The following is a 71653-nucleotide window of genomic DNA, read 5'->3' as shown; positions in this document are numbered from 1 at the left end:
GAAAAACATGTGACTGCTGTTCCCAGGGCCCATGATCCTTTGTGGCTTCAGCAGAGGTTCTTTTTTTTTTTTATCATTTTTTATTTTAATTTTAAATAACTTGTTTTACATGTCAATCCCAGTTCCCTCTCCCTCCCCTCCTCCCGCACTCCCCTTCCCCCCCTCCCTCCCACCCTATTGCCAAATCCTTCCACATAGGGGATATCTAGAGTCTGTCATTTTACTCTTGGTAGGGTCCAGGCACTCCCCTAAGAGTCCAGGCTGAGAGAGCATCTCTCTTTGTGCTATAGGCACACGAAGACAGTTTGTATACCAGGGATAGACACTGATCCACAGCTCAGGGCCCCATAGGTTGCCCAGGCCTTTTCACTGACACTCACATTTGGGGGGTCCAGATCAGTCCCATGCTGGCCTCCCCACTGTCGGTCTGGGGTCCAAGAGCTCTCCCCTGTTCAGATCAGCTGTCTCTGCTGGTTTGGCCAGCACATCTTTGCCAATTTGCTCATCACTCCTCTCTCTCTCTCACTGGGTTCCTTGGGTTCAGTTCAGTGATTAATTGTGTGTTTGCCTCTGCTTCCATCAGTCACAGGATGAAGGCTCCCGGATGGTTATAGACATCAAGTTCATTATCAGGAATGGGCTTTCGAGGTGGTCCCTACACTATTGCTTAGCTTCAGCAGAGGTTCTTAAAGCCATCCTCACAGCCCTCCTTCCTGTCTGACTCCTGCGGAAATTTCATAACCCTCCTCTAGCAGATGCCTGCTCACCACCCCCCCCCACCCAGACAGGTGTGGGAAGATGCCCAGCCAGCCTTCAAGCAGCACTGCCTGGAATAATGAGGAGTTGAGCCTTCTGGCACAGCCTTAGGGCAAGAGTAGAGTTGGCGCCCACAGTGAGTGCTTCAGGCTTCTGTCTTGGGGGGTGGCTGGCTCCAGGACACATTCTGAACCCTTTTCAGGAAGACCTTTTTAACTGGTGTTCTCTCTCTCTCTCTCTCTCTCTCTCTCTCTCTCTCTCTCTCTCTCTCTCTCTCTCTCTCTCTCTCTCTCTCTCTCTCTCTCTCCTTCTTCCTTTTTCCCTTCCTTTTTTTTGTTATTGTTGGTTTTTGTTTTGTTTTGTTTTGTTTTGGTTTTTCGAGACAGGGTTTCTCTGTGGCTTTGGAGGCTGTCCTGGAACTCGCTTGGTAGTCCAGGCTGGTCTCGAACTCACTGAGATCCGCCTGCCTCTGCCTCCCGAGTGCTGGGATTAAAGGCGTGCACCACCAACGCCCGGCGGTTTCCCATCATCTTTTGCTAAAGACCCATGTTATCCTCATTGCTGCCTTTCTCTTGTCATCTCCTTGTTTGAGTCCTGTCCCAAATTGGGTTCTCTGTAGGTCTGCATGGAGTTCATTCTTCAGTAATTCTGACTGGGGGCGAGAGAACAGACGTAGGACTGGGCAGAGGGAGGAGACAGCCACATGCGTTAAGAGTTTGTTCCACAGGCTGTCCAAAGCTGCCAGGGATCTTCACAGTTGTTCTATAACAGGGCCAAAATCTCAACCTTGGTGACCCCTTGTAGGCTGCTCTAAGAGATAGTGAGTAGCCTTGGGCCTGAGGACCAGAGTCAGCTCAGAAATTCCTCCAAAGGGCCTTGGAGGGCGAACAGCTGAGAGCCGTTGGCTGAGTCATTCCAGCAGCTGAGGAAATTAGCCCTGCAGCCAGAAGGAGAGGCAGGGAATCTGAGAAGCATGTCATCCACCCTTCTCTTCTCTTCCACTCCTCTCTCACATCCTCATCCTAAGCGTACTGTCTAGAGAGCTTTGAGACACGAATCAAATGCCTAGCAACATCCTTCAAAACCGAACAAATAGGAAAACATAAAAATCATGGTATGAGATGGTCCTATTTTTCTTACAATGTTTTGTTTTTCCTTTAGGTTTTAAAAGCATTTTTCTTTTTTACAATTTTGTGGTTTGAGAGAACAGAGTAAGGCTTGTTGGGGTAAAACTTGGGGATCTGAGGCAGGGGGACTGCAAGTTTTAGGTCACCCTGAGCAACTTCGTAATGCCCTTCCACAAACAAAACAAAAAACATTGAGACACTTTTTTAAAAATAGATGTCTGTGCTTCCAAATACACTTTGGAAACCTAAAACATGCTCCTCTAGAGACACTAAACTTGGTAAATTTATAAGAAATGGAAACTATTTCAAAAATAATCCTTGCAGCAAGCTGAAAATAATGAGGACTTTCCTTTTGACCCAATACTAAGAGTCAAGGGCCCAGAGGCAGTGGGAATGAAAGGTCTCGAGACTTCTTAAGAGGCAGAAGATTGGAATGACAGATGTGTGACAGGGTTGGTAAGTAGCTGTGGGCATACTCAACAGACCTAGTTAGAAACTTGGGTATTACTTTTTCTGAACTCTGAGTGTGTTCTAAGGTCCTTCAGACTGTCTGTATGACAGCATAGGCAGCCTGTGTAGAGGGATAGCACAATGTTAAGTCACTATTACAGGCTGAGTTGTGTCCTGTCCTCCAGTCCCCTCCCCAGAAAAGGACAGAAAAAAATCCATTGAAGTGGTAACCACCTTTATTACACAATACATCTTTATTTGGACATGGTCTTTTAAAAGGATTTTTAAAAAATACAAGGTCTCATGTAGCCCAGGTTGGCCTTGAGCACCCTAGGCAGCTGCAGATGACTTTGAACTTCCAAATCTTCCTGTTTCTACCTCCTGAATAGTGGGATTATGGATGCACTACTCTTGATTTTATGCAGTGCTGGGGATCAAACCTAGGGATTTATGCATGCCAGGTTAGCCCTACAACCAACTGAGCTAAATCACCAGCCTCTCTCTCCATGTATTTAACAAGGCATATGTGGCATGTGTGTGTGTTTCTCAGAACTGACTCCAGAGCCTTGTGTATGCTAGACAAGAAATCTATCACTAAGCTACACACTCAATCTTTAAGTAAGATAGACTTTTTTGTTATTTTATTTGTGTATGTGTGAGAAAGAGAGAGAGAGAGAGAGAGAGAGAGAGAGAGAGAGAGGGAGGGAGGGAGGGAGGGAGGGAGGAAGAGAAGGAGGGAGAGGGAGGGAGGGAGGGAGGGAGAAAAGGAGGGAGAGGGAGCGAGAGACTGCCTGTCTGTCTATCTCTCTGTCTGTGTGTCCTAAGAGTATGTGTCTCAGGACTGGAGAGATGGTTCAGAGGTTAAGAGTGTTGGCTGCTCTTACAGAGGTCCTGAGTTTAATTCCCAGTAACTACATGGTGGCTCACAGCCTCTATAATGAGATCTGGCACCCTCTCCTGGAGTGCAGGCATACATGGAAGCAGAATGTTGCAGACACAATAAATGAATAAACCTTTAAAAAAATAGTATGTGTCTCGGTGCATACATGCACGTGAGTAGAGGTCAGAAGACAGCTGTGAGAATCTGTTCTTTTCTTCTATCATGTGGGTCCTGGAATTAAGCTTAGATTGTCAAGTTTGTTGTAACCCTGAGTTGTCTTGCCAGCTCCAGAAAGAGTCTTTACAGCAGGTAATCAAGTTCAAATGGTATCCTTTAAAAGGGAAATTTTTGAGCCTATAATAGAACCTAAGATCCAGCACTTAGGCAGCTGAGGCAGGAGGATTGCCAGTCTGAAGTCAGCTAGAGCTACATGGTAATAAACACTCAAAAACTAATTAATTAGCACCTGAGGAGATGGCTCAGTGGTTGACCTTGTTCGATTGCCAGCACCCACCTGATGGCTCACAACCATCTATAACTCCAGACCAGGGCATCGAATACCTTCTTCTAACTTCTGCAAGCACCAGGCATACATGCAGGCAAAACATCCATACACATAAAGTTAAAAAAATGAAAAACAACATATGTAAATAAAAAACCTGAGTTTTTATAAAAATGTAATTAAGTGAAATAAAAAGTAAATTTGGACACAATGACAACTCTAGAGAGAGCACATTATAAGGAACACTGGGAAAATTTTGTCTCTAACCCAAGGAACATGGAGGAGAGGACAGGAGAGGAGAAAGGGCACAAAACACATTTTCTTTGGATTCTTCAGAAGGAGCCAAGTGCATAGTTTCCTTTATTTTGAGCTTGCGTCTTTGCTTCTTGTTGTTCACGTCACCTGCTTGGTAATACTCTGCTAAGGCGTGAAGATGATGGCTCTGATAGCACCTTTGTCAGGCAAGCCTCACACAGCTGTGAAGGCAGCTGCAATGTGGGATGGACATGACTGTGGAGCCATCATTTGGTCACCCTCATGTTGTGGTGACTCCCCCCAACGACAAAATTATTTCCATTGCTACTTCATAACTGTAGTTTTGCTACTGTTATGAATTGTAATGTATATATCTGATATGCGATCCCCCAAAAGGACAAGACCCATGGGTTGAGACCTGTTGTTCCATATGCCTGCTCCAGAAAAGCACAGTGCTGATGCTAATGTCTGGTAGCTATCCTGTTTCCCGATGACAGCTGTGATTCTAGCCCTGCACTCAGACCATGCTGTCCATTACATGTCTCCAAATGGAGGCCCCCAACTGTATTCATCATTTTCTTCTGACCCTGGAGGTTCCATTTGATAGATAACAACTTGATAGTCACTCAGACCTGATAGCCATCTCTCAGCCCCTGCCTCTCCTCCATTAATGTCCTCCTCCTTGCTTGGCCAGCCCTGACAGTGTCACAGCCTCTATATTGCTAAGTCACTTTCTCTCTTCCACTTTCAGTGTGCAATGCCTAATTCCTCCTCCCAGAACCTGTGCAGACTGCTTGTTTCCAGGCCAAGTCTCCTGCAATCTGCTTTCCAAGTGTGATTGCAAAAAAAACATCTGGTTGTGTTTTTCTGTTTGTGTCCTACTTAAAAGCCTTTAGTGACCAAGCCTTGCTACGTTTCAAACATTCCAGCCAGACTGTCTTGCAAGTCCATGCATGTTCTTTCCTGCATGTTCTTAGACCATTTTCCTCCATAGCCTGACCTATAGTTATATTAGTTTACTTGACATTTCAGAATGTGCCTTGGCTTCTGTACTTTGGAGCATAATGTGGGCTCGAATTTGGAATTTGAAAGTCTCTGTTCCTTCCTTGTCTTGCACTCCTGCATGCCCTTAGGGACTTGGCTCAAATATCATTTCTTAGAAGTATGCCCTGAGCGCTCAGAGCTGATCCCAACCCTTCTCCTTTGGAGCCCTCTTTTTCTGAGCCTGTGCTGAACTCTACCCTACATCTCGTCGTACTGATTTTCTTGTACAGTACCCTTTCTTTTTTGCCTTTTCAAGACAGGGTTTCTCTGTATTGTTTTGTTGCCTGTCCTGGAACTTGCTCGGTAGACCAGGCTGGTCTCGAACTCACAGAGGTCTGCCTGCCTCTGCATCTGCCTCCCGAGTGCTGGGATTAAAGGCTTCCCCACTAACGCCCGGCACAGTACCCTTTCTAGGTTAAATATTATAAAGGTGTGCTTGTTCATTTGTGGTCAGCTTGACTCCAGCTGGAGTCACCTGGAAAGAGGGGACCTCAGTTGAGAAAATGCTGCCGTCAGACTGGCCTGTGGGTAGCTCTGTGGGGCATTTTCTTGATGAATGATTGATGCAGGAGGGTCCAGCCCACTTTTGATGGTGCCGCCTCTGAGTGGATGATATTGGGTTGTATGAGAAATCCAAGCAACTCAGGGAACAAGTCAGTAAGGAGTGTTCCTCCACAGCCTCTGCTTCAGTTCCTGACTCTAGGGTCCTGCATGAGTTCATGCCCTGACTTCCCAGAGCTAAAGTTCGCAGGACTGCACAGCCTGCCAAATAAGCCAAATATGTCCTTCCCCCACCCCAACATGCTTTAAGTCATGGTGTTTATCATAGCAGTAGAAAGCTAACTAGAGCAAAAGGGAACTAACTGTATCAAACCCATGTCTCAGACATAGAAGGGCTTAGGTATGGTGGCTTATACCTATAATCCCATCACTTGGGAAGTATGCATAGGAGGTTCATGAGTTCAAGGTTATCTTTAAATACATATCAAATTCAAGGCCAGTCTGTCTGAGCTTCAGGAGACCCTCTCTATCATACTTAGGGTTTCTATTGCTTTGCTGAAGTGCCATGACCAAAAAGAAAGTTGGGGAGGAAAGGGCTTATTTGATTTACACTTCAGTATTACTCTTTATCACTAAAGGAAATCAGGACAGGAACTCAAACAGGAGCTGATACAGAGACCTTGGAGGGGTGCTGCTTACTGGCTTGCTTCCCATGGTTTGCTCTACCCAGCTGCTTATAGAACCAGCAGCCCAGGAATGACATCACGCACCATGGCCTGGGCCCTCCTCCATTGATCACTACATGAGAAAATGCCTTACAGTTGAATCTCAAGGAGGCATTTCCTCAGCTGACGCTCCTTCCTCTGATGACTCTAGCTTGTGTCAATTGACACCCAGTACACCCTCTCAAAACAAGCCATCCCCCACCACCAACAATAACATGGCTATAGAGATAGCTCTGTGGATTAATATGTTTGCCAACAAGCCTGATGACCTATCCCCAAATGATACAAGGAAAGACCCAACTCTCACAAGTTGTCCTCTGACCCCTACATATATGCCATGGCACAGGTGAGCCCACGAACACCCAAGAGGTACACTCTCCCCCACACCAATATATATAAAAAAATTCTTAAAATGTATAAATATATATATACGTATATATATGACGTATTTATATATCATTCCTTGACCATCTAAGTCCTAAAGGTCACTAGACAAACCCTTCCAGTGTAGGGACAGGGAAGCACCAGTGGCTCCTGTACTCCAAGGTTGCAGTAATCCACTTGTCTCCTTATGGAAGCTCATGAAAATGGGAACCATTGAGAGGCAGAAAAACACTGTTGATGAGAATGTCTGGACACCCAATTCAACACTGCACGATGTCAGGTCTGTTTTGCTTTGAATTTCCAGTTACATTGTAAAGGTAATTCTTTGGCTAGAATAAATAATTCAACATGTATGCCTATCATTTGCAAACAAATGAGTCTTCATTAATACTCAGATCACAGCAGCCAAGGAATATATAAATGCAAGGCAAGTCTAGAGGTTAGTGGTTCTGTGACTAAAGAGTGCTTCTAGCCAAATCATTTTTCCCGTGACCCTCTCAGCATGAAGGACATGAAAGAGTTCCTTGGTGGAGGGAGAGAAGGGGTGGGTCTCAAATGGCTTGAACCATGGAGTATACCTACTTATCATTCTCTGTGCAAATAAATAAATAAACAATGCATCTCTCAGAGTATACTCTACGGACCAAAGAGGTGGCTCATTGCATAAAAAATGCTAGCTACACTAGCCTGGTGGTCCAAATTTTATCATTGGTACCCATATGTTTAAAAAAAAAAAGCTGAGTGCTGGCGGCACACGCCTTTAATCCCAGCATTCAGGAGGCAGAGGCAGGCGGAGCTCTGTGAGTTTGAGGCCAGCCTGGTCTACAGAGTGAGTTCAGAACAGTCAGGGCTATACAGAGAAACCCTGTCTGGAAAGAAAAAAAAGCAAATGAAAAACCAAGCCAGAAACAGTGGCCTATATCTGTAATCCCAGGATGCACTTAACGTGTATCTTTTAATCTATGTTCTTTTATGTGGCTCTGTTGCCTTACTCTGTACCTTCCCGTGCTGCTTCCTCTCATCTGGCTGCACTTCTACCTTCTTCTTCCCAGTGTTCCTTCTGCCCTAAAAATCCTACCTAGCAATTGGACATTCAGTGTTTTATTGAACCAAACCCAGTGACATATCTTTACACAGTGAAGGAATATTCCACAACACACACACACACACACACACACACACACACACACACACACACACACCTTCCTTTCAACTTTTCCTTCCCGAGGTCCATTCTGTATTTAATCATCATCCTTTAAGCCATTAAATTTCAACATACGCATATAGAATCTAGAAGCTGTTTCCAACAGTGGCTCTCCGAGGAACAATGACTGAGTCTGTGAGACTGTAGGTCCTGCCCACATCCACACTGAAAAGTCCCAGCCATCAATCATGGCAGCATGTGACTGTCAGCTCTGGCTGGGCTCAAACAGGATGCCTTGAAGGCCAGTGTGCCCCGACTTTTTGATCCTTTCTGGATATTTACAAACCCTCTCAAATTCTTTCCTGGGGAAGAGAGGGTTAGCAAACATACTTCTTTTATCTTCCTTGTTCATTTAGAAATTAGGTAAACAATATGAACATGTGCTTAATAGGACAACAGAGTTAAAAAATACAGAAATGCACGGAACAAAAGGTGAAAACCTCATTTCACAGTCTCACTTTACAATTCCTGCTTCTTCTCATGAAATGGTGCATTTATCTGGTGCTTTTGCCACGCCAATTTATAGACATTGCAGCGATCTATTTTAATAACTGCTCCACATTGGTATTATATGACGAAGAGGATAAGAGGGAGGTATGGTGGTGCTCACCTGTGCTCACAGCTGTCAGAAGGCTGACTGAGCCACATTGTAAGATCTCATCTCAAAACAAATGAAGACGGTGTTATAAAGCGCAGAAGATCTGCCTTTAGGCCACAAGATACAGGACGGGCAGGTTTTGAACTGTGGAGAAGGGCCAGGAAAGTTTTGTCCACAAGGCTATGCTGAGTGGAGTGTTGCGTCTGCATGGGTGTAGCACCCTGAAGCATTGTCAACTACAAAGTTCCCTGTGCTTCTAATTTTGTGAGCTCTATTTTTCAAACCCCAAGTCTAGTAGGTAATCGTATAAGTGATAATAATGAGATGCTAATATTTTATTTCTAATTCCTATTTAAATTTAACATTTTTGTCACAGTGGGACTTTTTTCTCATTCACAATTTGATTCTCTCCTTCCTCTGTTATATGGGTTCAGGGTATTAAATCCCAGTCATCAGGTTTTCACCATTGAGTAGCAAGCATCTTTACCTACTGAGCCTTCTTATTGGGCCTTTTTATTCATAATTTGAGATGCATAGTCTTTAAAGAATGATTCTTGTTTTGAGGTTTTTTTTTTAATTAACCTGGCAGGAGTTTCTTCTTTCTTGTTCTCCTCTACTTTTCTTCTGTTCATGTTTCCTCATTAGTTTCCTCTCTCTGTCTCTCTCTCTCTCTCTCTCTCTCTCTCTCTCTCTCTCTCTCTCTCTCTCTTTCTCTCTCCTTCTCTGTCAATTTTTTGGGAAGGGGAAGATAGGAAGTGTATTTTCTCAATTTTCTTTCCATTTTTGAATTTTCATTTAATTACTCAATTCTATTATTTATTAGTATGATACTTGACGCTGAGTCTTAAGGAAAGTTGAACTCACTCTGAAGAATTTGAGCACATGGACTTTGATGTGGTGAATGAGGTACTAGGATGGCAGACCATACCAACTTGTCCCACTCAGAAAGTAGGGGCCTGCTTCAGGGAATCAGAAAGGCCTGGAGGGGTGTCCAGGTTCTACCACCCACTGCCTGGCACAGTGCTTGGCCAGCCTGCACAGAGCCCTCAGTTGGGTTCAGCATCATAGAAAACTGGGTGAAAAGGACCATGCAGGAAGATCAGAAATTTAAGGTTACCCTCCCATATGTGCAACTTCAAGACCAGTCTGAGTCTGCAGGAGATCCATCCTGAGGAAAGAAAAAAAAGCAAGCCAGCAAAGATTCAATGCTTTCTGTAAACCAGGGAAATGCATCATGAAGATGGTTAATAAAGAGACAATTGACATTCATGTGATATTGGTTTAATAAGTGAGTGTCATTTGCCCATCTTAAACCTTTCAGTTTTGAGGATAATTGATGGAAAATTTATAACTTTCCCTGAGTCAACTGGGACAGAAAGAGGGATCTGGACTCAGAGAGAACATCTGTCTCCCACTTCTTCTCTGCAGTGCTTGCTTAGAAACCTGATCTTGTGTGACCTAGAGAAGGAAGAAAGAAACCCTTGACATACGGTTCCTGAGTGTAGAGATGGGATGATAGAATACAGCCCATTCAGGAACCAGCGCAGGGCCTGGCTAAATGTTTCTTTAGTAAGCTGAGCCTCTATTTCACCGTAGCAACAAGCTACCATGAATTTCATTTTTTTTTCTTTGGTTTTTCGAGACAGGGTTTCTCTGTAGCTTTGGAGGCTGTCCTGGAACTCACTTTGTAGACCAGGATGAATTTCAATTTTAAATCCCTTTTCCATCTTCCTGTTTGTGTGTGAGGAAGCTCGATTTGGGAAGAAGTCAAAAGTAGCTTAAGCAAACGTGCATACTTTACTATATTGACTTATTTGATGGGAGATTGGGGTAGGTTTTGACCCCAGTACTATACCTAGGGATCCCCACTCTCAAATGTGTGGGTTGGCCCAATGGTTGACTTCTGAGAGACTTTGCTGTGGACTCTGAACTTCAGGACTGCAGGGAACGAGTCCAGCCAAAGAAATACACCTTGAGCAGAGTCAAAGAAACACACTTAGGCCCTGCAACCAGAACCAAAGAAATGTACCCTGACCCTAAAACCAGTGCCAAAGAAACACACTTTGTCCCTGGAATCAGAGCCAGTGAAAGAAATATACCCTGCTCCTAAAACTAAAGAAAAAAGACTAAAAAAGACCAGAGGAAGAAACACACTTTGGCCCTGAAACCAGAGCCAAATCTGACCCTAACCCTGTGCAGTTCTAGCCATCATAAGCTTAGAATTGAAATCTGACCAATGCCCACCCTGGAAAACTCTGCCTCCTAAGAAGCCCTATATAAACCCAGTGTCTGTTGGCTTGTGGCTGCCGGGCTCTCTTCTGCCACTCTGGTAGAGGGCAACCATTCTCGATTCTTCCCTCCCAATAAATCTCTTGAATGAGGTTTGAGTGAAGATCTTTTGCAGCAGAGCAGAGGCGACCCTGGGCAAAGCAGAGTGAGCAGGGCTGCAACACTTTTGCAGGGGAAACCCTCCCTTAGCAGAAACTCCGCTCTCCATTCTCCAGGGAGCAGAGCTGAACTGTAACAACTTCACTGCAGAAACCCTGTCCTGCCCGAACAAAATTGCTACACTGGGAAAATATCCCCAGCTGGGAAACCAAACCTTTTCCTCCCGTGAAACCCTCTCCTGCCGGGGCAGAGCGGATATACTAGGGATGCTTTTCCTTGAAGCAAGGCTGTGAGCTGCTATGCTTACTGTGACTTGTGGTATTCCTTGGCTCTGGAGTACCAGTGTACTTTTCTATCCAAGCTGTAACACTCAGTATTCTTTGGCTCCTGAGTGCCATAATCGAGTGTCATAATCCATCCCTGTCCATCCCATCTGATCAGTCAAAATGATTACAAGGGCCACATGATTTCAAGCTTGTGTCCTTGTCAAGATGCAGAAGACCACACCAGGGATGGATTCTGGTTGGTCTCTCCTAGATGACAGAGCCACCCTTTGAAACAATTCTCCTGGCAAAAGTTGGAAAGGAATAATCTGATTGTCATTTGGGGGGGGGGTCTGTATTTACTTGGAATAATCTGATTGTCATTTGGGAGTCTGTATTTACTTCGACAATCAGTGTGATCAACAAGATTGGTGACTTAAAAATTCTTCCAGAAATAGTCAGAAGGAGGAGGGGCTGTTCTACAAAAGAGAACACACACACACACACACACACACACACACAAATAAATAAATAAAGGAAAAAAAACTGAAACAAAGCAACAGTCATATGCTTTTAATCTGAAATGTCCCCCCAAACGTGTTTTGGTGCCTTTTCCTGGACAAGTGGTGATGTGGTGATGCTTGGGGAAGCATAGCAACTTTAGGGACCTGCCTGGCCGAAGGAGGTCACAGGGGTAGATTTGCTAGAATTAAAGGCATGCACCACCACAACCAGCATTCATAATTTTTAAAATTGTTTTCAAAAATGTTAGAATATTTTGGATTCATTAGGTTGTGCAAAATAAATTGCTTGAAATTAACTTTTTTTTTCTCTTCTACTTCTTGTGTTTTAATGCGATCAGAAAATCTGAGACTCCATATTTGGCCTCTCCTGTATCTCTGGTGAATGGTGTTGGTCTAGATAAGTGGTTATCTATATGTTGATCATTGTATCACATGAACATTTTGCAGATCTCATTTGAGTAGGTCTGGAGGACCCAAGATTCTGCATTTCTCACTCCCAGGCCAGGTTGATGTGGCTGTGCTGAAGACCACACTTTGAGTACCAGGGCCTAGAGGGACCTATGAGGTAACCAGTTCAATATGGGCTATGATCCACAGCTCATAAAAAGTGAGAATGAAATTATTATGCAAAATGATAAATATCACAGGAGAAATACTTGAAGGTGGGCCACACAAGGACAGTCTTCCCATGAAATATCAAATAAATACTTTAATAGCAAATGTTTAAATGTGAACCCATCCGTATTGACAGTGTATGTGGTACTTCTCCAAGCACATGCCATGTATTTTCAGTGTCCATAGTTGAATTCAGTAGATCTGTACTGAGGGGACCGGATGTTGATGATGTACCTAGGGCACCTTGGTAGACGCTGGGGATGAGGAAATGAAGGTAATGTGATCCTGGCTCTCAAAAAGCTAGTTGTAGAATCATGGGGAACTATGACTGACCATACTACAAGGTAAACTGTATGAAGCTCCTGGTAGGGGTATCTGATATTTGTTCTCTCTTTATATTTTTGCAAATAGTGTACTCTGAGTTTCTTGGAGCAAATTTTATCATCTCCCCAAACACATTCCTTAAGTATTTTAGGGGTATAAACTGCAGAACTCCATCCTAGGAGCCAAACTGGAGTGTGTGAATCAGACCTGGATGGACAGAAAGACTGGGTAAAGAGACACATACCGCTACAAAAACAAATTAGATTTCTGAATTTCCAGTGGCATGAGAGGCAGGAGGGGCCTCTTGCCATCTCACTGTCATGGGAACTTGAGAGCAGAGCAAAAACCGGCAGGAAGGAATCAGACTTGTGCAGGAATAACGTCAATCATTTGGACGTCTCTTTTGTCAATTATGTGGGCGTCTCTTTTGTTTGTGCATTCATTTTTGATGCACTGTATTAAGCTTTCCTGGAACCCATTATATAGCAGAGGAACCCCTGATCCTGCTACTTCCACCTTCATAGTGCTGAGATCCTATGTACTGAATCATATGAGCACCACACCTGGCTTTTGATATCTTTATCAAGATGACTCTGAGGGTGGATATACTACTGGGGCCTTTAATTTTATAAGTTAATAAATTCCATTTGCTGTAGCAAGTGTAATTTGCATTTCTCTTCCCTTTAGCCTAAAGAGGCCTAACCATAAATCATCAACATAAGCAGCAGCACGGGAGGAGTGTTTTGTTTGTTTTTTCTGCAAAGGTTTCTCTTGGCAAGTTCAAGTTCATTGTCTTAAATGCTGAAATCTAGTGGAAACTTTAGATCACAGAACTACGTTTTTGTTTGTTTGTTTGTTTTTTTGAAACAGGGTCTTACTCTGCACCCTTTGCTGGACTTGAACTCACAGAAATTCATGGCTTCCTGAGTTGTGGGATTAAAGGTGTGTGTTTCTTGTTGCTTGAATGAATTTTACAAATTGGTCAGGATTCCCCAAAATACCCGTATCCACAGGTGACAAGAACTTGATCCTAGCTTCTTTAAGGCCTTAAAGTGCGGGGACTTGTTTTTCTACTGTAAATATAAGGTTCTCATTAGGCATTAACATTACCTCTTAGAATTGTCCTTCCGGACTTGTCCATCTAAATTGTTACTATGCCCTCTCTAGAGTTATCTTATTCACATTTCAGTGACCACTGTCATTATCTTTAATGGTCTTATTTTGTCACAGGGTGTCACATAGTAACCTAGTTGTATCTTGAGTGCATCATTTGGCCTCATAGCATCTGAAGTGCTGGGATGACAGGTGTGAGCCACCAGGTCCAGGTTTATTATCTTGTTGGCTATTTTCATATATTTTATGACAAGGTCTCCTGTATCCCTAGGCTGGTCTCAAACTCATTTAACATTCTTGGTTTTGATCTTTTCTCCTGCATCTACTGAATGCTGGGAATACAGGTGTGATACCACCGCACTGGTTTATGATGTGCTGGGAATTGAACCTAGAATTTTGTGCATACAAGGAAGGCAATCACTCTACTCAGCCTTTATTTACTTGCCTTTTTTTTTTCAAGACAGGATTTCTATCTATTGCTCTGACTGTCCTGGTGTCCTGGAACTTGTTCTGTAGACCAGGCTGGCCTTGAACTCAGAGATCCACCTGCTTCTGCCTCCCAAGCACTGGGATCAAAGGCGTGTGCCCCCACTGCCCGGTCCAGTGTAATGATGTTTGTTGATTGTTAGCTTGAAAGACTCTAGATCACACAGAAGACAAATCTTTGGGCTGGTCTGTGAGGGAGTTTCTAGACCAGGTTAAATGAGTTGAAAAGACTAGATGTGGGCAATACCATTCCCTGGGCTGCCATCTGGACTGAATAAAACAGAAAGCAAGCAGAACCAAGCAGATCTGTTTCTCTCTACTTCCTGGCTTTGTGTGCATCAGGACAAATTCCTGTCACAGTTCATTCATCCACGAGTCCTTGCAGCGATGGACTCTTTTCCTTGGAGTTATACGCCTGAAGTTGACTCTTGTCAGGTATTTTTGTTACAGCAATTAGTAAAGCAACTAAGATAATTGCATGAGAGCTTTTATTAGAAAAACACGGAAAAGTTGTTATCTAGTGCCACAGTTTCTGAATCAGAGGAAGAAACAAGCACTGTGATCTGGATGAAGGACACGAACATTACTGTGCAAGCATTTCACAAGTCAGCAGAGACTGTTGGTTGCTTGCCCGGCGGATCCTTTCTCCTTCATGGCCAGGCAGACCTTGACTTTTATTTGAGTTGGCATTGTGTGCTTATATTTCCCAGTTTCCTTAGATGTGATGACTTTCTAGTCAATGAGGCCTAAGGTAAAGCCTATGGAGAAAAATCTTTGAGTAATCTACTGGACACCAAATCCCTTTTGTATGCTTCTATTTTTTTTTCTGACGCATTTCTGATGCATTGGTGTGAAGGTATCAGATCCACTGGAACTGGAGTCACAGACAGTTGTGAGCTACCATGTGGGTGCTGGGAATTGAACCTGCGTCCTCTGGAAGAGCAGCCAGTGCTCTTAACCACTGAGCCATCTTTCTAGGCCCACATTTTGGGTTTCTGATGATTGTATCGAGTTAACATACTGGTCATGAGTTTTGAATCTGGGACTCCTTTTATGTGGAAGGCCCCATCTCATGCTGTTTTTTTTTTTCTTTTTTTTTAAGCCACTAGTATTTCTAAACTTAGTTACAGGCAGTTAGACTTAATTGGCTATCTTCTCTTCTTTAATCAAATTTATCAAATCCACCCCAGAGATTATTTGTGGTAATGTTTTGTTTAGATCTAATGAGCTTACCTGAAGATCAGAGTGCAGAGCTAAGCCACTAGTTAGCCATACACCTAGTTAAGAGCTAAGTCACTAGTTAGCAATAGAGGAAGATGGATCTCTATGAGTTCAAGGTCATCCTGGCCTACATGAAAGTGAATCAGTAAAAAAGAGAAACAGAGCTCACACCTTTGATCCCAGCATTTGGGATGACATGCCTTTAATCCCAGCACTAAAGAGGAATATAAAGTGGGAGCAGACATGAGCAGGCCAGGCAGTTTGAGGTTTGGTGGAGACAGATGCAGTCTGGAGATGCAATCTAAAGGCAGGATTGTCCCTTTGGTCTGAGGTAGAGGTAAGAGCTAGTAACTGGCTGCTTTGCTTCTCTGAGCTTCAGCTTTAACCCCAATATCTGTCTCTGTGTTTTTATTATTAATACCAACTAGAATTTGTGCTACAATTATTATTTTTTTTGAGATAGGATCTCTGGTGGACCAGGCTGTTTTTAACTTGCTGTGTAGTTGAGGCTGACCTTGACCTTCCAAGTGCTATAATTACAGGTATGCACTACCATGCCCATCTGAGAAAATCTTTAGTAAGAAAATCAACTATTTTGGAGACTTTACTGTAACTGCATGAATGCTGGGTTCCTTCCCTATCTGAAATAGGCTGTGGATTAAGAAGTTGCAGAGATGATAGGAAACATCCAGGTTCTCAGGGACACACAGGATTTGTGACAACTCCAAATTGCAGTCTGTCACTGAGGATAGTCAAGGCAGGAACCTGAAGTCAGGGGTGCCTACTATTGTACACAGCATTACCTCCAGCCAAGGAACTCTCTTCACAGCCAAGAAATACAGCGGGAATGGTAGAGGATGCTGTTTTCTATCTGCCTGACACACTGGTTCAGGCTCAGCTAGTTTTCTTCTACAGGCCAGGATCACCTGCCTAGGGTTTGGTGCTGCCCACAGTGGGCTGAGCCCTGCTACATCAGTTTTAACGACCAAAACAATCCTCCACAGCTATGTCCATAGGTGGAGGCAGTTTCTCAACAGAGATTCTCCTCTCAGATGATGCTAGGTTGTGCCAGATTGACAATTAAAGCCACCTAGGATAGTCTCGTATGTGGGGCGAGCTGTCTCGAACTTGCAGCAGGTCCTCCTGCCTCTGCATCTCAAGTGCTGGGATTGTATACCTGTGCTTGCCCTGCCTTTCAAGGTCTCTTTATGTGTGATAATAAGCGATTTATTTATTTATTTATTTATTTATTTATTTATTTATTTGTGTCAGGGTTTCTCTATACATATTCCTGGCTATCCTTGAACTTAAAGAGATTCACCTGCCTCTGTCCTCCAAGTTGGGATTAAAGGCTGGTGCCACCTTGCCAGGCAGTAATTAAGATTTTAAAGTTGCTTTGGTTGATTATTCTGCGCCTTTGAATAAGCCTGCTTGATTCAAACTGTATCGTGTGTTATATTCATACCCACCCATCCGCTGGAAGTGAAACAACAGGAACATTCTTGTTAAAAAATTTAATATCAGCTGGTTCTGCTGTCGTATCATAATGGAAAATGTAGTTTTTGAAATATACTCACAGACTATCTTTCTATGACTCTTCACAGGAAACAGACCACATCATGTTTATGCCAATTATATACAATTCCCCTCAGTGTCCCTCTAAGTTGGAAATATATCAAAATGTCTGAGCTACACAGAGAGATCTTGACCTGTGTTCGCCCACAAGTAATAAAACACCAATACAAAGAAGCTTAGCAAATAGAAATAAAAAAAATGCTGTTTAGCCTTAGTGTTCAATGGTGAACATATTTGAATTTAGCCTTTGAATTTCAAGAGTATTTTTTGTTAAATGTAAATACAAAATATTGTCTAACATATAAAGAGATAATGAAGAAAAGACAACTCTGGAATTCTACACGTTTTGTTTATTGATGGGAGAGGAAGGTTCAGTATTCGTTTTCCTGTCTCGAGGTTGTTTAGTTTTTCTAGAGGTTTCTTGGGTTCTGGGGTTATCACTTCTAAGGTATACATCCTTCTACAGAGCAGAAATTCTGCATTCCATTTGTTGGCAGGGTTTCCTTGGACAGATCAAGAGTGACAGATATGTCACTCACCTAGTCGCAACAGGTTGCTTGAGTCAAGCACTATCTGTTCTCTTAGGCAGTTGGACTGGCCGGGGGCCCAAGGTGAGTGAGCTCTCTTTGTACAGTGCATCATGGCTCCACCTCCTTCAAGTTCTGACAGCTTCCTGACCTTTTTTTTTTTAGATTGTCTCGGTAAGTGAGCCTCTGCCTTTGCTTCAGGCTACCTCAGCAACTCAACCTTTCACCTACTTAAAGAAAAGTTCACAGACCAACTTAATAATATGTTGGGTTAAGGGGGGGAAAATCCTGCCTTGAATAGTCTAATATTACCCCGGAGTGGTTGTTTTAGTCATCTGTATTTTGCTCTGTGTATGTTTTGTCTGAATAGGGGGCAGGTAGCCTTACAATAATGTCTTTCTTTGGTGCAGTGTCCAAAGCCATATACAATGGCAAACTAAACACACACATTTCCTGTTCATAAACAGTAATTTGGAGTAAATTTTCATCCTTTGAAAACGAACATGAAACCGGGGGTATGTGAAGATTTTGGGGGGAGGGGTAAACAGGTTTACAGGCTGCGTTAAATGAAGCCCATGCGAGAGAAACACTGGGCGTGCTTTGAGCTTTTGAGCCTTTTCCCTCCACATGCTTTTCCAAACGTTATTCCCCCCGCCCCCTTTGCAAGATTTGCTAGAAATTCGTGCTCAAACTAGGATCACGAATCCATTCCAGAGAGGAATGAAAAAAAAAAAAAAGAACAAGCATGCTATTTCTCGCTCTACATTGAGATTTATGCATCGCGGCAGCGAGAGCGGGTTTTGCAGTCTCTTCGGGGGCACCCTAGTCGCCGCCTCTCGTCTACCCCCGTCCCCCCCCTCCCCGCCCCCTCTCCCCTCTGCAGCAGCCTGAGCAGCGATAGCAGCGGTCGGGCCCGCCGCTCTTCTCCCAGAGGGTTCCATCCCCGCCCACCGCGGGCCCCAGCCGGGTCCAGCCGGCGGTGGCGGCGGCGGCTCTGCAGAATGACCTATAGTAACCCCGCCCCGCCCCGGCCGCCAGCCCCGCGCTCCCCCGGCGGGCATTGGATTGGCTCAGCCCCTCACGCGCCACCGCCCGCCGGCCAATGGGCGGCGGTCTCTTTGCATATGCAACGAGCGCCGGTCGGGGCTGCGCGTCCCGGACTGCGGCTCAACAGACGCTGCTCAGCCGGCGCCGGGCGACGTCGCTGCGGTTCTCTCCGCGACGCTGGGCTGGGACGAAAAGGCAGCGGCGCGGGAGGCTGAGCGGACGGTCGTCCCCTTCTCGCCGGGCGGCCTCGGCAGCTCCGGCAGGGTCGTGCGGAGGTGGCGCTAGGCGGGAACAGCCAGGCCTGCGTGGGTCGGAGCTCACCGTGAGTGCGCGCAGCGCCCGTTGTGAGGAGACTGAGGGTCGCGGGATGGCGGCCAGGCCTCCCCTCGGCATGCATGCGGCTGGCCGGTGCCTGAGGGGGGACGCCCGGGCCGCGGAGGGGCCGGGGAGAGGGGTTGGTGGGGGGATGAGGAGCGGGGGCGTCCGCGCGGGGTCGGGGAAACCGCCGGCGTGGAGCCGGGGGGGCGCGGGAGGAAGGATGCACCGCGGCCTCCGCTGAGGGCTTGGGGGTGGGGTCGTCCCGCTCCACACGACCGAGCGGCGTCCGTGGGAGGAACCCACGCCGGGGCTGTCTGCGGGCGTGGGGCAGAAACTGCGTGTGCGGGGCGGTGGGGCTGGCGTGGGGACTTCTGGTTTGCCCTCTTAAAGTGCGTTTTAGCCTCTACACGAGTCGGTCACGCTATGCACCCCCCCCCCCCCCCAGCCCCCGGGGTCAGGGTGTTTGTGATCCGGTGAAGGGATTTCACTGATAAGTTCCAGCTGCAGTGCCCGTTCTGGTTCTCGAACAGGTACTCCGTTCAAGAGTCCCTGTGATAGAAGCGGCAGGACGATTGTTGGGAATTACATAGAAAGTAGAGAGGGGGCCGGCTTTGTGATGACCGACCAGAATGACAGAGCTGACATTTATTGAGCCTTTATTAGACGCCACGCACCGAGTATTTTATGCACAGCTATGTTTGTTTTTAGTCCACCAGGACGGGTGCACATTCCCATTTTATAGTGAGAGCCTGCACCATGGACACATTAACTTGCCCCAGATCTGAGCTAGTAGGAGAAACTGGAGCCCCAAGAGGTCTGACTCCAGAGCATTTACATCTGATGGCTTTAGTAGCACGCAGCTCTCTGTTGGCTGCGGGAACGAACAGTGTTCACCGTGGCTTTGGTCTGCGGGCTCTTCGGGGCTCTGCAGAGTTCGGTATTGCTTTTCCCGTTTGTGGTATGTCCATGTTGGTTCGGAGGGTGCAGCTGAGAGGAAGTGTTGCGATGGTGGAGTCGGTTGCTCAGAGTTTGTGTTTTCTGGTATCTTGCTGTGCAGTCCTCACCTGTAGAGATGATGGCCAATTGTTTTTTTTTTTTTAATTTGTTCTGTGATTCACCACTCATAAAGTACCTTGATTGCAGTGTTGCTGGCCATAGGAGTCATCAGGTGTCTTTGGAGCCCAGTTACTGGATTTGTGGGACCCTTGGGCTGAGTGACTTAAAGCACAAGGATTTGGTGAGTCCAAGATGTCCTCCTTGAAGAAGGCAAAGAAAGAAGGGCAAAGTGAAGGACATTGGGGAACATCACTAGCTCATTCCTGATTCAGTTAGTTATTCACCAAGAGCCTTCTCATTTCTGTTAGCTGTGCCAAATACAACAGGGACAGAATTGATGTGACCCTGTGCCCTTAGGCAGGGATTAGACTCCAAGCCAATGATCTTGTAGATAAATGGATGAATGCAAGGTAAGTTACATGCAGTAAAGGTTGCGGTACTGAGTGGAGATTATAATAAGGATTTCGATTTAGATGGAAATCTAGGGAGCTGCCTTTTAAAAACCAATAGTGTGAGATTTTCCTAGATTCAATCTTGTGATCTGAGGCTGTAATTAAATGTACATAGAATAATAGCCTAGAAACATTTTTGAACAAATGCAATTCTTTTTATTTCAATATCTATGCCCCACCAGATTTTCATTCCATCTCACATTGCAAGATATCTGAATGAGATAGGGACCGTTTCCAAGCATGTGATCTGCTTGCCTTTATTCCTGTAGTGCTTCTGTTTTCTCCTGATGAATAGTTCAGAAGCAAGATTCTTATATAGGAGCTTTGGATTTGAAGGTGTGATTTAGACAATTCTCCTATCCCCCAAAGTGACAGGCTTTTCTAATTTGGATAAGCAGCATCTTACTTTTCACAAGTAGTCATTGTAGTTTATAGTCTACTGAGTAATTTAACATATGTTTCAGCTCTTAGCTAGGGGTGGTGGCACACACCTTTTATCCCAGCACTTGGGAGGCAGAGGCTGATGGATTTCTGATTCCAAGGCTAGCCTGATTTTCATAGTTCCAGGACAGCCAGTGCCACATGGTGAGACCCTGTTTCAACAACAACAACAACAACAATAACAAACCCCAACCAACCAAATGAACAAAAGTCAGTTCTTAGAAAGCAAGAAAAACCAGGCATGAATTGGAGTATAAACTTTTAACTATATAATTATTTTAACCAAACATTTAAAACTGTCCTATGTTAGATTGATTGAGCCTTTAAAGAGGTTAATATGAACAGAAGTTTCCAGAAAGTGGAGGTGTTAGAGGTAAAGCTGTCATGGCATGGTGTTAAATACATGAACTGAGAGGAGACCGACTGTTTCAGAGTTGGGCAACTGGAGAGCAGTGCACGAACTATTTTCTGAGCGGAGGCTCACAGGAGAAAAGAAAGAGGCCTGCCTTCCTGCTGAGTAGAAGACGCAGTTTGCAAAAAGATAGGAAGAGTGGCAGATTAATTGCCTCAAATATCTGTTCAGAGAAGGCAGGAAAGATTTCTTGGCTTATAGTTTCCAAGATGTCATTCTGTTTTAGTGTGAGGGCTTGTTGAAAGAGCATTACATATCATGGTGGTCAGGGAGTAGAAAAAAGGGGAATATAGGAAGGTTCTAGGGCAAGATAAAACCCCCAAGGATGTCCCCCTAGTGGTACACCTCCTAGTTAAGCTGTGCTAGAAGTCCACCAAGGGTTAGTGTGTTGATTAGACTAGAACTCTGTGAGGGTTAGTGTGCTGGTGAGACTAGAGCTCTGTGAGGGTTAGTGTGTTGATTAGGCTAGAACTCTGTGATGTGTCTGGAAATGTCTTTGCAGACCCTGTCCCCTACCAGAGGTATGCTTTACTGATCTCTTAGGCATTTTTTGGTGTTTTGTTTTTAGAGACAGGATTTCCCTGTGTATCTTTGGAGCCTCTTGTGGAACTCACTCTGTAGACCAGGCTGGCCATGAACTCACAGAGATCCTTCTGTCTCTGCCTCCTGAGCTGAGATTAAAGGTGTGCACCACCATCACCACTAGAGGTTGATTTTTATTTTAATCAGCCTAGCTTTGATTTCTTTTTTAAAGAGTTTTCAAAATGTTCTTAGTAGTTTGCATTTGTACATATCTTAATTATTTCATAAAAGACTGTAGGGAGTATTCATAAGGAAACTGTTTTCCTTGCGTGTTTGTTCTTTTGTAAATACTAGTCATTTTGCCAATTCTGTGCATTTGTACTTGCTTCCTGCGAGAATGACTCTGTAAAGCGTAGCACCCCTTTCTTCCTCCATTGTGGTTTGCTCCTGGATTGAAACATGAGACTGGAATTACGGGTGCTTGGGTTTGAATCCTCTCACTTATTGGGTGACTGTCCTCTGATAGCTTAGTTAACTTTTCTGGGCCTTGGTTTCTTTACTGAGTGGGGATGATAGTTGAACCTATTGTTGTCTGTTGTGACAGGGAAAATTTAGGTAAGTTCAGTATTGTTGTCAAAATAAGCCAATTTTATTTGTTTTTAGTGAAGTTTACTGTGCCCCCCCCCCATTCTTGAGACAGGATTTTTCTGTGTAGTCTTGGCTGTCATGGAACTGACTCTGTATATCAGGTTGGCTTTGAACTCATAGAGATCTGCCTCCCTCTGCCTCTGAGTGCTGGGATTGCAGGCATGTGCCACCACTGCCTAGATTTGCCTTCTCTCTTGTAATGGCATTAGCTTCTGTTTTATAGTATTATATCATAAGGAAGTGCATTATGCTTTAGAACCTCTTTTTAGTGGAGTTAGAGCTATTTTATGTAAACAGAAAACCATAAATCAAGGAACACTGAGTTTTGTTCTATTTAAAAAATTAACTATGTGGGTATACATGATTATGTGTGCTTGTGTGCATGCCTTAGTACACATGTGAAGGTCAGAGGACAACTTTGGAGTTAGGTCTCTCTCTCTCTCTCTCTCTCTCTCTCTCTCTCTCTCTCTCTCTCTCTCTCTCTCTCTCTCTCTCTCTGTCTCTCTCTCTCTGTCTCTCTCTTTTTGAGACAGGGTTTCTCTAGCTTTGGTGTTTGTCCTGGAACTCCCTCTGTAGACCAGGCTGGCCTTGAACTCACAGAGATTCTCTGTCACTGACTCCCAAGTGTTGGGATTAAAGGTGTGTGCCACGACCCCCCAGCTCTGGAGTTGGTTCTCTTACCTTTGTGTGGGTTTTAGGGGTTGACCCAGGCTTGGGTGGCCAGCCTTCATTGGCTGAGTCATTTCACTGACCCCATGGTTTTGTTCTGTTTAGCATTTGTTATTTTGGATTTGTGCTTTAATTTTCTTGGGAAAAAATACATGTCTATGTGTGGCACATTGCAAGTAGACTGACATTGTGACATTCTCATTCATGTAACAGGCATTTACTTTTATTACTTATAAGGCTTATGTCATATGACTGATAATTTAGGTGGCATTTCTTTCTTTTATATTTTGCAACAGGGTATCACTCTTTACTCCAAAGTGACCTTGAACTTGGTGGTGAGGCTGAGGTTGGCCTTGAGGATCTCACATTCGAGATCTTCTGCCTCAGCCTCCTGAATGCCATAACATCAATTTTGAAATGCTGAGTGGATGAGGCACCATTGCCATCCGTGTATATAAAACTTGGTATGTAAATTGGAGCTAGTCACTCCTTTCTTAGATTTTGTTTTCTTTCTAAAAAACTTTTTAGAAAGGAGGGGGCAGGATTTTTAATTAATTAATTTTTTTATGTAACCCCATACTACTAGCCTTGATGAATCTTCTGTCTCAGTCTCCTAGGTGCTGGGATTACAGACATGCAACACTGTGCCTGTCTCTTAACTTTCCACTTCAGTTCTTGTAGTGAAAGTTGAAATTCTTACCTAACAGTTATGTGGACTGAGGAAGAAAACAGTAGTTGAGGAGGACATGGTCTGTGCTTGCTGCTTTCCTTATCTCTGCCTTTCTCCTCTGTTGTAATTTGCTTTTTCCTATTTATTCTTTCTTTTCTTCTCCTGTCTCTGTTTTTTTGTATCAAATAGTAGCAAGCATTCTGAATCTGGTGGGTTAACAAACTTATGTATACATTTTAAAAGGGATTGGTTGGAAGTATTTTTCCTCAAACTCTGTGAAGGTAATATAAGGCCTGGTAAAGGCCAACTGAGAATGGAGACAGGGAGCTCCTGTTTGGTCAGAGTAGCCAGGGAAGTGTCAGCTAAATAAATGAAGTGAGCCTTGAGGTAGGTTTGGAATGAACAGGAGTTTAAGGGAGGTGCTTACAGTGGATGTGGAGGGGCAGTGGAGTTTGGAAGAGTGCATCATCAGCCAACATTGAGGATTAGCCATTGAGGACTAAGGAGGTAGAGTGCATCCTTTGAAGGAGGCATGGAGCAGAGACTTGAGAGACAGATGCATTTAAGTTCCTGCATGAATTTCATTTAGTGAATCAACTCAGAAAGTAATTGTTGGATGAATTAAAGTTTTCTGGGGTATAACAAGTTTAGAAGACAGGGTGGTCTTTTTACTTGTAACATACAAGAAGTATATTCAGAACCTTGTCTTGTTGATTGCAGTGATGCTTTAGGACTGGTGATGTGGCATTATCCACAACTATTTTTCCTTCCTATTGGGCTTGGTCTCCTATCTGATCTCTTGCCATAAAGCCTTCTTTTCCATCATGGTTCTTTGTTTTCACTTCCCCTTTCTTTTTCCTTGGCTTGAGATTTTGTTACCTGTGCTATAATTTTTGGGTGTCCAGATAATGTTTTTATGTAAATATATACACACATATATATACATACATAGATGTATATACACATATGAGAGAGAGAGAGAGACAGACACAGATAATGAGACTTAATATAGCCTAGACTATCCTTTTATGTCACCATCCTGGCTAGCTTGTAAGTTTTGTGTGTTGACTACATGCAAATTATTGGGGAATTTATATGGGTCTTTTCTTCTTTAGACATCTCAATAACTAAGATTCTCAGAAAACATCTGTGTCAAAGACAGTTGGCAATAAATAGATGGAGCCAAGATGAGTGAGACCAGACGCCTCTTCAAGAGCTACAGGTGATGTGAGAGAAAATAGGCTGCTACCATGAATGTGACCAGGAATGTGGTAGGCCTTTTGGCTTTGAGCCAGCAGGAAGAACTAGTAGATTTGCCAAACCATTACCCATTGAGTACAAGTGAAGATGAGGGGGACAGTGATGGAGAAAGAAAGTGTCAAAAGCTTCTGGAAGCAGTCAGTTCCCTTGGTGGAAGGAATAGTTGGAAATTGGCCGAGAGATCTGAAGCTAGTCTTATCATGTCAGAGTTCAATGTCACTTCTGAAGGGTCAGGTGAAAAGTTGGTTCTGTCAGATTTGCTTGAACCTGCTGCTACATTGTCTTCATTGGCTACTGTGAAAAAACAACTGCTTAGAGTCAAGTCAAAGACTCTGGATATACCCCTTGGCAAAAAAGAGGCTGACCAGATCCTCAGGGAAGCGGCATTCAGCAAAACCTCACAAATGCTCTCCAAGTGGGATCCCATCGTTCTGCAGAACCGGCAAGCAGAACAGCTGGTTTTTCCCATGGAGAAGGAGCTGCCAGCTGTTGCTCCCCTTGAACATGTATTCACTGGCTGGAAAACAAGAACCCCCTTGGAGCAAGAAGTTTTTAACGTCCTTCATAAGAACAAACAGCCAGTAACAGACCCTTTATTGACTCCTGTGGAAAAAGCCTCCCTCAAAGCCATGAGTCTGGAAGAAGCCAAGATACACCGAGCAGAGCTTCAGAGGACACGAGCTTTGCAGTCCTACTATGAGGCCAGAGCTCGAAGAGAGAAGAAAATCAAAAGTAAAAAGTATCACAAATTTATAAAGAAAGGGAAGGCCAAGAAAACCTTAAAAGAGTTTGAGCAGCTATTGAAGGACTGCCCAAGTGCTGCATTGCAAGAACTGGGAAAAATGGAAGAGGCCAGAGCGAAGGAACGAATGACCCTTAAGCACCAGGGCAGTGGAAAATGGGCCAAGTCAAAGGCAATTATGGCCAGATATGACCTGGAGGCTCGCAAAGCTATTCAAGAGCAACTGGCAAAGAACAAAGAACTGACACAGAAACTCCAGGTGATTCCAGAGAATGAGGAGGAGGAAGAGGAATGCACAGGAGGAGGAGTAATCCCTACCTCTGATGGAGTGAAGGACCTACAGGTGAATGCAGCTGGTCTAAATCCCTGGATGCTCAAGAGTTGCAACAGCAGTGCACAAAGGGGTGAGATCAAGACTGACCCTGAACAGCTGGCTAGTGGGTCTTCTGAAAGTGAGGGAGATGAAAGACCAGTGGCAGAAGAACTTTTGTTGAAAGAAAGATCTTTTCAACAAAGAGTTGAACCCAACAGTGCTAAGCCAGTGGGTAGCCAAGAAACAGAAGACTCTAGTGGCCAGGAGGTATCTGAGCCAGGGCTATTGTTTCAGAAACTTCACAAGGAAGACCATCAATCTGAGCAGCAAAAAGGGAGTTCAGTGGGAACTGTTCTCCAGAGCCAGAGAGAAGAACTTGCCCCGGAGGAGAGCCTGGTGTTTCAAAAGCTAGAGAGAGCACATGTTCTGGAAGAACAAGGAGAGTTGGGCAAAGAGGGACATTATCAAAAAGAGGGGCATCCCAGACCTATGTTAAAAGAAGAGTGGAAGGAGAGGAATCCACACAGTATACCTGATTCCTCTAGAAGAAAGAAAAAGAAGGAACAAATGATTGACCTACAGAATCTCCTAACTGCTAGATCTCCTGTGAAGTCTTTGGCATTGCCCACAGTAGAGGAGTTGGAAGATGAAGTGGAGATACACCACAAGCAGATAATAAAGGAAGCTTTTGCTGGGGATGATGTCATCAGAGAGTTCTTAAAAGAGAAAAGTGAAGCTGTAGAGGCAAATAAGTCAAAGGATTTGGACCTGACATTGCCTGGATGGGGTGAGTGGGTTGGTGTAGGCCTGAATCCCAGTGCCAAGAAAAGACGCCGTTTTCTTGTTAAAGCTCCTGAAAGTTTTCCAAGAAAAGACAAGAATTTGCCAAATGTGATTATCAATGAGAAGCGCAACATCCATGCAGCAGCTCATCAGGTGCAGGCTGTTCCACACCCATTCACCCACCACCAGCAATTTGAGAGGACTATCCAGAACCCTATTGGGTACACATGGAACACCCAGAGGGCCTTCCAAAAGCTGACAGTTCCCAAGGTTAGCACCAAACTAGGGCATCTCATTAAGCCCTTAAAAGCAGAAAATGTGGGCTCCTGCTCTTCCTCAAGGTCCGATCTCTCTGTCCTACAGAGCAGTCGGAAGCAGCTCTCCAGAAAGCAGCTAAAACAGCTGAAGAAGAGCTCTGCACATTGAGCTGCTAAGGACTAGCTTCTTTGTTCTTGGGACTAGGAACCTTGAATGTTTCTCTTGGTTGCTTCATAGTGCTCCAGGCATTTCCTAAATTGACAGAATACTGTGTAGTTAAGCCACATTATAGAGATAAGACATTTTTGTCTAGTAAAGAGCTCCCATTTCATTTTGAGTTGTGATAAAGTCAGAAATGATCCATTTATGGGCAAAATGACTACCACTAGTTAGTATATACTTCCTATCCTAGGATTAAAGAGAGATCAGTGAGTAGGCTGAAAAGTTCAGGCTAGAACATGGCAGAGGAAGTCTGGGCAGCAAAGAATGATCAATTAGTTTTGATATTTAAGTTTAGATAGCTCCTGATGTAGTGGTTCATATATGTAATCAAGCATTCTGAGAGGCAGAGACAAAAAGATCATTTAGTTGAGGCTATAGAGTACTTGGTTTAAGAAACAAACAACCCCAAAAGTATTTTAGAAAGAACAAATTTAGAGATTTGGAGAACACAATGAAAATAGAGGTGAATAGAGTTCATTTAAGAATAAAGTGACATCTGTGACCAGGTCATACCCCTGGGGCAAGGGAGGCTAGAAAGGGGTGAACATAGTATTTACTGTAATGGAATACATTCTATGGAAAAAATTGAGTAGGGCAAATCTATTAGAAGAGGCTTTAGACTTAGGATCACAAGAATTCCTAAATTTATAAGGTAGATGACAATGCCAAGAAAGTTATATATATGAAAGTTGTCATCTAAATTATGAAATTTTTTCCTCTCCCACTAGTTGGGCCTCAAACCTTGACCTCAGCTCATCTATGAAAGGGATCTACCACTGAGCTACATCCTTAGTTTTTTTTCTGTTTTGGAGAGGGCCTTGAGCTGTCTACCTGGCCGCCACCTCCCTAGTAAACCTCTGGGATCGATAATGATTTTTTCCTATGGTACTGGAATTGAACTCATAGGTCTTATGAGTTCTGTTTATGAGCTCTGTTAACAAGCTGTATCTGCAGCTGCCTCCGCACATTTGGAAGTGTGTCCCTCTCCCCCCAGGGAATTTTTTTCTCCTTTATTTTTAAGACAGTCTCATTAAGTTGTCAGGCCAGGCTTGAACTCGCCATGTAGTTCAGGTAGACCTTGAACTTAGAATCTTACAGCCTAAGCTTCCTGAGTAGCTAGGTTTATAAGCATGTATCACTGTGCCCAAGAACTCATTTAACATCTGTAATTCACCTTGTGTCTGTTTTCTTGGACATATACATTCATTCACCCACCTACTCATCCATGTGATGCTTGCTTCACCAGGTTCTGTGATGATGGCCACTAGGGATAGAATGAGTAAGAGACATTGTTCTTTCGTGCATAGAGAAGATGGGCATTAAGTAGTTTTATAAGCAGTTATATCAATTATAAGCACAATAGGTATTGCTAAGGCAAAATGTAGAAAGTGGGGAGAGTGGGAAACTTGGGTTAAGTGGTGGTGCACAAATCCAATAGGAGAGAGATGTAGCAGGGAGGTAGGGGAAAGTGGGCAGCATACTAGTTCAGAGACTTGCCATTGGGGACAGTACACAAGGCCCAGAGGGTGATACCTTGTGGAGAGTCTTAAGATAAATCTGGGCCTTGTATAAGGCATCAGATAAGAGAAACAGGCTCTAAGCTGACAGTAAGGTGGGAAAATTAGGGAACTTGGAGATAGTGCTGTGTCAACTGACAGGCAGTGTTTCTTGGGTCTCACTTAACTACAGAAAGGTTAGTTTTATTACTACAAGACACAGAAGGAGTTAACATTTTTCTTACTGTGTTTTGCATTATATGACCAGGAATGTTAGGATTTATCAGTTATTTTTAGTCAAATTAAAATATCCATAAGAACCTAACTATTATGCCCAATTATAATTTATTGTGTTAGTTTTGGGATTACTCACTTACTGAGGTTATTGAGAAACTTTTCAGCCAGATTACATAAAATTTAGAATTTATAGAATCGTATGCTTTGCTTTTTTGTTGTTGTTATGTACTCCAGGCTGTTCTCAAACTCACAATCTCAAAATCTGCCTGTCTTTGCTACCAAGCCTGGCCCTAGTTGTATGTTTTGAGTGAGGTCCTACTATGTAGCCCTGACTAGACTAAAACTCAATATGAACACCAGACTGAATTTGGACTTGCAGCTATTCTTCTGCTTCAGCCCCTTCCCTCCCTCTCCTTTCTTCCCTCTCCCTCCTTCCTTCCTCATGACAAAGTCTCTCTATATAATCCTGGATGTCTTAGAACTTGCTATATAGACCAGGCTGGCCGGAACTTACAGAGATCCACCTGCTCTGCCTCTTAAATTCTGAAATCATCCTGAGCCACAATTCAAGTTGTATGTTTAGAACAGAAATATTTTCAAGTTAGTGTTTGGATTTTCCAGGTTCTATTTAGTTTCTTGTTTAAAAAAAAAAAAAGTCATGAACTGACTCAGTGGGTAATGATTTTTAGTATATAAGTTTTGTTCCTGTTTGAATGTGTAGAAATCATTATGCACATGTTTCCTTAAGATTTTCCTTGATTACACACAATATATGTCCTCTATGAAAAATAGAAAATATGTAAAAACATAAAGAAGACAAATTAAAAGACTCAGTACTAATTCTATATCCCAAATATGGCTACTGCTGATATTTTGGTGTTTTTTTGTTTGTTAACAAGTGAAACTATATAGTGTATATTTAATATTCAGCCTACTTTTCCTTGTCATTATGTCACAAGAATTATCGTGTTAATAGATGTTTGAAATATTTTTAGTGGCTATATAATCTAGTTATGTACATGTCATAGTGTGTTTGACATTCCCAGTTATTGTGTATTTGCCTTTTTTCTTGAATGCCCGTTACAAATAATTAGTGGAAATAATTTTCTTAAAGATTCCTAGAAGTGCAAATACTGAGTAAAGAATTTGAAAAAGCTGAGTGCTTTTAATAAAAATCACAAACTTCCTTCTCAAGTGGTGGTGCTTCATTTTTGTGTGTTCAACATGAGGGTGACTTTATTGGTGTTTGAGTTTATGTTCCCAAAAGAAAGTGGTTTTTTTTTTAGAGTGGGTCTCTCATTGTATAACACTGGTGGCCCTGGAACTTATGTAGACTGGGCTGGTCTTGAACTAACAGAGATCCATCTGATATCCTTAATGTTTGTATTATCATCTATCTGTAGATTGAAGTTTCTGTCTTGCCCAGTCCCGCAGCTGCTTAGTCCTAAATAAGCACACAGAATTTAGACTGTTTGGCATGTGGCTTAGGCTTCTTATTGGCTAGCTCTCTCAATTATTATCCCATTTCTATTAATATGTGTATCACCATGTGGTCTTGGCTTACCGGTGATGCCTGGGTCTTTCTTCCTTGGCAGCTACATGGTATGTCTCTGAAGACCCACTCTCTGCCTTCCTCTTCCCAGAATCCTCTTAGTTTGGTATACCGGCCTATACATCCTACTTAGGTACATCCTGTCTGTCCATGGGCGGAAAAACAGCTTTATTCATCAAACAATAAGAAACATAGTAACAGCATACAGAAAGGCATTTCCCATCATCTTTTTTTGTTTTTTTTTAAAGGAAGGTTTTAACTTTAATATGGTAAAATTATATGTAACAAAACAGTTACCAAGAAAGAACTATAGTTAACAATATTTATTCCACTAACATTTGGCAAAATTTAAAGAAAATATCTTTGAGTCTAAAGTTTTATATGTAACTTTTAACTAAGGAAAACCATAAATAACCATGTATCTCTGTCTGTCTGTCTGTCTGTCTGTCTATCTATCTATCTATCTATCTACCTACCTACCTACCTACCTACCTACCTACCTACCTACCAATCTCATATGTATCACAAAATATCACAAAGTAACCCTCCCCAAACAGTGTAGCCTCTTGAGTATTTTGGTTAAACCAGACTCAGTGGTGTTCTGATTTAAATAGCCACCATACTTAACCATTACTTATATTCTACTGAAGTATTTGAAGAGCAGGACTACTAGGTGATAACCCTTCAATGATTTACTGGTTGTTGAGTGAGTTGATAGAGAACCCAGCTAAACAGAGTTTATATTCCCTTGCTTTTCTTTGAGATTTCCAGCATTGTTTTTCAGAAACAAAGACATAAAATTTCTTACTGTGTTTTTTTTTTTGTGAGGCTTTTTTTTTTTTTTTTACTCTTTTGGAAGTAAGTTCATAAAGCAACAAAACCAAAAAGTAAACTAAAACTAAAAATATTTAATTGAACACATGCTGTGTAGTGTTTTCTGGGTTTCTTGGGCTAAGCATTTCAGAGATGAATCATTAATGTGCCCACCTCTTTGAAGCATAGGTAGAAACAAGCAGAGTCTATAGAGGAGGTGTATTCTCTCAGCATTGAATTCTTAGAGGAAAAGACCATAAGCATAGACTTCATAAAGAGGTGACATCAGAGTTAAAGTTTGGACAGTTGGAGCTCTGTAAAAAGCACTGGGATTTACTGGTGGGGAGAGGAGAGAAATAGGGGGATTTGTAAATCCTCAGAGTAGCTATGACTGTACCCTGTCCAGTTGTATCAGTAGCCCCTCCCTGATACTGGACCTCACAGGGGCTCGGGTGTGCATTCGACCACTGAGCTGTATGCCCAGTCCTAAATAGATGCTTGAACATTAGCTCTTTGAAGGGTGTGGAGTGAATAAAGAATGCCTTAGTGATTTTAAAGTAGTGGGGGATGCTAAATCACGACTGGTTTTTGCCCTCCAGAATGTGCTGGCAGTAGAAATGGGTGGAAGAGGCGGCAAGGAAAGTGTAGGGGAGGAATCTGCTGCAGGACCTGGCAGAAGAGGAAGCACTTGAATTGCAGAGATGAACTAGAATCAGATTGGAGAGACTTGAGATGTAGGGAAGGACATGGAGAGGTCAAAGAAAATGCAGGTATTGATGAAGCCAGGATGGAATGGAACTGCTGGCATTGGACTGCTTATGAGTAAGTGTGGTTTTGAAAATTTGTGTTTAAATAATCATTTTTTTCTGTGCTTAAAAAGTAATACAGAAACATTAAAGTCTTTTATTTGTGTGTATATATGTGCATACTGGTGCATGCTGTTGCCCTCTTGTGGAAGTCACAGGACAATGTCCCTCAACCCTGTAAGTCCCCAAGATAGAGTTTGGGTTGGTAGGTAGGTACTTGAAAGTAATTACTTTTAACCACTAAACCGTCTGTGGCCTTCTTTTTTTCTTCTTTTGGTTTTTCTAGACAGGGTTTCTCTGTGTAGCCCTGGCTGTCCTGGAACTTGCTCTGTAGACCAGGCCGGCCTCGAATTCACAGAGATCCATCTGCCTCTTCCTCTCAATTGCTGGATTTAAAGGCCTGCACCACACCTCCTACCCCCGACTTCTGCTTGGTCTAAGCATTTCTAAAGTCTAAGGGAAGTACTTAACAGCCTAAACAGGTATCAGTTTTCTTTTTTGGAAGGTCAGATTTGTAGTTTTTCTTAGAATTTGAAAGGTTAAGCAGGTGACAGCCCAGATGGGCAGGCCTGTTTAATATTCTGGACTGTTTTTTTTTTTTTTACGAGACAGAGTTTCTCTGTATTGTTTTGGAGGCTGTCGATCCAGCCAGGCCTCGAACTCACAGAGATCTGCCTGCCTCTGCCTCCCGAGTGCTGGGATTAAAGGCATGCGCCACTACTGCCCGGCTATTCTGGACTTCTTATATAAATCTGATTTCTCTTATCAAGATAAAATGCAAAACACACTTGCTATTTCCTATGGGTCTTTTTTTTTTTGTGAGAAATGCCTGTATTGACATTTGTTGTTTTAATTATGAGTACTCACTACAGATACATACTGCCTTTCTTCTTTCTAAAATGATTTTACAGGCATATGACACGGGACCAGCTTCCTTTCTTCCTCTTTCTCCACTTCCCTCCCAGCTTTGCATACAGCAGAGTTCAGTTATCTGTGTTGATGTTTTGAGGGTATTTAATAATTTTTTTGGCTAAATTATGAAATGTTCCTTTTTCTTTGTTTTCTTTTTGTTTTCTGGACAGGGTTTCTCTGTAACAGCTCTGAGTGCCCTTGTACTCATTCTGTAGATCAGGCTGGCTTTAAACTCACAGAGATCTGCTGGGATTAAAGGCATGCACCACCATCACCTGGCTTGAAATGTTCCTTTTTCAACCATAAGATTATTGTTTTTTTAATTTTATTTGCACATTTTACTTTTTATTCAGACTATTACCATGATGCTAGGTACTCTGTTACCATAAAACTAAACATGAGACTAGAAATTCCTTCCTGTTTGAGGCAGGAGGATGTTGGTGAGTTTTTCTAAAATGAAGCAGAATGTTTTAGTTAACAAAAACCAAAATGAACCAGGATGAATTAATTTAGCATTTCATGTTCACACCGGTAGAAACAGTATCTCACCAAGTAACCCAGGTTGGTCCCTTCTGCTACAGCCTGCTGAGTGGTACCACCAAGCCTGGTTCCTATAGGTGTTTTTGGTTCTTTTTCTTTTTTGCCATTCTGGAATAGAGTCGCATGCACGTGAGTAACCACCCAGTCACTGAGCTGCTGTAACCCTAGTCTGAAGTGTAGGTAGTTTTAATCTAGACAGATGAAGTCAGTCATTACTGATATGAACAATAATAAGGGGAGTATTGATTTTTTAATGTAGCCACTGTTTTATTTCCCTAAGTCATTTTTTTATTATGCCATATAACTTTGTATTTTTTGTGACTTGTAGAATTTATATTCAAATGAGATGTGACATGAGCATTGCTGCCTGAGGCTGTTACACACTTCTCTTACACATTAAAGACGTTTAGTTTGCTTATTTTCCAGGCATGAAAACAAAAGCTGTAAGCTGGGGTGGGAGATGGGAGTGACTGCCGGGGCTGTGGTGAGAGGTCTGGGAGGTGGACGAGGCAGAAAGATTGGAGTGGTAGATGGATACAGATGAGCTTGGAATCTGAGGCTTCAGTGTAGCTTAAACCCACAAACCTGGTTCTTCCTCATTCTAATTTTGTGATCATTACAATTTATACAGTGATCCCCCTGTTGCTGCTGCTCCCTTTTTGAGATGAGTTTGCTGTGTAGGCTAGGCTGGCCTTGAATGTGTACCTGGCTCTCCTACTGTGGCTTTCTGAGCACTGGGATTATGGGCATGTGCCATAATACTGGGCTTGAAGAGATTGTTAAATATTATTTTTTAATGTGTATGTGTTTCTATTGTGTGAGTCCATGTGTATGTGTGTATCTGGGGGAATGCAAGCACAGCCTGGCTTGTAATCAAGGATGACCTTGAACCTCTTAGTCTAGTTTGGGAATACATGAGACCTTGTCTCAAAAACCTTTACAGAAAAAACAAAACAACCCCCAAAACTTTGAGCTGCTACAGCTTTGACTTACAATGAACAATCATTAAAGATCACCTCAAAAACAGCAATTAGATACTTTATTCCTTTTATAATAATAATCAAAGACTAAACATGCCCAAAGAGCTGTTATCTATAGGACAGGCTTACTATACTTATTTATGCTGTATTTTGTAGCTTTAAATGTTTGTATTTTTTTGTCTTCAGCCTTTGGATTTTCTTTAAACAATCTTTTTCTTTCTTAATCTATCTCCCTCCCTCCCTTGTAGCCCTGGTTGTTCTGGAACTTACTCTGTAGACCAGGCTTGCCTCCAACTCAGAGATCTGCCTGTTTCTACCTCCCAAGTGCTGGGATTAAAGTCATGTACCACCACTGCCAGGCTCTTTTGTTTTTCTAGGAAAGAAAATTAAAGTTCAAAAATGAAATTATTTATCTACTTAAAACAGCCTTTATCTAAAAATTAGGCAATTCATTTTAATGAGTATGGGTTCATGGGATACTGAAAGTATTACTTACAGATTTATAATTATTAAGACACAAGCAGTTGGCTTGTCATATAATCTAGCATCTAATGTTGGGGGGTGGGGAGAAAATATATGTATATATGTGTATTTATGTATATATGTTATGTATCTGGTTCTCACTTGCAGAAATTGAGTACATACAAAGTAGTGTACAAAGTGTACACAGTTCTAGTCATTACCGTCTTAATATATAAGACATATTATTGTCTTAATTCAGTTGTTGGATGGTTGGTACATTACTGATCAACACAATTGCTGTCAATGAGATGTGGGTAACGAACTCTAGTCGCTCTGCTTTTGCACTTGATAATACTGAGATGATTGGACATGTCATTCCTTCCCATTCCCTTTAACCAAACAAATCCTCATATAAGATTACATCTTTGGATGGAGAAAACTTCAAACCTCTTTCGTGGGATATAATACGAAGTGTGGATTATGACTTGGAAAAGTAAATTAGAAAAGTAGGAATAGATTTTCCTGGGGTAAGCAAGGTGTGTGTGTGTGTGTGTGTGTGTGTGTGTGTGTGTGTGTGTGTGTGTGTGTGTGTAGCACTCAGTGAAGCATCGAAGACAGTGAAGTGGAGCATAGCATTTTAAGGGTTCTACTGTTCCTTCCTCTTCCTTTGGGCCTTAAGGAAGCTTCTTAAAGGAACATTGGTTAGGAGGTTGCATAAATGGCACTGGTAAAGTTTGTTGAATTTTTATCTAAATGCATTTTCTACTTGTGGGATTATAGTGAGTTCTAGAAGTAGTCTCCAACACTTGTTTTCATAGTTGTATGCTATAAAGCCTAGTGATGTAGTAGACTTAGGGAAGATTGTTAGTGTGTGAATATATATTAAATTTTGTAACCCAGCATGAGTACTTGTATTTTATAGAAACTGAAGAATATACAGATCTGTAATCCAAGATCTGCTGAGTCAGGAGGATTGCCTTGACTTTGAGTAACTGAAACTCATGGAGAGAGCTTAAAAATAGAATAATACCAGTTTCCATCAAAGATGATTTAAGCCTCCTTTTATTAACTTAGGAATTATATTTCTGTAAAACCGAGCCAGATTTGTTGCTGAGAATGGGCCGGAGAAGGTCACCTCTGGGCAGTCTGTGCTTTCCTGGCCTGTGGGGCTTGGCTGGACCCTTGCCTCAGGTGTACAGAATGTATTGGTGCCACTGTGGATGCTGTTGCTGGCTCTCACTTGAGTGAGTGACTTTTTTTCTTGTGATTACTATTTATTTCATTTCATAAGGTACTCCATGGATAGACATGACTTCAATCTCTTGTATGAACCTAAAAACTTAAGGATGGCAAACAAATTGCTAAAATCACCTTGTGAGATACTAGCAACAGACTTGAAGTATGTCATTGACTTAATCCTCATAATGATGTCATGATACAAGATTTCTCCATTTTCTGTAAATGAGAAATAGAAACACACTGTAGGTAGCTGTAGGCTTCAACGGACGCTGTAACGATACGCGACACACAATTATTGAAAGTAAAGCTAAGTATTTAATGTAGAAATACTCACAAGATACCAAACAAGTAACCCAGACGATACAAGCCATTTCCTCTGCCGAGCCGGAAGCCGAACTCCAGGAAAAGAGAGCGAGACTTCCTGTGTGCTGTCTTTTATGCCTTCCCCCATAATGCCCCCTAGCCATGCCCAAAAGCCCAAAAGCCATGGCTAGTGACGTAGTTCCGCCTACGTACGTATACGTCTTTACGTCCAGCCTAAAGTGGGTGTGGTTAGTGGTGTGGTAAACTGCCCTTTTATTACCTCATCTGTATGCGCCTCTAGTAAGTCACATGTTTAATGGCGGCATGCAGACTTCCTACAGTAGCATTTATTAAGTTGTTGATCAAGCCTGTATTTGGCTATAGCTTAAGTGCTCAAGAGTGAACTTGAATAGATTTCAGTGTTTTCAGAATGAGCGAGGTATGAGAAGTATTTAAGGTAAAGTAAGAATATTAGAATGGTCGTTTTATAGGTAAAAATCAAGTTCTGTTAGCAGATGCTTTGCATTTTGCAGTGTATGTAGGAATTGTCTCATGTTTTTCTTGTTTACTCCTAGTAGGAGTTCTGTAGGGGTACTTGGTATTGTTTGTTTAGCCTTACCGCTTTGGATGTTAGTAACATACTATATTTCCATGATGAGTAAATGGGAGCCAGTACTAAACCAAGTCCTTGTTAGCATTGTTCCAAAAGGAACAAGTCTTTTGAAGTTTTTTTTTAACCTGTTATCAAAATAATACTACCAGTAATAGTTCTCAGTAGATCATGTGACATATCTAAATAAAACAAGTCCTTATATGTCTTTCCCCTATATGTTTTGTTAATTGCATGAAACTGAACTCTATACTTATTCTCTGTTAGTGACTTTTTATGATGCCTTTTTTTCCCCAGAGCCCTGTTTATACCTATTGCATTTCATATTTATATTTACTTTAATTTTGTGTATTAGATAAATGGTGACAGATGGGTGAAATCAGGTACAAAAACTTACTTCTTGATAAAAGATCAAATTTAATTAGTGGTAGAGTTCAGGCTACCATTATTTTATTGACTCCAGGAAGTAATTAACAGTAGATTAACCAACCTGTTCATCACTGCTTGCCTGGGAATTACCCTCACTTTCAGTAGTGAAGGTTCTGCATCCTGGGAAATTCTACCTTGACTAGCACGCCAGGCTAGTTATCATCCTAGTGAATTTTAACACTTTGTGTTGGATTGGGGATGGGAGTAAGCTTGCCACATGATATACAAGACACCCACTTTCTTGGTTTGGATTATTCATCAGTTCCTGTAGAATGCAAATGACTGAAGAAAACATCAGCTTTTTAATTCAATAAAAACATGTAAAGTTAAGTTTGAAAGAGAGTAGCTAGATGTCTTAGTCAGTGTTCTATTGCTGTGAAAGAAGAGACACCATGACCAAGGCAACTGAATTGAGGCCTTGCTTACAGTTTCAGAGGTTTAGTCTGTTTTCATCATGGCGGGAGCACGGCAGGAGCACGGCAGCCCTTTTGGCACTAGGGCAGTAGCTGAGAGCTGCGTCCTGATCTTCAGGCCGGGAGAGAGGAAGACAGAGGGACACTGGGCCTGGTGTAGGCTTTGTTTGTTTTTATTTATTTATTTTTGAGACAGCGTAGCCCTGGCTGTCCTGGAGCTCATTCTGTAGACTAGGCTGTCCTCGAACTCACAGAGATCTGCCTGCCTCTGTCTCCCAAGTGCTGAGTGCTGGAATTAAAGTCACGTGCCACCACCACCAGGCCTTGGTGAGGGCTTTTGAAATCTAAATGCCCACCCCTACTGACACACTTCCTCCAACAAAGCCATATTCCTCATCTTTCTAAGCTTTTCAAACAGTTCCAGTCTGGTGACCAAGCATTCAATCCATGAGCATTCTCACTCAAACCACTGTTAGATAATACCATCTTTTTTTTTTTTTTTTTTTTTTAGTTTTTAGGATATATATATAATTTGATACTCTGATGTTCTGGGAATACCAAGACCGCTTGTTTTCATGCTGCCATTTACCTGTGTAGAAGTTTTTAATGCCACACAATCCCCATCCCTCTTAGGACAAAAATCCATGTTCTCTGGACTGGTGGTCTTCATAATATTGTGCAATGATTGTCAACAACAAAACATATCAGCCTGGAAGGGTGAAGAGTCCATCCACACTCAATCCACACTCAATGGAGAGTTCTGACTTCCCACTAGGGATATATGGCAGGTTTGGATATCTTTCTCTTTTTTTTTTTTTTTTTTTTTTTGGTTTTTCGAGACAGGGTTTCCCTGTGGCTTTGGAGGCTGTCCTGGAACTCGCTCGGTAGACCAGGCTGGTCTCGAACTCACAGTGATCCGCCTGCCTCTGCCTCCCGAGTGCTGGGATTAAAGGCGTGCACCACCAACGCCCGGCTTGGATATCTTTCTTACTCTGTAAGTTAGGTTGGCTGGCTGGCTCTCTCCCTTCTTAATATAAATGTTTTGAAAATTGTATGCAAGTATTGTATTTACATCATTCCCTTCCTTCTCTTAAAACGTTTGCCATGTTCTCCCACTCAAATCCATAATCTCTTCAATTATTGTTAAATATATATATATATACACACACACACACACACACACACACAGAGACAGAGACAGACAGAGACAGAGACAGAGAGACAGAGACAGAGACAGAGGAGAGAGAAACGCCTGCTGAGTCCATTTAGTGTTGCTGGTGTATATATTTGTTTTAAGACTGGGGCATTTGGGATTGGATAATCTGTCAAGGACGTCATCCCTGGAGAAGATTGATTCTCTCTTTCTCAGCAGCCATTACTTGTATGCAGTTCTTCGTATAGGAGTAGATTTTTCACAGTTTACACTGGCATGTTCATTGATGTTGATATTATGTAGGTCCTGTTTTCCTGTCATGTCATTATCTCACAGATGATGCACACAGGCTCCTACAGTCATCTGTCCACTCTCCCATGATGTTCCCAGAGCCTTCGGTGTAGGGCTTGTGTCATAGATGTATCAGTTAGGGTTGGGTATTGTAGTAACTTCTGCATTTTAACCAGCTGTGGATTTCTGTAATGATGGTTGTTTGCAGCAAAAACAAACTTCTTCAATGAAGGGCAAGAGTTACACTTATTCTTGGGTACAAAGATAAGTGTTTGGGATGAAGTTAGAGATTATACTGGTTAAGGAAAGTGGCAGTAGTCTGTTCTCCTTCACAGTCCATAGCCTTAGCAGCCACAGGGAGTTGGCTAGGGTTACTGCCAGGCATGAATTTCTTCCTACTGAGTGAAAAGTTCAGTTAGACAGTAATGGTTGACCCCAAGTCTGAGCCACTATTTTCCCTTGAGGATATTGCCATGTTGGTCCTTGTGGCTCATAGACATCATAGCTGGGTAGGACTGATTACTGTCCTCCCTTGGCAGCTTGCATAGCACCCTCAGTTGCTATAGGATCTAGTCCTCAGCGAGGAGGCTTCCAGGTCAGTTCCAGCTCAGTCCCAGCTTGATTCTTCTAAGTCCTGTGTCTGAGGTATGTGGTGTCTTTAGCAATAGTGTCTTGCCTCTAAGTTCTGGGAGACTATCAAAGCCTTTATTACTGGGAGACTTTTAAACTCTCCTGACCACCTTGAAGGTTTCCTCTGCCTGGCACTGGAGTTTTTGTTGGGTAGTATATGGCTCTTGGGGAGAGCAATATCACCTCAAGTGGCATAACCTTCATTCAAAGAATATGTGTGTGGATGTATGTATACACACACTTATACATATAAATGTATTTATCAGTAAACCTAAAATGTTTCCCTATGGCTTTCAAGCATCCTTAATGTTATCTTTCTGTCCTCTCTCCCAGTAAACCATCCCCCCTCCCAGTTTTTCTCATTTCTCCCTTTGTAGCCTCAGTGTCCTACTATTTTCCTTCACTGTAGAAATGCCCCTCCCCACGGTCTCTTTATCTGGTTTCTGTGGTTACTTCAGGTTATATACTCATATCTAAAGACTTAGAGTAGAATCCATAAATAAGAGAGAACATGTGATGTTTGTTTTTCTGGATCTAGTTTACCTACTCAGTATATTTTATACATTCAGTGTCTTAGACCACTCGACTACACTAACCACATCTCAGTATATTTTCTAGTTCCACCCATTTACCTGAAAATTTTATGATTTTATTTTTATTTACAGATGGATAGAATTGCATTGTGAATATGTATCACATATTATCCAGTCACCAGTTGAAGTTAGGTTATTTTTATTCTCTAATTATGGAGAATAGAGCAGCAGTGGATATGCTGAGATTATTTGTGGGGTAGGATGTTGGGACCTTTGGGGTCATAGAGTAGATCTTTTAGCTTTTTGAGAATTCTTCACACTGATTTCCATAGTGACTGCATCAGTGACAGTCACGAAATTGGTGAATGCTAAAGACACACAATGGGGACTGGAGAGATGGCTCAGAGGTTAAGAGCACTGGCAGCTCTTTCAGAAGTCCTGAGTTCAATTCCCAGCAACTACATGGTGGCTCTCAACCGTCTCTTTTTGAGTGCAGATGTACATGCAGGCAGAACACTGTGTATATAATAAATACATAAATCTTAAAAAAGACACGCTATAGTCATACTTTGTTGTCTTGCTTCATAATTTGATCTCCAAAAATGGACCAATATGCAGAACTACCATGGAAAATAAGATACAATGTATATGTTTGTCAATTCAGTTCCTTGTTACTGCATAGAGTACAAATGTGGCTTACTGGGAAATGTGCATTGCATATTTACAGTGGCTGATGCTGGTATAACATAGGAACGTGAAGTGGGCAAATTGGTGGTTTCTTTTCCTCTTCTTCACTGTTTGAAGTATTTGTGGATATCTCCTCCCCATCCCCTGCAGACAGGGTTTCTCTGTTGGCTTTGAAGCCTGTCTTGGAACTTACTCTGTAGACCAGACTGGCCTTGAACTCTGCTTCCAATGTGCTGTGATTAAAGGCATGTGCCTCTAGTGCCTGGCTGTATTTGTGGATATTTAAGGCTAGGCTGGAAAGGCTACTTTTGTTCACAGTATGTAGAAATGTAACTCCATTGTTAACAGATACATAGTACAAGTAAGTTTCTTAAATTTAGGATGTTACAGAGGGCCAGTATACCAACTTTTTCTGATCCAAAGACAACTCTAGTTTCCTAGCTAATATTCAAGAATTTTTCTTTTAAAGTGATTTTGAACTAACCTATTTCTTTTTCTTCCTTCTAGATTCTTGTTGAAATCTATTAATTCTATTTTTTGAACACTCATGAATAACCACACACCTTCAAAACCATCTACCATGAAGCTAAAACAGACCATCAACCCTATACTTTTATATTTCATAAATTTTGTAATATATCTCTATACTATTTTAACATACATTCCATTTTACTTTTTGTCTGAGTCACGACAAGAAAAATCAAACCAAATTAAAGCAAAACCTGTCAATTCAAAACCGGATTCTGCATTCAGATCTATTAACAGCTTGGACAGTTTGGCTTCATTATTGTATCCTGGCTGTGATACACTTGATAAAGTCTTTATGTATGCAAAAAATAAATTTAAGGACAAAAGGCTACTGGGAACACGTGAAATTTTGAATGAGGAAGATGAAATTCAACCAAATGGAAAAATTTTTAAAAAGGTAAGAGATGTCTACTACCTTGAATCCCTTCATACTTGTATCCAGGAGTCTCCTCTTCTTGTGTACTTAGCATTATGGGAAGTGTAGTCTCCTGAAGCTGGGATCTGCTGATGATGTAGGATAAGGTGTCTCTCCAGGGCCGTAGATTGTTTTTGTCCCTCTATCCTCAGTACCACTGATTTGACCTACTTTTCAGAAAATCATGGAGAACGTGCCCTTGGTGTGGGACTCCTGAACCTCATATCTCCAGGGCTTGGGATAAAAAATCTAGGTAGTTTGGGGGTGGGAATTCTAATCTAGAGTGCCTGGTACCATGTGACTTGTTTTCATTTTTTATGGGAACCACAGTGGGTGTTAATATCTTGGTACCTTGGTTATGGCAGTTGTATGGCTTAAACTTTTTGTTTTTACCATTATAGAATTTTGGCTTAAAACAGAGAAAAGCTGTCTTGACAGACAGAAATATTATGGTTAAGACCCAGACCGCAAGTTTGAATGTTGGTTTCGCCACTTACTAATCTTGTGGCTTTAGAAAAGTTGTTTAATGACTGTGGAATTAGTATTTATTAGCCAAGTTGTTTTAATTAGTATCAAGTTCTTTTAAATCGAAAGTAACCTTTTGGTTTAGATGATCTTGAAGATCAGAGAGCATTGAAGCCCAGATGAATTAGGTAGCTAACTTACCCGAGGACCCTAAGAGAGGAGAGAGGAGAGAGGAGAGAAAAACAATTATTTGTGCCATTTTCCTATTTACTTATAATTCATAAATTAGGTCTCTCTGTGTAGTCCTTACTGTCTTAGAACTGTATGTAGATCAGACTGTTCTCAAACACAGAGATCCGCTTACCTCCTGCCTCCACAGAGTGCTGGTATTGTGCCTTTAATTTTTTATGTCAGAAGATATGCCTATTGTTAGTACTTGCTGTTAAATTTGAATTTGTGGTTTATCAGTTTGTTCAGAAGGCTATATATAGATTAACAAAAGCATTATATTTTTCTGGTCTAGAATTAGCTGTTCTGGGGACCTAGAATTAACTTTTAGGTTTTGTATATATAACAAACTGTCTGTTGTCTTACTAGAGTGTGCTTTGCTGTTGGTTAGCCAAGATTGCTGTTTCTGTTGGCCGGTGTGGCAGCTGTGGGAATGGGTTGTAAGCTAGAGAATGAGTTAAAAAGCTAACCCTGCTGGGCGTTAGTGGCGCACGCCTTAATCCCAGCACTCGGGAGGCAGAGGCAGGCGGGTCTCTGTGAGTTCAAGGCCAGCCTGGTCTACAGAGCTAGTTCCAGGACAGCCTCCAAAACAATACAGAGAAACCCTGTCTCGAAAAAACAAACAAACAACAATAACAACAACAAAAAACAAAACAAAACAAAGCTAACCCTGCACCCACCCACATGCTCAAGGGCCTTGTCACACCCGCTTTCTTGTGTCAGGACCACATCTGCCATGGCAGGGTATTGGGTGGTACAGCTTAGTTTGTCTCACTGACCAAATGGCAGAGGGGATTGAGAAGACTTTTATTCACTTATTTATTTCTAAGGCTAATGCTGGATGATAATGAGTTCAAGACTATACTGGGCTATATGTCAAGCTCTTGTTTCAATGCACCAAAAAAAGAAAAAAATGCTGCATATACAATTTAGTGGTAAGAACAGTTGCCTGTTACACACAAGACTCTTAAGTTCAGTCCTTAGGTGGTTCTCCCACCCCCAAATAAATCCAAATAAAAATATTGGAGAAAGTTTTTCCCCTTTTGGCTGGGTTCACACTACCTATAAGCCTATGATCAAATGCTCAGAAAGGAGACAGGCAGGAGGATAGACATAAGTTTCAGGCCAGGTAGGGCTACATAATAAACCCTGTTTAAACATGTCCCCTCTTCACTTCTGAGTTGTGGGGGCATTTGCATTAATTCATATTAAAAGCAGTAGCTTTCATGGCCTGGGATCTGTGGCTTTGTTCTTTCCTCACTCCTATGGATCTCCCTTCTATGTTTGCTGTCCCAACTTCGTGTTTGTTAACTGCATGTCCCAAGTCACACAAGCCCAAAACACAAAGAGAAGGTTAAAGGAAGCCAGGTACACTTTGTTGAAGAAGACAGGAAATGTGTAATTCTGAAATAATTCAATTTTAGGTAGTTAATGAAGAGAAAACCAACAATCTCATACTTAAAGAGGTTTAAATCAGCTACCTAAAATCTTGATTTCTATTAGACTGTCCCATCAACCAGAGGTCTTAAGTGGTTACATATTGGTGTGCTTTTATTTTTTTTTAAATTTTTTATTTTTTTGTTTTTTTTCGAGACAGGGTTTCTCTGTATTGTTTTGGAGCCTGTCCTGGAACTCGCTCTGTAGATCAGGCTTGGTCTTGAACTCACAGAGATCTACCTGCCTCTGCCTCCAGAGAACTGGGATTAAAGGCGTGCGCCACCACCGCCCGGCGGTATGCTTTTATTTTAATAATTGGAGTAAGACACTGTCATCAAAGCATTGCATTTTTTTATGTTCCTGGAAAAGTTTTAAAAATCTCATGCACGGTACTTGGTCCCTGTACTTGTTAAGTGTCGAGATTGCAAGCATGTGCCACCACACCTGAGCTTGCCTTTATAAAAGAAGGCCTCACTGTATAACTCTGCTGGTCTTGCACTATATAGATCCTGATGTTTTGGCTCAATTCTGAATAATTTTGAAAACCCAAAATAAAGCTAATTCCCCTGTCTGTCACAGTTAAAAGCTTAGCATGAGATTTGGGTTGTCACAGTCAGTGTCAAAAACTGTTTTTAAGCTGCATCTTCACTTGAAGCTAATATGTTTTATATTCACATAACTTTCTGGCTATAAAGTTTGAAATTTGCTCTGATTTCTTTCTGTAAATTAGCATTTTGGCTACATTACAAGACATTTGTGTCTTTATACTTTGCTTTATCAGGTTATCCTGGGACAGTATAATTGGCTTTCCTATGAAGATGTCTTCATTCGAGCCCTTGACTTTGGAAATGGGTTGCAGATGTTGGGCCAGAAACCGAAGACCAACATAGCCATCTTCTGTGAGACCCGGGCCGAGTGGATGATTGCCGCACAGGCTTGCTTCATGTATAACTTCCAGCGTACGTATAAGCGATACTTTTTAAAATAGCACTTCTTTCTTTTTTGTTCTTTTGTTTTTGAGGCACAGTCCCTCCATAGCTCTGGCTATCCTGGAACTCACTATGATGTTACCAGGCTGACCTCAAACTCAGAGATCCACCTGTTTTTTTTTGTTTTTGTTTTTGTTTTTGTTTTGTTTTTTTTGCATGTCGAATCGTGGGAGTAGAGGTGTTTGCCACCACACTTGGCCCTAAAATAATATTTTTTAAGAATGAGGTTAGCATTCTGATACTAATTTTTTCTTTATCTACTTAGTGGAGGGATGCTTATTAGGGCTTAGATATTTATTTGTTTGTCTATTTGGAAAAAGAATCAGTTTGGGAAGAATCCCTGCTAGCCAAGTATTAAGGGGTCTTAATGCATCTGGAAAACTAGACCTCATTATAGGGTTCCTGCTCAGCTACCATCTCTGGGGTCCTTTTTGAACCTACTGCCATTTTGTTAATCCACTTCTGCTGTTAGCTCCAGTTAACCTCTAGAATACATCTCTATCATAACTTGGTGAACTTCCAAGTACTAGATTATGTGATAGAGAATCTTTCTGTTGCTGAAGTTATTCAAGTGGTGATCATGGTGGCTAACCATGCAAAACAGTCCTGGAAGGTCTGTTGGGATTTCTTGGTGCCAGATGTCATGGTGAATGACCATGAAACAAAGAGGCTTCCAGCAGACTTCTTGTTATAAATTCCTCTATTTTTCTTTCCTTTCCGTTTTTAAAGAGTTATTTTATGTGATAGGTGTATGCATTGCTCATGGAGGCCAGAAGAGAACACTGGATTCCTTTGGAACTGGAATTATATAGATGGTTGTTAGCTACCATATAGGTGCTGGGAACTGAACTTGGGCCTTCTGCAAGAAGAGCCAAGTACTCTTAACCACTGAGCCATCTCTCCAGCTATCCTCCATTTTCTTTCTTTACTTGAGAAAGGAAGGGTATCATGTTTATCCCTGGCTGGCCTGGAGAACACACTGGCTTTGAACCCTGGTTGGGATTAAAGACATGCACTGCCACACTCAACCTGCTTTTACTTTGTAAAGTAGGGGCTACCTTTTTGTTTTCAAGGTTTGAGTTTACATTTCTTCTGAGAATATTTTGAAAGGATTATTATTTTCAAAATCGTTTCACTTCTGTGTTATATGGAAAGTAAATATAAAAAAATCCATGTTATATATATTATGTGATTTCAGTGTTCCTAAAACACCTTTTTTTAATTTTTGGGCTTATAAATACTATTTTATTTTTCCTTAGTTTTTGTTTTTTGAGTCAGGGTCTCATGTAGTGATCAAGCTCACTGTGTAATGCAGGGCGACCTCCAGTGTCTACTTGCCAAGTGTTAGGATTATAGGTGTCATAACTACTCCTGGTTTGTGTTATTTGTTGACATGTGATATTTAAAGTCTGGCATTCCATTGGTTTTCAACCTGTGGGTGGAAGGACCCTTTCACAGGGGTTATATAAGACTTTACACACATTTTTGCATTACGACTCATGACAGTAGCAAAATTACATTTGTGAAATAGTAATGAAAGTAATTTGATGGTTGGGGTTCACCACAACATGAGGAACTGTACTAAAGTGTCACAGCATTAGGAAGGTTGAGAAACACTGGACTTGTCTCCTTTGATGTTTAGTTCCGAGCAGCCAACAAGGAAGATTTTGACATTCTAGGATCAGGTATAATTCCTTTGTGTTATGTTAGTCCTCGAATAATGTGAAGGTGAAGCAAGCATGTTAGGAATCTTCATTAAAATACTAGAAGCTTTGCTGTGTACATCACTCCACTGTGCTGCTCAACATCCTGTGTGATGTACATAGCCATAGTGGTTTCTCATGGGCTGTGCATGCAAAGCACTCCTTCATGATTCACGTGTTCCTTTGAGGTGCAGCTGTGTAAGTGTACCCTTTTAAACATGTACTCTGTGTTCTATTTGTAGTTGTTACCCTGTATGCCACCCTGGGAGGTCCAGCCATTGTTCATGGACTAAATGAGACAGAGGTGACCAACATCATTACTAGTAAAGAACTCTTGCAAACAAAGCTGAAGGTGAGGCCTGTAGTTAACTCTAAGTGTATAATGCTTTGATGAGTCAAACTGATCCTCAGTTATCTTTGAGATTTTGCTCTTTTTCTTTAGAACATAAAGGTGAGTTAGGAAATTGTTAAAAATTATTGCTATGCTAGGGTCTATTGAAAGGGATGGCAACTTTTTTGTGTTTGTTTTATAGTGAATTTAGAGTAAATTAATAGTTTTGAATGTCTGTAAATTGAACTTGTGTTTCTGTGCTCTTGTGCATGTGTATGTATGGTCACATGAGTAGTGACATGCCTGTGAAAAGTGGGGACAGCTGCGGTGATTCTGCTGCAGGCTTTATAAACAAGCAGGGAAAAAATGACCCATGAAGAGACAAGAATGAAATTCATCTCGGCCCGATTTTTTTATAACCAGCACTGGACCAGGAAGGACTTCTAGAGTCTGGCCCAGATCATGTTACTTTAGCCATATTTAAGCCCAGACCAATTTTTGAAAAATGTATTCAGGTAACTCAGTCCCAAGTGCTCACAATTTAAGACATGTTTACATTGAGATTCCTTACAAAGTACATTTGGCTTCTTTCACAAGAATGGGTACTGTTCGTTTGGAGATAGTGCCCAAGATGTGGGGTCTAGGGAGCTTGACTGAGATAAAATGCCTGTGGGTGTCGGGATTGGCCTGGCCCTAAGATAATATAGAAGTCACTTAAGCTGTTTAAAGCACAGTTGACCTTGCTCCTAAGAGTGGGGTTTATGATCTAAAAACAATGCTCAATATTTAGGGAAAAAGGTCTTGGGATAAGTAAAAACTTAAATTATGGGAGACATGGGTAGAGTCTGTCTCATCAGACAGCAAAGGATCACCAGGTTGTAGAAGGACATCATTCTTAGTGTTCCAGAACAGTTACTCAACTCATTCCTTTGAAGAGGTGAGCTGTGTGTTTAACTTTCCTGGCTTCTCCAGTGTTTATCTGTGTGCACAAGGCCTTTTGCCCTCCTACCTGTAGCAGTCAACTCTTCTCTGTTCATCATGAGTTTCCTTGTGGGTTTCGTTGAATTCAGGCCATCGGGCTTGGTGGCAAGTACACTTACCTCCTGAGCCATCTTGCTGGCCCCTCATCATTTTATATTTATTTTATGTGGATAGGTGTTTTGCCTGCCTGCATGTACCATGTAGGTCAAGTGAAATGCTTACGTTTGTAAGCACAAGGACCTGAGTTGGATTCCCAGAACTCTTACAATGAAAGTTCCAGGCCAGAGCACTCACAAATGTGCATAGGTACCCATGTGTGCACACAAATCTCAGTGTTGGAAGATGGAAGTAGGAAGATCAGTAGTTCAAAGTTATCCTCAGCTACCTAATACTCTTGAGACATGAGATCTTATCTCCTGAAAGGGAGAGAGGGAGGGAGGGAAGGAGGGAGTGAGGGAAGGAGGGAGAGAGAAGAGAGAAAAGAGCAGAAGTAGGGAAGAAAGGATGGGGAGGGAGGGGTGCCAGGAAGTGTACAAAGAGGCCAGAAAAGGGCATTGGATTCCCTGGAGCTGGAGTTACAGGCTGTTGTAAGCTGCTATATGTATGCTCCTAACCACTTTCCAGACTACTGAATATTTGAAATTCATTTATGAATCACTGAATAATGATTTAAAATTAAGATTTCAAGTACTAAAATGGGAGGCATTTTATGAAATAATAGGAAGAGGATTCTTGTAATTTCTAGGCAATTGCTCCTGAGAACATTGCCATCTCAGGCATTCTTTTTTCTTTCTTTCTTTTTTTTTTTTTTTTAAATAAACTTACAAAGTGAATTTTCTCCCTTATGTTCTTGAGGGACTTTGGGCTTCCCTATATGATGTAGTTCAGGTATTCTGTGTTTATATGTTCATTTTTGTGGAGCAATAATTTTGTTGGTAAGGATTTTAATCAAAGAACAGAGTATATATAATACTGTAGAATAGTGAGTACAAACCCACTCTTCCCCTCACCTACCTTCCTCCCATTTGTCCTTTCTACCAGTCCTCCCTCCCTGCCTCCCTCCCTGCCTCCCTCCCTGCCTCCCTCCCTGCCTCCCTCCCTCCCTGCCTCCCTGCCTGCCTGCCTCCCTGCCTGCCTGCCTCCCTGCCTGCCTGCCTCCCTCCCTCCCTCCCTCCCTCCCTCCCTCCCTCCCTCCCTCCCTCCCTCCCTCCCTCCCTCCCTCTTAACTTTTTGGGGGCAAGAAATCAGTTGGTCACTCAGTGGGTGAACTCCTCTCATGTGTCTTGGATTAGTCCCTGAAACTTGGTTAACAGATCATGGTGAATGTTTGTGTTTCTTCAGGATATAGTCTCGTTGGTCCCACGTCTGCGCCATATCATTACTGTTGATGGGAAGCCTCCAACCTGGTCTGAGTTCCCCAAGGGTGTCATTGTACACACCATGGCTGCAGTGCAGGCTCTTGGAGTGAAGGCCAACGTGGGTATGTTGTGTGGTTATCATTCCGACATATGTGCACTGTCTGCTCACCTTGTTCTCTAGAACTAACCAGAGGTTTGATCCTGGAGTTAGTTCCCAAGACACATCAGCTTGCTAGACTGTCAACTGTAGAGATGGGTTCTTCTACAAATATTTTTATCTAGGCTTTAAAGAAAGACGTAAGGAAAATGCCAGCATTTATTTTTCATTGCTTTCTAAGTGTGGACTGGGAATGTAGCTTAATTGGTAGAGTGTTTGCCTAGCATGCTCAAAGTCCTGGATTTGATCTCCAGCATTGAGTTAACACTGGAAATGATGGCACATGCCTGTCATCTCAGTATCAGGGAGGTAGAGGCAGGAGGATCAAAAACTGAAGGTTATCATTGACTACATAGCGAGTACAATACCGGGCTGAACTACATGAGACCCTATCTTACAAACAACATTGATAAAAATAACCCAAAATAGTAGTGTTTACTTTAGATTTAAAATGCTTTTATATCATTCAATTTTCTGATTCCCTTTTCTGTTAGTTTTGAAAATTTAAAGTTGATTTTTAAAGTAACACCTTTAAGTTTACCCATTAAAATTAGTGTGTCTACAGCTAGAGTAGCTAAGCCTGAACTCCTCCCTTTTGCTTCTTTCTCAGGGGTTTTACTTGCCTTTGTGGAGTTTTTAGTCTCCTAACTCACAAAAGACATAGACACGTTAGAATTCATAACTGTCAAAGAAATGAGCTCCAGAAAATGTAGACTGTTCCTGCAGAACGCTGGACTGCTGCAGTTGCGTTTCCTCTGCACTGCGAAATTTGGAGATTCTGCTTAGGGACAGGGTCATGCTGACACCACTGGTATCAATGACAGGGATGATGAGAATGTTGGTCATGAGGTCTAGTTAGAGAAAAAAGAAATATGTGGTGTGTGGTTCATTTTTAAGAAATTATCTAAATGGGTAGGAGAGAAGAGGAACATCCTTAAAGAACTTAAAGGATTTCCTTAGAAATCCACATGTGCATTAGTTTTGGGATGAATTTAGGCAGGTGGATGGTGCAATGTCATCTATTTGTGTCCTGTGCCTTTTCTGTAACATGTTGACTGCTGTCCTTAGTCTCATAATCTTGTGACCACAAACAGGCAACACTAGCGTGTTGAGTGTAACCAACAAAGTCAGTTCATACAGCAGAAAATGTTTTATTAAATTTGTAGTGTCTTAGCTCAAGCTACTTTTATGTCTTAAGTTACTAGAGTAAGTTTTGGCTTCTCAATTCCTTTATTCTGTTTTCATTTTATGTGGTCATCCAGCAGCCAAAGTTACATAGCTCCAAAGTCATTTTTTGCCACAGATGATGGCCTGCTGCCGTTGAAAACTGCCCTTCTTTAGATTGCAGAGTGACAAGATGCAGTTGTCACTGTGCCGTCTGAGGCTGCTTGTGGTCCTGGTTGCTGCTCCACTGTTACTTATGTTCACTCCAGTCTCACTAGATCCCTTGTCTTTGTAGATGCCAGCCATATTCCCACTTTAAGGACTTTTGTATTGTGTTATTACTACTACTTAATTTTATGTTTTTGAAACAGAACAGGGTCATTCTAAAATGGCCCAGAGCTTACCTTGTGGCCTAGGCTGGCTTTGACCTCAAGATCTCATTTTAGTGTCTTGAGTGCTGGGATTGCAGACATCTGCTACCATGTCCTCTGCTTGCTTTTACTTCTGCTTGCAATACTGGCTTCCTGGTCCCGGGGACTTTTGTGGCTACTTTGCTGACTTTATTTAGGTTTTTGCTAAAACTACTCTTCAGAGACACTTTCTCAGAATGATATATATAAGCAGCATTTATTATTATCTCACCTTGCCATTATTTTTCTTTATAGCTCTTATCATATTATTTACTTAACCTGTTTGTCCCAGTATTGTTTATGCCTCCTATGTGTTGACTGTTGTTTGAGTATTTTGGTTGAATTATATAAATGAGCAAGAAGAAAATTGGTGATGTAGCTGAATTCCTCAGAAGTATGTTTTTCTTTTCTTCAATGTAGAAAATAAAGCTCACAGCAAACCGTTGCCCTCAGACATTGCAGTAATCATGTATACAAGTGGGTCCACAGGAATTCCAAAGGGAGTCATGATCTCCCACAGCAACATCATTGCTGCTATAACTGGGATGGCGAGAAGGATTCCAAGTCTGGGGTATGTCACGGTATAATATAGAGTAACTTAAATTTGTACCTGTTAGAGCACAAACACTTGTGCCATTTTAGTAGGTGGCTAAGTTATCCCCAATTGTCTATGAAAGTTCTTAGTCAACTAATGGGATTTTGAAGTTGTATTCTTGGGGCATGAGGGGAGAGTGTAGTGGAGTAGGCAAAAATCAAATAAAACAACAAAACAGCAGCAGAAGTCAGATGAGGTGAGAGGAGTTAAGAACTTGAGAGATGAAGTCATTATTATGCTGACTGAGCTGGTACACCGCACTGCCATTTTTGTTGCCTTTATGCACAGGGCACACATACGTTTAGATACACGCGGTTAGCTGTGAGACTGAGTTTGGGAACAGAGCTGGGTAACCTGAGCAGCACTTTCCCTTTGGACTTTCCTTTGTTGCTCTTCATGCTGTAGATGCTGGGCCAATTCTTGAAAAATAAGCAAATATACATATTTTCTTGCATATTAAGGAATATGTTACAATTTATTACTGGATTCAACTCCTAGAGCATGCATCTGTTCTATGAGAGTCACAGTAGATGCTCACAAACTCTGAAAGTCATCTCCTACGGTGACATCCTGTTGTTGAAAGACGTCTAAGCCCAGCAATCTTCTCTTTGCCTTAGTACTGTAACAGAACACATTCTCTTTGTTTTTGATGGAACTGTAATTTTGTTTCTGTTTCATCTGTACCCTTTCAACAGGGAGCTTCTATGGATGCATAATTATTCCTCTGTGTGTCTAGATGCCTGCTGTAGTCACTGTGGCAGAGAGCTCCGATGACCCTTGCTTTTGTCTGTCATTTCTTTCAGAGAGGATGATGTATACATTGGATATTTACCCCTGGCCCATGTTCTAGAGTTAAGTGCCGAACTTGTGTGTGTTTCTCATGGATGCCGAATTGGCTACTCTTCACCACAGACTTTAGCAGATCAGGTAAGTTAAGCATATAAAAACATTGAAAGGATAAGTTTATCATATGCTTTTGAGCTAAGAAAGCCATTAAGATTTTTTTTTTCAAGATAGGCTTTCTCTGTATAACCTTGGTTGTTCTAGAACTCACTCCAGATCAGACTGACCTTGAACTCACAAAGATTCAACTGCCTCTGTCTCCTGAGTGCTAGGATTACCATCTGGCTTAAGTTAAAGATATTTATATAGGTTACCTATTTTATGTTTTGTAGTCTTCAAAAATAAAAAAAGGAAGCAAAGGAGACACATCCATGTTGAAGCCAACACTGATGGCAGCTGTTCCGGTAAGAATTGCCTGTTAATATCAAACATTCAAGATGTTCTGTCAGCCACAGGTGATGGAGTGGTGATGCCACTTGAAAACGAATTGTGACTCTACTTACAATTTTTAAGTTCTGATAGACTTTCTCTTTAAAATGACTTATTGTCTTGGCAGTGAGGTAGCTAAGTGGGTAAAGCACTTGTTATACAAATCTGAGAACTTGAGTTCAGTTTCTAGAACACATGTAATGGTGGAAGGAGAGACTCAGTTCCATGCAGTTGTCCTCTGACCTCCACATATGCACCATGGCACATGCACTCAAAACTTCCCTACATCATATGTGTGATAATTAGAAGTATTAATCATATGGGTATGACTTAAAAGTGAAGATTGTTCATATAATTAATGGACTTACTTATATGTACAGGAAATCATGGATCGGATCTACAAAAATGTCATGAATAAAGTGAATGAAATGAGTAGTTTTCAACGGAACTTGTTTATTTTGGCCTATAATTACAAGATGGAGCAGATTTCAAAAGGGTGTAGTACTCCGCTGTGTGACCGGTGAGTAAAGCCACTTCTCTGTGTTAATGCCAGTTCATGTCAACAGCCCAGGGAAGTGAGGCATAAGTAGTGCATTTAGTTTACCATGGGTGTGGTGGCACAGGCATGAAATCCCTGCACGTGGGAAGTAAGGGATGATCCAGCATCCAAGGCTGGGGACTGCCGAAGTGGTTCAGAAAGGATGGGTGTTGGAAGAGTGTGCGAGCTGAACACCAGCGCCCCCTTCTGGCCTCTGTGTGTGGGGCCACACATGATCTTAAAAAAAAGTTCAAGGCCTGACTGGGCACCATAGCAAGTTCCAGGTCATTTTGGGCTGTATAGTAAGAAATTCATTTGAAAAGTCAAAGGGACTGTAATAATCCACCCTATCTAAGAACTGGAAAATTTCAGTTATTTTGCTGTGCTTAATCTTGTTCTTACATATTTATTTATTTCTATTTTGGTTTTTTACAGACAGGGTTTTTCTGTGTAAGTGCCCTGGCTGTCCTGGAACTTGCTCTGGCCTCAAACTCACAGAGATTCTCCTGCCTCTTACTCCAGAGTGCTGGGATTAAAGGTGTCTGCCACCACTATCTGGCTATTTGTTTAATTTTTTATGGGAATATAAACACAGTTTTCAGATGCTTTACATTATTTTTTAAAAACTTTTATCTATTTTAGGGCGATATGTATAGGTTGATAACGGAAAGTATAATAAATGTTTTTCTTTTTGAAGATAGGGTCTCCCTTCTGAGTGCTACGGTTAAGAGATGGATAGCTCAGTTGACAAAGCATCAGCCTTAAGGTGTATGCCACCACATCTAGCCTTTACAACTTCTAGAATGATTGATACACAGTCTTCATCCTTTTCAAAATGTTTAACAAATTCAATTTCCATAGCTTCGGAAACTAACCCCAGGGTGTGCTACACGGGAATCGAGTGCCACCACAAAGCTACATTCTCAGCCCTGCACCTCGACTTTTACTTGAGTTATAAGCAGTGCTTATAACTCAGTTATAAGCACTTGTGTTTTTCAGAAACATATCAAGTATATATTTGAAATACTTTCTTTTTAAAATTTCTCTCAGATAATTTGCCATATTTTCAAAACCATAATAAACATCTCAAAGCTTGAATTAGATATTTTTAAGAGATTGCTGTATATAAAATATGCATAAATTTCTAATGAATAAATGCAAGCAGAAAATTATTTTGCTTTTAATAAATTACTTGAATATGTGGCATATAGTATGCATTTATAATACATTCTCTGATCATAAAAAGGTATAGTACTATAAACAATTAAATAAGCTGATTTTATATTTGAATATTATATGAAAATAACTGAGAGGAAATGACATTTTTCTTTGCTAGTTGTACCGCAGACACTTAAGACAGAAAGAGTGGCTCAAGATAATCTCCTGAAATGGCTGTATCACTTTTATGCTAATTAATTCCAAAAGCTCCATATAACAAAACTGAGAGATTAAAGATTTGGAAAATCCCATTTTGCTGGCTTAGTTACTTTTATATTGATGTCAAGAGGCACCACGACCAAGGCAGTTTATAAAAGGAAGCATTTAATTGGGGGCTTGCTTATAGTTTTAGAGGTTTACTCCATGGCCATCATGGCAAGGGACATGGTGGCAGGCAGGCACCCGCTTGCTGGAACAGTAGCTGAGAGCCTACATCCTAATCCGAAGCAGCAGGTAGAGGAGCCAACTGGGAATGGTGCTGGTTTTTGAGACCTCAGAGCCTACTCATAGTGTCACCCCTCCTTCAAAAAGAGCACAGCTACTAGTCCTTCCTAAATAGCGCTAACAACTGGGAAGTAAACTTTCAAGTATATGAGCCTGTGTGGCCAATTTTCAAACTACCACTCTGCTTTTCTATTGATATTTTTAGTTTTGTTTTCCGGAATGTTCGAAGGCTGCTGGGTGGAAATATTCGCCTTTTGTTGTGTGGTGGTGCTCCACTTTCTGCAACAACACAGAGATTCATGAATATCTGTTTCTGCTGTTCGGTTGGTCAGGGGTATGGACTCACGGAATCAACTGGGGCTGGAACAATTACAGAAAGTAGGTGCTGTCATCTGAGATGTCCCCTTTGTGTCTGTCAGAGGCTGGGGCTAGCGTAGCCAACCCCTCCCCCCAATTTGGTATGAATTACTTTGTAAAAATACAGGAGTAGTCAATGTTTCTAGGCTTTAAATGATGTTAAAAACTGAATATTTGGGAAAGAAGTTTTGCAAGAAGCGTTGTTTTGCACTTTTTATTTTTTCCCAGAAGTTAAAAGACTAGTGTTGTTTTTTTTTCTAGTTGTTTAGGCACCAAAGCTCAGATTTAGTGTTTATGGGATTATATATGTGTAGAGAGAAACACATATATAGGTAGACATTGTGACCCCAGTGAGGTGGTACGTGGCGGTGGCGTGGAGGGACCCACTTCCATCAGTGCTTCAGGGGGAACCAGTGAGCTCTGTGCATCCCTTTCGTAGAAGACCTGCTTTGCATCACAGTACTGGAAAAACTGATCCTTCTACTGATTTTCTAGATACGCAGACACTAAACCTGTCAGCTGAACATTTCTTGGGTTTGTCGAGAGTGCTTCAATATGCTACTCTACTAATTTTGTATTACTTCTTCATCTTCCTGCTCCTTGAAAGGTGCCTGTGTTTTGAAAGTTATTTGTAAATTGTGTTTGCAAGGAAACAATTGCAAATGCATGTATATGCTTCTTTGAATCTTTATTTTTCTTTCAGCTAGGCTCCCACTTAGTAGCCCAGGCTGGCTTAGTTTCATAGCAATTTTTTTATCTTAGTCTCCTCAAGTGATGAGACTGTAGGTGTAAGCTACGCCATGTGGCATAAATAAGACTTCATGTCATGTGATCTTTGAGGAAGAATCACAGCGTACTAGTAACCCATCATTCTGGGGTCCTGCTCCTAGATTCTGGGAGCGATCAGTTTTCTTTTGGCTCTAAGCTGTTTGAACCTTAAGTAGGGTATGATAGCTGAAGGTGAATGTGAAAGGTGTAACAGCCTTGAAATAATGACATAGGCGACGTTGTCAGCACTACAGTATTCTTAAGACCCAACAAGGAAGTAGACTGTGTGTCAGCTGCTGTGCTGCACTGTCCTGTAAGGTAGGGGCTATCTGCTTATGAACGACGCATCCACTTACGTGAGTGGGCTGTGTCCTGAGGATGTGTGAGGGGCAGAGATTCTGGGGAGTTAGAGGAGGTGTACCTGACTTCACAGACCCTCAGTTGCTAGCGTGGACTCCAAACCATCTAAAACTTCTTTTCCAGTGGTTGTAACAGGTGTCTCTCTAAGAGAAGGTTATTCCCATGTACCTGGGTATGTTTTATTTCCTGAGGGCCTCTCTTTTGCTTAAAGTCTGTTCAAAATGCCTTTAATAAACCCCAAACTTTGCTTCATAAACATAACAAAATCAGTTTCAGTAATAATTCAGGTCTTAAAAACATTCTCTGACCAAGCAGTGTACTGAGAATCCTGTATCTCTCTACTGTTGGCAAGGATTCTTTTGGGGATGGGGCGGCTATCTAAGGGTTAGAATAATCGTCATTTTAAATCACTTTTTCTTCCTTTGCCTTTTAGTGTGGGACTACAATACTGGCAGAGTGGGGGCACCATTAGTTTGCTGTGAAATCAAATTAAAGAACTGGGAGGAAGGTAACAACTTATTTTAGTCACAGAACCTTAATGTTATAAGATCGAAATGAGAAATGTGCTCTTCTTGCTTTTATTGCATATTTTAGATTGTAAAATTCTAGGTGTACATTTTGTTGATTACCTGTGTTTTATCTAGAGCTGAACAAATGTACTTAGTTTGCCTGCTTCAGAATTGATTCTGAAGAATAGAATTATTTTTATTTTGCTTGCTATTATATATATATATGTATATATATGTATATATATGTATATATATGTGTGTGGGGGGGAGTGGGTGTATGTTTATGTATGTGGAGGCTAGATATCAATCTTGGGTGTCATTCCTCAGGAGCCATGTCTTCCTTTTTTCTGAAACTAAGACTGTGGGTTGGTTAGGCTGGCTGGCCAGTGAGCGCCAGGAATCTCTCTCTACCTCCTGAGTGCTGAAATTACAAGTATATGTGACTTAAAAAAAATGAGTTTTGGTAGTTGACCTCACATCTTCTACTTGGACAACAATTGAACAGTCTTCCTAGTCTCTTGCTTCTCATTTTATTAAATATATTATGTAAAGTAAAAATGATAGCAATTTGAGAAATACACTAAGTGAATAATGTTACTAAGTTAGGAGGGCCTACAAAGATGATTCATCCATTAAAGGCACTTGTCTCTGATCCTCAAGATCGGAGGTCAATCCTTAGAACCCACAATGCTGTAAAATGGAATTACTGACAAAGTTTTCTGACCATTACACACATGCTATAGTTATTGTGTGCATGCATAGGTGCATATTGTGTGCTTACACACACACACACACACACACGCACACGCACACGCACACGGTGGAGGAACAGGGGAAGGAGGAGAATAAAGAGTGGTCATAATTTCACCGTGTAGAAGAAAAAAATCACATTTATTCCATGTGGATTTTTATATTTTTGCTTTTTTTCTGAGGGCTTCAAACAAAGTTTGTTTAAAAAAATACTATAATTCTATAAAAGTTTTGCTAGTATGATATATAGACCGGTAGAAACTTTGTCATTATTTTGTATAATAGGTGGAGGATGCTGGAGTTTAGAATGTATTTTTTTCTTGGAATAGTAGCTTAAAAGCATGGATGTTCTATCGAATAACTGAAAGTTGTCTCTGGCTTAGCCACTGCTTAGCCACAGTGTCTACTTCATTTCCTTTGGGGACTCTACTTGGTTGAAGTAAGATCTATACTTAGAAACTAATAGTTTTGGATTTTTATGTAATACTTATATGGTTTATTTTGTGTTTATTAGGTGGCTATTTTAATACTGACAAACCACATCCCAGAGGTGAAATTCTTATTGGTGGCCAAAATGTGACAATGGGGTACTATAAAAATGAAGCAAAAACAAATACTGATTTCTTTGAAGATGAAAATGGACAGCGGTGGCTCTGCACGGGAGATATTGGAGAATTTGACCCTGATGGTTGTCTGAAGATTATTGGTGAGCCATTTAGCCCTTTCTTTCTTTTTTGATTATCTTATGTGTACAGCTGTTTGCCTGCATGTATGTATGTGCACTACATGTGTACATGATATCCATTGAGGTTGGGAGAGGGTGTCAAATCCTCCTCTGGAACTGGAGTTACAGATAGTTGTGAGCCACCATGTGGGTGCTGGGAACTGAACCCATGCCCTCTGCCAGAGCAGTACATGATCTTAAAAGTGGAGCCTTCTCTTCAGCCCTTGAATCCTTTTTTTTGAAAGTATTTCCCAAATGACTTTACAGAGAGGTGCCTGTGTTTAGAGAAACTGTTTAATAGCGAAGAGGGTTCTTATATCATCCCCAAAATACACCATTTTAAAGAGGGACCAAGTGTTCTTAAAGCTTGACATTTTATGAATAAGGTTGTAAGACTGTGCAGCTGCAGATTTGTAGTCATTGTTAGTTAGTATCAGTCATTTGCTGTAGTTTGTAGGTACTCCTGTCATCAAAGTCTGACTTAGTGCATGGAGGAGTTTTATTCGACTTAGAGGAAGGAGTGGGTGAGTAGGTGAAAGATTACTTATCAAAGCAGGAATGACTCAAAGACAAGCACATCACCAAAAGTCTATCCCAGCATGTGAGAGCTCACAGACGCTGCAGTTCATGAGCTTCCTGGCAGATTGACAAGTTGAAGAGGTCTCTTGGCAGCTCAGTTGGTCTGGTCTGAGCGTCTTCTGGGCAGCTTGGCTTCTCTGGGAGTGTCTCTTAATAGCCTTTACTGCTTATATAAGCTTGAGGAAGAAGGAGTCTAGTGCATCAGGGACTCCTAGAGCAGTGGTTCCCAACCTTCCTAGTGCTGTGACCCTTTAATACGGCTCTTCAGGTTGTAGTGACCCCCAAACATAAAATTATTTCATTGCTGCTCTAATTTTGCTACTGTTATGAATCGTAATGTAAATATCTATGTTTTCTGATGTCTTTTATTTATTTATTTTTTATTATCGTTTTTTATTTTAATTTTAAATAGCTTGTTTTACATGTCAGTCCCAGTTCCCTCTCCCTCCCCTCCTCCCGCACTCCCCTTCCCCCCTGTTTTCTGATGTCTTATGCAACCGCTGTGAAAGGGTCATTTGATCCCCCACTCCAAGGGGTTATGACCCACAAGTTGAGAACTGCTGTGCTAGAGCTTTTGTGTTATTTCCTAAGTGAGCTTACCTTCATAATGTCTGAGTCATGAGGCTCTTCCCTGCAGGGTGGAAAGTATTATTGAGTATTTTATCTTGTAGGAAATAGCTGCACAATAGCTGGTCATACCATGAAGGCCAGAGGGAATTCCTTTACATCAGCTCTGCATCCCTATTTCATGTACCACTAATAGATATGTGCCTCAAAATGTTTTCTGCCCATCTTTCCACACCCCTACCTGTTGCCATCCTCTTATAAGGATTTCCTTTTTGCCTCTGTGCACCTCTCCAAACCTTTTTACTTCCATCAGGTGATGGGGAAGCATCATTGCTCTAAAAAACTCTTTAATGGCTGCTAGAAGTTTAGTTCAAGGTGTTTCTTTGCCCAGCCATCATTCCGCTCCTGCCTCTTTTAAATTGTTTCCCTCCTCTTTTATGCTCTAGTGTTTTCACTGACATGGCCCTTGCCAGTGCTGTCCCACCTGGATACTTCTTACTCTTGTCATCAAAACTCAGGTCCCACTTGGAGGAATTCCTTCCAAATCCATAGGTTGGCTGTGCTGTGTGGATGTTGTTTTTCTGTTACTCTTTTCTCTAGTTTGCTCATTGCCTTGCACAGCTGCTTTACCTGCTGGGTACTAGTGAGTGCCAGGAACATATCAACTCAGTAGAATATATTGAATTTCTGAGGATGATGTTCCTTAAGTAAAACTTTTTCCACTAAAAATTTTATTTAATTGTAGAAAATTAGGATCTGATTTTATAGGGTCTGATTTTATTATATAATCTCAACTTTAGGACAGTCATCAATGCTTAGTGGAGAAAAGTTTTAAATAACTTGGTGCAGTATTTCTATGTGCTTAAGGTGTTAACTACTGTTCTCAATGCTTCTGCCTTTGTTCTGTGCAGATCGTAAGAAGGACCTTGTGAAACTGCAGGCAGGAGAGTATGTTTCTCTTGGGAAAGTAGAGGCAGCTTTGAAGAACCTCCCACTGATAGATAACATCTGTGCGTATGCAAACAGGTAAGCACGAGGAGTCTGTGCAGAGTGTGTAGAAGTTGATGGGTATGCCATGAGCAGTTGCAGCCCATATGGACCACTGTGAAATCATCCTCGGACTCTTCTGACTTATGGGCCTGCCACCTACGCTTTACAGCTAGTGAACTGGATTTATTTATTTAAGAATAACTCCAAACCTGGTGGTAGTGGTGGCAGCATACACTTTAATCCCAGCACTAGGGAGATAGAGGCAAGCGGATCCCTGAATTCCAGGCTAGCCTGATCTACAAAGTGGGTTTCAGGACAGCTATACAAATAAACCCTGTCTCAAACAGCCCCCCCCAAAAAAAAGAAAGAAATTCCAAATGTTCCTTTCTTAATGGTCTGCTATTTCTTCGGGTTTAGGCTGGCCTTGAATTCATGGCAGTCCTTCTGCCTTAGCCTCTCTAGTTCAGGGTTCACAGGCTTTCTGCCCATAAAGCATACAGTTTTGTATTTTTCAAAACAGTACCTGTCATTGTGCATACTATTCCTTTGGTGATACAAATTCTTCATCAGAAGAAAATGAGCGCTATCGCGTCTCCCTCCCTCCCCAGGGTCTCTCAGTGTAGCACTGGTTGCTCTGAACTTACTCTGTAGACCAGGTAGGCCTCGAACTTGGAGATCTACCTGCTTCTTCCTCTGAAGCACTGGGATAAAAGGTGTGTGCCACCATACCTGTTCATCACAAGATTTTGACCTGCTGCTACATTTCTTCAGAAACATAATTTACAGGTTTTGCCTTTTTTACCTTGTTTCCAAGAATGTACTGATCATTTCAAATAACTGGGAAAAATGTAATTTTTCTTTAAAAAATGTGTACATTATATTACTACTTATAGTAGTTAGGCACACTTAGACTTTATGAGGTTTGCTTGCAGTGAACTCTGTCAGAGCTTTCAAATGTACTAAGTGGTAAGAGGCATTGCATGAGGTAAGTATGATGATGATTTTTATGTATGTTCCTAGTTTTTCCAATAATAAAGAGTTGGTTATAGAGTGCCAAGGTAATTGGTTACATTAGTAAGCATGGTGCGTGCTATTTTGGTCCTTTCTAAGTTAGCCTTTCTGCATTTCAGTTACCATTCTTACGTAATTGGATTTGTTGTACCAAATCAAAAGGAACTCACAGAGCTAGCTAGAATGAAAGGATTTAAGGGGACTTGGGAAGAGCTGTGTAACAGCAGTGAAATGGAAAATGAAGTCCTTAAAGTGCTTTCTGAAGCTGCTATTTCAGGTGAGTGTTCTGGTAAACTTATTCTTAGAATTGAGATGTGAAAAAAATATGCATTTATTTAACCTGTTATGCTATAAGGGCTATAATGTAGCCTTTGCTTCCTGGAAACTGTTTCCACCATTATTTAGGCTCTTTAGGGGACATTCAAATATTTGCTCCTACTAAACTGATTTATTATTTTTTTTTTTTTTGAGACAGGGTTTCTTTGTGTAGCCCTGGCTATCCTGGAACTTGCTCTGTAGTCCAGGCTGGCCTCAGAGATCTGCCTACCTCTGCCTCCCAGGTGTTAAGATTAAAGTCGAATGCTGTTACTGCCTGGCTCTAATCTGATTTTTAAAAATAAATTTCAAAAATTTATAATTTTCTTTTAAAATGCACATATGGCACTATTATAATAATAGTTATGTAATATGGAATTTATCAGTGTCTTAGTTCTTTTCCTGTTTCTGTAATAAAATGCCCTGCTAAAAGCAACTTAAGGAAATGTCTGTTTTGGCTCACAATTCATTGTGATAGGGAGATCATGATGGCAGAAAGCTTGAAGAAATTGGGTACATTGCATCCATATTCAGGAAGCAGAGAGAGGTCAGTTTGGTTTTCACTAGTTTTCATCCTTTTTATGCTACCTAGGTAACGGTACCTCTCAGAATGGGCAGGTCTTCCCTATTGAGTTAACCTAATCAGGATAATCTACCATAGGCATTCTCAGAGGCCCATTGTCTAGGTAGTTCTAGTACCAAGCTGGGATTTGTAGTCTCTTGGCTTTTCTTATCCTTTTATTTAGCCTTTGTGTTCGCCTTTTTTTTTTTTTTTTGCTTGCCTCTGCTGTTCTCCAGAGCCCTGCTGTTTCCAGGGCATGGTAGTCCTTGGAAAAGGTCACTAGTACGCTATAGGATATATCTTCTATATCCTTTTTTTGTATTTTAAAGATTTGTATTAGTTTATGTTAATTGTATGTTATAACAGGTCTCACAACATTTTCATATGATGTATTTTGGCTCTATTCCTGTAATACTGTCTTTCGATTCCTCCTCTTCCTAGCTAGTTCCTCTTCTTCTTTCTTTCCTTTTGTATTCTGGGTGAGGTAATTAGGGCAACTTTTATAGGAGCATGGATGAAGGGCTCTTGTAGGAGCAGGAGCATCTTACTAGTGGCTACCCCACTGGAGAGTGGCTCCTGCTCTTGGCAAGTGTTCACAGCTGCCTGAAGGCTTCTTTTCTTTCTGTCAAAGACTGATATTGTTTGATCAGTAATGTGTGTCTGTGTCTAAGTGAAATACTAAATATAATAACAAGCATTGCATTTCAGTTTTAAATATGATTGTAAAAAATTTTAATTTGCATTTTCCAAATGTGGTAATTATTTTGGGCCATTATTTCAACTCTGATTGTTTTAGAATTAATGAACTTGAAAATAATTTGTAACATTTTTTAGTAACTTAAAACTTTGACTAATGCTAAATTGATTTAGCATATATCTAATATTAATGCTACTATTAATGAATATTCATTAAACATATGCATCTGGCATGTTTTTCTGGTATAGGGACTTGTACTCACATGCACTTATTCATGCACAGACACACACAAATGAAAGCTAATAAAAAAACCCAGATACTGCTTACTTATTTTTACACGTAAAAAGTTTAATGCAATGCAGTGAACATACCATACAGCTTGCCCATTTAATGTGTGTAATTAACATGGTTTTTATATTCAGCAGCTTGCACAACTGTTACCATAGTCAATTTATATCACCTATCTCTACTCTTAGAAGGGGAAATTTCCATTTTCCTTTCTCCTTGGTCCCAGCCCTGGAGGTGCGTGGTGTAATGTGGTGTGTCCCTGTCCAGCGAGTCTGTATGCGCTTTTGTCTAGTTAGTGCTACATGCTGCACCTTTCAAGCTCAATAATGGGTTGGGTACCCACATGAATGCAGTTATTTTAATGACGGAACTGCCTTCCATTTTATACCTATGTCATTTATTTAATTTATTCTCCTATGGGTAAATTAATTTGTTTAGTGGTTTTTGTTATTATAGCTCTCATATGTTTCAAAATTGTGTCTGTCTGAGGCTCCGTAGTGAGACTGACACTGAGAGGTTGCCTGTTGCTTTGGGTATTTGGTAGGTATGTCTCCAAGAACTGTGCTGTTTGCTGAGAACTTTGACTGCATTTCTAATGAGTGTGGGTTCTTACTGTTGTGTTTTCTTTTGCCTTCATCATCTCAGCGAGTCTGGAAAAGTTTGAAATTCCAGTGAAAATCCGTTTGAGCGCTGACCCATGGACTCCTGAAACTGGTCTGGTGACGGATGCCTTCAAGTTGAAACGTAAAGAGCTTAAAACACATTACCAGGCAGACATTGAGCGGATGTATGGGAGGAAGTAATTAGTTTTGGCATCGGTTTGTTAAAGTGAGCTCAGATCAAATAGGAAAATACTTGAAATGTGTGTCTCAGGCCGAGGCAAACTCCATTCCTCATATTAAACCCCAGATGTTACTTCTCACTACATCACCATTTTTAACTGACAGGATTAGTAAAATATTAAGACAGCAAACTTGTGTCTGTCTGTTTCTTCCCCCTCCTCCAGTTTGCTTTGGCATCTGTGACTGAGTTTGTCAATAGGAGAATTTTTCTGAATCATACTGGGGAAGCAGTGATTTTAAAACCTCAAGTTTTTAAACATGATTTATATGTTCTGTATAATTGTTCAGTTTGTAACTTTTTAAAGTTTGGATGTATAGAAGGATAAATAGGAAATATAAAAATTGGTTATTTGGGGGCTTTTTTACTTGTATTTAAAAACAAGGGTATCAATGTGAAATTATGTAAATTTTAAATGCTTATGAATCAAGTCACTGTTGAACAAAAGATTTGTTGCTGTGTAATTATTGTCTTGTATGCATTTGAAAGAAATAAATATACTCAGACTTATGTTTTAAGAAATTGAGACTTTGCAATACATGCTTGATGTTGTTGTTTTTTATATACTTACGTTTTCTACTGGGGAAACGGTTGGGTTGGCACTGCCTGAGATGAAGTAGCAAGAGAGCCTTGGAGTTCGGTACAAAGCTGACACAGCAAGTGCAGCACCAGTAGCTTACATCAGCGCGTTCAGTGCTTGTCCTGAGCTTCTCAGACTCACACAAAGGTACATGGGCACAGTCTGAGTAACAGTGGGATCTTACAAATAAAGGATAGAGCTATGTGCTAGCGCTGGCAGCACACACCTGTAATCCCAGCACTTGGAGGCAGAGGCAGGCAGATCTGCTTGTGGCCAACCTGGACTACATAGAGAGTTCCAGGTCAGCCACAGTTACACAGTGAGAGCCTTTCTCACAGAGGAAAAAAAAAGACAAAAATAAAGGATAGAAACTTCCTGTTTATTAGCCTCAGGTTATCTGTTTAAACTCACCTACTTTTTAACATACTATTGTTCTTTTTGTTTTTTAAAGTTATAATTGTTTTAATAGTAGTGCGCATTCTTGAGAGAGAGAGTGCAAGAGGTGTAGAGATAGGTAGACAGATATTTCAGTGGTGGTGGCTTGCTAAAAATCACCTTTCCTGACAACCATAGCATTTCATATTAGAACATGACAGTTTAGCCTGTTTGTGAACACTGCTTATCTGCATCATTTCTAGTGAAAAGTTCTATTGCATAAGTTGGGTTACACTAGCTTGGATTGAAACTCATGTGGGGCAGTGTATTTGTCAGACTGTCTTTCCTCCTCTCTTTAAATTTCCCTCCCCCTTCTCATCTCTGTCTCTGTCCCCCCCTTCCTCCCTCTCTGTCCCCCTCTGTCTCCCCCTTTTGACAGGGTCTTGTCACATAGACCAGGATGGTCTGGAACTCAGAGATCCTCTTGCCTCTGCTTCTCAACTGCTGGGATTAAAGTAGTGCACAGCACCATACTCAGCCAAACATTTTCCTTGATCTCAGTTACTTCAGGCATCAAAAGGAAAAGAGGATATAGAGGACAAAAAAGATCTGTGTTTGTGAGGTTTATCTGTGTGTTAGCGGTGGGGTAGGATACAATGGTGAGAAAAGCCAGGGCCTTGGAGTTTCCTGCACACCACAAACTGATTTGGGGACATCCCAGTACAGGACTTGGTGTTTTCGTATATTGTGTTTAGAATACTGTTTTCTTTGTTGAAATTTAATTCATGTTTGAGAAAACTTTCCAAAGAAGGAAAAGCGTGGAAAGAAGTAAATAGAGCTCAGTATCAGAATGTTTTGAGCTGATAATCAGCCCATGGTGGGTAGGGAGCATTTGTGTCTGATGTCTTGCCTTCAGAATCATTGTGTTAGAATGATGAGGCAAAAGATTAATCTTTATATGGATGGGGATGGGGGTGTGGCTTGTGTGTGAGTGCAGTTGACGGAAGAAGTGAGAAGGAGACAAATCCTGTGAAGCTGGAGTTACAGTCTGTTGTGAGCTGCCTGATATGGGTAATGGGAAGCCAATTCCAGCCCCTCTGCAAGGGTGGTGCATGCTCTCAATGCTGGGCCCCCATCAAAGGATTTTTATTCATTTATTTTTCAAGACACTGATAAGTACAACTTGAAATGTCAGATTAAGAGCTCGTGTCCCATCAGGTCAGAGCAATGGCTGATTTCTCTCAACAGCAAAGCTGGTTAAGTTTAGAATTATGTTTAGTTCTAAGGCATCAGAGGGCAAGTCTCAAATGCCACAGTAGAACATGATAATGACCCATTATCTAGCACAGTCAAGGTGACCTGAAAAATCCTTCAATTTTTTTTGTTTCAAGAAGAAAAAGAAATCTTAAAAAAACAAAATCTTAAAAAAATCTAAAAAAAAAAAACCCAAAAATCAAAAATGACATGAGACCCTGTCTCCTAAACACAAACTAACCAAATAAAGCCCATGGATTATTTATTACTGTTTATTTAGGACAAAACCTAAGGAATTTCAGAGTAAGCTCTTTGAATATGTACATGCGTAAATAGCGTGGGTCCTAAACAGAATGGTTCAGAGCCATCTTTTACTGTTTTCTAGAAATAAGCTAAACGTGGAATAACGGAACATCAGTAAGTAACTGTCTCTAGCACATGTCCTAGTGACCACCCCTCCTCATGCTCACACTCAGCCTGTCTGGGAGGTTTTTGTTGTTTGTTTTTGTGGTGGTGCAACTTAACATGTTTTGCTGACTCTACAGCAGAGCGTAAAGTGGTAACTGTTATCTGAAACTGAGTTTGTGCGCTTTCATCGACGTTTGCAATGTTTCAAAAAGTTTGTCATTTTTCAGCATTGCTTAAAAATGTAATTTGATAGTAACTTATGCTTTTAAGTTAAAAATTTTTTTATGTGTATAGGTGCTTTTTCTGCATACATGTATGTGTACCATATAGTGAGTACAGTGCTCACAGATGCCAGAAAAGGGCATTGAATACCCTGGAACGGGAGCTAATAAATGGTTGTGAGTCATGATGAAGATGTTGGGAATTGAACCTAAGTCCTCTGGAGGAGCAGCCAGTTCTCTTAGCAGCCCCAACCTAACACTTATAAAAGTATTTTATAAAAGTATTTTTTTATGTTTTCCTCTAATAACCCAGTACTCTCTTGTATCTGGGAGCTTCAGTATGTTTTACTTGTTACTTGCATCACAGAAAACCTGTGTCTGACTTTCAATAACTCTACTCAGGATATTATTATTATTATTTTGGTTTTTTGAGGCAGGGTTTCTCTGTATTGTTTTGGAGGCTGTCCTGGAACTCGCTCTGTAGACCGGGCTGACCTCGAATTCAGAGATCCACCTGCCTGTGCCTCCTGAGTGCTGGTATTAAAGGCGTGCACCACCAATGCCCGGCCAGAATGTTATTTTAAAACACAACTTAAAACAAATTCGTAAATGATTTTAGCATAAGGTAATATTGACATACAAAGATTCTATGTTAGCTTTCATTGCTCTGACAAATTACCTTTGAAAGTTAAGTTGAGACAAAGTTTGCTTTGGCTCACAGTTTTTGAAGTTTCAGCTCATGATCAGTTGACTTTGTTGTGTCTGATGCTGTGGTGAGGCAGCATGATATTGCCCTGTGGTGGTCAGGAAGGAAAACACGGAAGGGGTTTCCCACACCTTCAGGTAAATGTCCGCAGCAGCCTAGCATCCTCCCACTAAGCCCCAGATCCTGAAGAGTTCTATCTCCCTGTAGTACCATCAGCTGGAGTCTAATCCTTCAAAACCCACGAGGGACATCTAAGATGAAGACATGCTATATTAAAAATAGCAGAGTGTATGCATCCTATCTACATATTTATATATCTCTATAGCTATATCTTGGTTTCAGTGATGTTTTCTTCTGATATGTCACAAAAACGTCCTGTTCCAGATTCCTTTTTAAAATACATATTCTTTAGGAATTCCATACAATGTGTTTTTATCATGTTCACCCTCTACTCCTTTCCTAACTCCATCCTCTACTAACGCATCCCCTCTTTGTTATTTCCTTCCACATGTAAACTAAGGGCCTGCCCATTCAGAATTACCTCAGCAAAGCCAGTGCCTGAACATCATGTGTGACCTCCAAGATGGTGTATGGAACTGGTGAGTGAGTTAATACATAGTGCATATGGGACTTCATTCAGTGTTGTGTGAGCTTTTCAACTAGCCCTCCATCTAGTGTTCTTACCTAGTGACACCTTGGGAATGATATCAAGACTCACTCAGAGGCAGGATCTCCTCTTGGTGATTCCTTTTCCTGTCAGTTCTCAAGTTTCTTGTGAAGAGGTTTCCTCCCAGTGTGGATTTTGCTATCAAATAAAAACATGATCCCACTGAGAGAGAGGAGCAATGAGCAAATTGGCAAAGAATGGGCTGGCAAAACCAGCAGAGACAGCTGATCTGAACAGGGGAGAGCTCTTGGACCCCAGACCAATAGCTGGGAGGCCAGCATGGGACTGATCCGGACCCCCTGAGTGTGAGAGTCAGTGAGGAGGCCTGGGCAACCTATGGGGCCCTGGGCAGTGGATCAGTGTTTATCCATGGAATACAAACAGACACCATGTGTCTATAACACAAAGAGGGATGCTCTCTCAGCCTGGACTCTTAGGGGAGTGCCTGGACCCTGCCCTGAGTGAAATGACAGACTCTAGATAGCCCCTATGTGGAAGGAAGTGGCGATTGGGTGGGGGGCTTTGGGGGGATGGTGGGGGCTGTGTGTGGGAGGAGGGGAGGGAGAGGGAGCTGGGATTGACATGTGAAGCAAGCTATTTAAAATAAAAAAAAAAAGAAATAAAAAAAAAAACCATGATCCCAGATTGAAGACAACCTCAAGGATGGCCTTCATAGAAACTTCCTCTCTAGTATGGCTCTGTGGGTGTTACAAATGTGTATGAACAGATTTTCTTTCTGGACGTTTCCTCAGATTGAAAGGGGTCAGTCCACAGTTACAGCTTTCCTCATGCTTTCACAGTTTCTTCTTGCTGTGAATTCTTTTATATTCAGTGAAGGGTAGATCTCCCCACATTGGCCATCTCCTCCAGTTTGGACTTTGCTGTTCACTGAGGATGTATTACAGGACAAAGATTTCTCTACTTTTTTCACATTTACAGATTTTAGGGTTTTGTTGCTTTCATTACTTGTTGAGTAGGGAAAAGGCAGTTGAAAGAAACAATACAATTATAGGAAGAAATATGGCAGCTTCAAAGGGCACTAGGCCAAGTTCACCCTGTTCTATATTCTTCTATAAAACATTTTTTAAAGATGATCAATATGCCTATTAAGCTGAGTAAAATCTGAGCCAAGTAAAATCTGATCAGGAAGACAAAGGGGACAGATACAACATGTAGAATGATAACAGGTTAGAGTCACCGTATTTTATTTGTGGCTATTATGAAGGGTGTCGTGCAGACACTGAGATCCACAATAAATGGGACACTGTCAAACAAAACAGCAGCCTACAAAATGGGAAAAGATCTTCACCAGCCTTACATCTGGCAGAGGATTGATCTCCAAAATATGTAAAGAATTTAAGAAACTAGACATCAAAAAGCCAAATAATCCAATTAAAAAATGGGGTACAGATCTAAACGGAATTCTCAACAGAAGAATCTCAAATGGCCGAGATACACTTAAAGAATTGTTTGACATCCTTAGCTTTCTGGGAAATGCAAATTAAAATGATTGATATTCATCTTATACTTGTTAGAGTGGCTAATATCCAAAACACTAATGACAGCTTATGCTGGTGAGATGTGGAGCAAATGGAACACTCCTTCAATGTCAGTGTGCAAATTTGTACAACCACTTTGGAAGTCAGTATGGTAGTTTCTTAGAAAATTGGGAATCATTCTACCTCAAGACCCAGCTATACCAATCTTGGGCACATACCCACAGAATGCTCTATCATACAACATACACTTGTTCAACTATGTTCATAACAGCATTATTTATAATAGCCAGAACCTGAAAACAACATAGATGCCCCTCAACTGAAAATGTGATACTTTCATAAGTGGAGAATTACTCAGCTGTAAAAAACAATGACATCATGAAATTTGCAGGCAAATGGATGGAACTAGAAAAAAAAAACCCCGAGTGAGGTAACAAAGACTCAAAGACAAACATGGTATGTACTCATTCATAAGTGGATATTGGCTGTAAAGTAAAGAATAACCATGGTATGATCCCAGAGAGACTGAGGACCCAAAGGGGGACGTATGGATTTCCCTGGGAAGAGCAAACAGAAGATATCTCCTGGGTAGACTGGGGGTGGGTAAGGATGGGAGCATGAAGGATTGGGTTGAGGGGTGGATGGAAGTGGAAAGTACTGAAAGATGTTTTGATAGGGGGAGCATTTCAGGGTCAGATAGAAACCTGATGCAAGGGAATCTCCCATGAATGTGCAAGGATGACCCCAGCTAACACTCCTAGCAATAGTGGAGAGGTACCTGAACTGGCCATCTCCTGTAATCAGATTGATAACTAACCCAACTCATTGGCGAGCCTTTGTCCAGTAGCTGATGGAAATGGATGCAGAGATAACACAGCTAAGCACCGGGCCAAACCTGGGGAATCCTGTTGAGAGAGAGGGCAGATTGTATGAGCCAGGGGAGTCAGGATCATCACAAGGGAACCCACAGAAGCAACTGGCCTGCTCATGGAAGCTCACAGACTGTGGACTTGATGAATAGGGAGCCTGAGT

The 71653-nt window shown here is 41.4% G+C and overlaps 2 protein-coding genes across 6 annotated transcripts; both read left to right on the top strand.

Moving 5' to 3' along the window:
* Nucleotides 1-18712: 18712 nt before the first annotated feature.
* Acsl3 (acyl-CoA synthetase long chain family member 3) lies at nt 18713-65437 on the top strand. Of its 5 annotated transcripts, none has more exons than XM_005070441.4 (15): nt 18713-18831; nt 41869-42286; nt 45216-45393; nt 47369-47478; nt 49780-49918; nt 51948-52098; nt 52926-53049; nt 53298-53369; nt 53775-53914; nt 55800-55972; nt 57513-57587; nt 58853-59044; nt 61120-61234; nt 62329-62486; nt 64717-65437. In XM_005070441.4, exons 2-15 carry the CDS (start codon nt 41909-41911, stop codon nt 64872-64874), a joined length of 2163 nt encoding a protein of 720 aa, XP_005070498.1. In that variant the 5' UTR covers nt 18713-18831; nt 41869-41908; the 3' UTR covers nt 64875-65437. The 5 variants fall into 5 exon arrangements, with proteins under 5 accessions (XP_005070498.1, XP_021083009.1, XP_021083008.1 ...); XM_021227350.2 differs by lacking the exon at nt 18713-18831 and adding an exon at nt 19971-20064; XM_021227349.2 differs by lacking the exon at nt 18713-18831 and adding an exon at nt 23374-23491.
* On the top strand, nt 24914-30202 carry LOC101828100 (U3 small nucleolar RNA-associated protein 14 homolog B). The gene has a single exon (XM_013113766.3). The coding sequence runs from the start codon at nt 24948-24950 to the stop codon at nt 27219-27221; it is 2274 nt and encodes a 757-aa protein (XP_012969220.1). The 5' UTR covers nt 24914-24947; the 3' UTR covers nt 27222-30202.
* Nucleotides 65438-71653: the final 6216 nt, after the last annotated feature.

The sequence above is a fragment of the Mesocricetus auratus genome, unplaced genomic scaffold (assembly GCF_017639785.1).
Source record: "Mesocricetus auratus isolate SY011 unplaced genomic scaffold, BCM_Maur_2.0 Super-Scaffold_100010, whole genome shotgun sequence".
NCBI lineage: Eukaryota > Metazoa > Chordata > Mammalia > Rodentia > Cricetidae > Mesocricetus > Mesocricetus auratus.
Note: the sequence above shows the minus strand (reverse complement) of the source record. Positions and strands in the feature narration are given on the sequence as shown.

What these genes read in the sequence shown, in the direction of transcription:
- LOC101828100 (XM_013113766.3), top strand. Translation starts at nt 24,948, where the DNA reads ATGAATGTGACCAGGAATGTGGTAGGCCTTTTGGCTTTGAGCCAGCAG.
- Acsl3 (XM_005070441.4), top strand. Translation starts at nt 41,909, where the DNA reads ATGAATAACCACACACCTTCAAAACCATCTACCATGAAGCTAAAACAG. An exon ending in ATTAAAGAACTGGGAGGAAG is followed by an intron (nt 57,588 to 58,852) that starts GTAACAACTTAT and finishes TGTGTTTATTAG; the next exon opens with GTGGCTATTTTAATACTGAC. An exon ending in TGGTTGTCTGAAGATTATTG is followed by an intron (nt 59,045 to 61,119) that starts GTGAGCCATTTA and finishes TGTTCTGTGCAG; the next exon opens with ATCGTAAGAAGGACCTTGTG.